The following is a 62,929-nucleotide window of genomic DNA, read 5'->3' as shown; positions in this document are numbered from 1 at the left end:
CTGTGTGTTGTGTGTGTGTGTGTGTGCGTGTGTGTGAGAACGTGTGCATGTGTATCTGTGTGTTTGTGTGTGTTTGTGTGTATGTGTGTTTGTGTGCATGTGTGCTGGCGTACATGTGTGTTTGACTGTGTGTGTGTGTGTGTGTGTGTGTTTGTGTGTGCATGTGTGCGGGTGTGCATGTTTGTGTGTCTGTGTGTGTCTGTGTTTCTGTTTGTATGTGTGTTTGTGTTTGTGTGTGTGTGTGTGTGTGTGTTTGTGTGTGTGTGCATGTGTGCGAGTGTGCATGTTTGTGTGTCTGTGTTTCTGTTTGTATGTGTGTGTGTGTGTGCATGTGTGCGAGTGTGCATGTTTGTGTGTCTGTGTTTCTGTTTGTATGTGTGTGTGTGTGTGCATGTGTGCGAGTGTGCATGTTTGTGTGTCTGTGTTTCTGTTTGTATGTGTGTTTGTGTGTGTGTGTGTGTGTGTGTGTGTGTGTGTGTGTGTGTGTGTTTAGTTTGTATATTCTCCCCTGTGTATTCTTTTGGGTACTCCAGTTTCCTTCTTCTATTCAGAGACATGTGTTATAGTCAGAGTGACAAATTGTCTGTAGTCTGTGTGTCCTGTGACGTGTTGGCATCCTGTCCAGGGTGTCCCCTGCCTTGTACCCCGAGTTCTCTGGGATAGTCTCCAGTCTCCCTGCAACCCTGTATAGGATAAGAGCTACAGAAAATAGACTCATGGATGTTTACAATAAAATTAGGCCATGTGCAGTGGCACAAAAAAGTATTTGGACACTTGTCTCAATTACACGTGTAAACATTTCTCTGCATTGGACAAAATGTGTCAAGCCATGCATTATTTATTAAAAAGAAGATAAAGTGGTTCAGAATTGAGTTTGCCATTTTTTGATTCGAAATTCCGTGCATAAAAATCAATCTATTATTTTCTTTACACATAACAGTCTAGTTTATCTTTGCTCTTTGATAAAATCGTGCTTCTGATATTCTATATTTAAATTTAAAGCTACTTGGTTTGATGTCGATTTCTAATGCAGTGAAAATACATAAATATGGCTCAAGTATCCAGATACTTTTTTTGTGGCCACTGTATATACAAGCAGTTGAATAGACCTGTTGACTTTTATTTATTCAGAAAATTAGATGCATATATTATTAGATTGCATATACTAATTCGATAAGAGTATGTAGGTTTTTAATTAAGTCGATTAAGAACAGATTTTCACGGCTTTAGTCTTAGTGGTCTAAATCGGACGGTAGATGATTAACCCTGATATGAATTTTCTACCTCTAAACCTGAGATTATTTGCAAAACACTGAGTTCTCATCATGTGATTGTTTCCATTTTTCTTTCCAATAACTTTAGCCTTTTGTATCGTAATGCTGAGATAAAGTCTCTTTACTACTTTCACCAACCTGCCTTAATGTAATTCATTGTTTTTATCTCAGAGCATTGATCAATACATATGTGAAATATTCTAAAGAGTGAAAGGTAAAGAATGTAATTCTGCTCTAATGTCCCAATAGCTGGATTTCTGAAGTTTACAGACATGCTTATTCTATTGTGTCTAAAGAAGTTGTTTGGTCTGTTTGTGAAAAATGATCTATACAACTCTTATATAAATTAAATTACATTACAAACACACATAGAATTACTAATCAAGGAAATTTACACAATGTATAGGATAATGTATGGTTCAGCTAAGCCTTTTTTTTAGCTAGCTTCATGTTTTAAATCTAGTAGTAATAGAGCTACTAGGGGTGCCAGAATTGTAGACTTTAAAATCCAATGAAAGGTTACATCATTTAGTCAGACTGTTTCCTTATTCAAGGCTTCACATCAGTATAAAATTAAAAAATAGTTCTTGGTGAATCAACAATTCTGACATTAATTTCTGACGTACTTTATTTATACCGAACTGCAGTCTATTTCTAAATATGTCAAGCACATATCATAACAACATAGATAGTTCTGCACTTTTATCGGTTACATTTCTATTTTTTTCTTTTTGTGTGTGTGTGTGTGATTGAACGTTGTACTTGATATTGTAAGATATTTTATATTTATATTTTTGATTTAATTTTAACCCTAAGTTGTCACTGTAAGAACCCTCCAGGAACAACGGAAGAAAATTCATTTAGGTTTTTCTCTATGTTTATTAATGAGCACTGTACTTGTCAAATTAATAAATAAAATAAATAAATAAATAAATAAGGCAAAGGTTTTTATTTTTGATGAATCCCCAAGGAAGGAAATCTTAGGGTATGATGTTGGGTGATCTAACTGGCCAAAGAAGAGTGCCTCTTTGGCCAATCCACCGATTTGGGAAATTATAAAAATCTGGAAAAAACTGGCATTAAAAGGTCAAATGTTTCTCTGTAAAATGTGACTCTTATTATTTCTCCATCTCCTGATTAGAGTTTTAGAGGAACAATTAATGATTAAATACTTTTCTTTTTCTATATTGTCATGTGCTGTCAAGTTTGTCTATAATACTACACACTTTGGCAGTTTTAGAGACATTTATTGCAATTTAAAAGTCATTATATACAAAACTAAAGGACGTTATATAGCAAAAGTGACATAGGATGAAAAAAAAAGCTAAAGGTTTTTTCACAAAAGCAACACGATTATCAGCTGTGGGTTCTGTCATGCATTCACATTCAGTAATTATTGTTCGGTCGCTGGCGTCTCAAACATTGAGCTGATTCACGAATTATTTCTGTATTTTAGTAATAGATGTTGGTAATGTTTATATGTGCTGTGCTGTTAAGGTTCGATTAAAACAGAAAAAAAGAAATCGCGCCCTTTTTTGCTGATGATATGACATTTTCAGTATTGGCTCTTATTAACAGGTTTCTTTGATCAACCCTGCGTGTTTAAAACGGCTGGTATTGTGGAATATGACAATAGATTAGAAATGTCTTCAGACACAATACACCTGTTTTCATACAATCAGCACTCAGTGTCATTAACTAGTGACACAGATTCTATGCTATGCTGAATAATTAGTGAAATACTAATGTGAGTGTGGGTGATTCCTACAATAATGAGTGCAGACAAAAGGCTACAAAGATTTTGCAGTGAAAAGGAAGTTCCTTGTCTGACGGCAACATGAAAGAAATCAGTGCGATAATCAGAACCGTTTGCAGTCGTATTCAAGTAAGTGCTAACTTCTTGTGAATTTATTGTGACAGATCCATTTTCTTGTTAAACATCAACACACCCAGTTTGTAAAGAAACCATCAAAACCACACAATACACATGCAGCTATTTCACGATCGCAGGCAGCAATAACACAAGCTTTACATAGCAAACATTGTCTTCCAAAAAAAAAACACAGGGAAAAAAAAAATCACACAACTACCCATGTTGAATGAACACTTATTAGATACAGCTCCAGAAGCACAATACTCAATACTGCATGTTACATACACAACCATTCAGAGTGCATGTCCGCTATGGTACACTTCTCATTAACACGATACTATAACTACTTTATAGAACAACGGAATGTATTGTTATGTACTGAAAGAACAAATCAACACCAAGAGCGAATAGTTACGTGTGGCACAACCTCATATCAGAACATGATATAATTAATGAGACTTGGACTTAAAATAAAATGGCATATTGCTTAAGATGTAATGTAACACTCCGCTTGTGGCCGATCCACAACTTCGAATAATAATAACGTACATTTTGGCACTGATTCGATAGAAGATTATCAATGAAGATGGATTCAGTTCTGTAAAGGCCACAGAGTCTACACTTAGTCTTCTAGTCTAGTCTTGTACAACACCACAAGAGTTTATAACGAATATCAGTACAAACTGTTGCCTTTTAAGACGTGTGAGCTGTGATTTGCATTCTAACTTATAAGTGTATGTGAAATGTGCTGAACCGAACTACATTCACAACACATCTACACTTTACTGAAGCTGACAACACCAGAAAACATTACACCGTCTTCTCTACTGTAACTTTACAGATATAATGAAATGGTGATTTTTCAAAATTTAAAATAAATGTAGAATTTATATTCGTGTTTCATTTCATGTTGAAACACATATCGGCTCTCTTTGCAGTTTCTTTTTGCAAACAAGGCATTACACTGATATAACGTGGAAAAAAGGCTAAGTGTTCTATAATACACAAAGGTGGAATGTTTTTATGGCTAGCAATACAAAAGCAAAAAAATGTTTTGCGATTCAATTTGGAAATATCAAAATCCGGCTACAATTCAATTAAAAACACAATTTTTCTAGATTTTTTCCAGAGGAAATATCTGAAAAGGTCAAAAGTCTAATTGAAGGCTAAGAAACAAAATCGAAATGTAATTTTTTTTTTTTTTTCAAGGCCTCTTGGTTTTTAACACAGACATACTTATGTACAATAAAAGTACTTCCCCAGAGTTACACAGCTTCATGCATTTGCAGTTGAATAACACTGGATTATCTTATCTATCGTTTCAATATTGTATTCTTACTTTTGTGCAAAAAGGCACTTTCATGATAAACGTTCTGAGCATCACTATTAAAGAATATCTTTCTCAGCATCCCCAATTGAGGAGCTCTGATATTGACATCAGCTGCAAAGCTTTTTCCACAGCTTTTGCAAGACAAGTTCGGCATTAACCAGCTTTACAAAGTCAAATATCTAAACACTTATCTTTGGAGTACCAAAAGTGCCATGTGATAGATTGATTTTGCTTTATATTTGGGAAAAATGATAAAGATAGCATTCTATTGTGATATTAAGTTCAAAAACCACCAACGGAAGCAGATATTTAATAGAATAATTCTACCAAAAAATGGTGTTACCAAAAATATGACCAAAATATTCACTTTGTATTTATGAAGCTGAATAAGACTACATATATACAATATAGTGATCTTACTGTTGAACCATTCATGGAAAAAAATAATCATGCAAACAACAAGAATAAGCCAAACAAGTTTCTACAAAATTCATGAGGTGCTTTGCTTGTTGTTTGCTGTAGTGACATTTTCAGTACTGACGGCTAGTTAGAAAATTACATTAAAAAAAAAAAAAAACGCATCTATACAATTTAAAGTATTTGAATGTATTGGTTTTAGTTGTATCAGGAATTATCAATAGTTTTGCTTTTGTTTCATCTAAAATAATAAGAGGTCAGAGTTTTTCACCAAAATCTTCTGTTAAAAAAATGGTCCCAAATTCAGTAACCATACTGTATACATTCACAGTTCTAAACTGATAGTCAAACTGCAGTTAAAAAAAGCTTTAACATGCTCTTTCACTACCTCATCGGACAACTATCCCAATGACGCACGTGAGTATGTCGTCTGTGTGCTTAAAAAACGTTACGCTGGAACGTTCCACACATCTATCAGCATCAATTAATAGAATAAATAGCATGAATCCTCTCAGCTATTCGTTATTTTCTTCTTTAAAAACATTATCCTTTTCTAAACATTTCATTACTGAAGTACAATATAATGATTATTCACCCTTATAGGGAGACCACGGCATGGTGTAGAGCAAGTCAAAGACCATATTCACCAGCACATTGAGAAAGAAGTTCAAGAACACGATGAACAATTTCTAAATAAAATACTTTTTGCAGATTATTAGCTCTTGTACCTCTATTTGTATTAAATCAAATAGATTCAGTGTTAACGTTTCAGTGTTGAAATATCCCTTTTCTTGAAAACTGATGTTATAAAGGTCTAATGATAGGCAGGTCCAAGTGTTTCCCTTTGTGCCATCCATGTTTTTTTTTTTTTTGCTTATGGATCATGGACAAAACCATTCCCATCTGTCTGAGGGAAGAGTTAACGTTTTCTTGATTATAAAAATTTGTGAGAGTTCAGGTGTATGGCAGGTCATATTTAGGATATTTAGCCTTTGTGTTGAGGATCATCACAATGAATAAGAGCAAAATATTTCATTTATTTGGCACGACGACGCCAAAGAGATTTTCCTGGCTCTAGAAATCCCATCATTTGTATAAAGGATGAGCCAAATTTAGTCTCCTTGACCGTGTGATTATTAAAGGTGTTGAAATAGTGTGTGTTCAGGAGCAGATTGCTCTGATGAATGGCCTCCAGCAGCAGTTTGCCCCACACAATGCAAGTCTCTGAGGTGAAACTGGACTAATTAGTGCTAAGTGTGAGGAGTTCAGTGTGTGTCTGTGGATGTAAGAGACTGCAGCTCATGTGGCTGGAGTCTCAGCCTGCAGGCTGGACATGCGGATCTGCGAGCTGCTTTTGCTGAGGATAGAGAGCTGCGTGCCTCCATTTACACCACTGCTCGCCAACGACGGGTGCCTGTGCTTCATGTCCACTGCAAAGTAACGGTTCACCGTCCAGCTTCTCCATTTCCTCTTCACCTCTGACTGCACCTTTAAGGAGAAATGTGGAAGACAGAAATAAGATGGTCGGGGTCTTGTGTAATGCCCGTAATCTTACCAGGAATGGAAGTGACATCCAGTAATGAAATCTCTCTATGCTCATTTGCATACAATTCATTACAAGCTAGCAAAAGTTAGCAGCTCTTTCAGATTATTCTCTCATGGTGTATATGAGGTTACTTCTGATTATTCTTCTCCGCTCTCTCTCCCTTCCTCACCAGTTCGCACTCCATCTCATTTTCCCAAGCCATGACCCCAAACTCATGCAAAAAGTACTTGGCTGGACATTAATAAACCTGCTGGGCTCTGGGAAAGTGCAGTAAGCTTCAAGAAAATGTTACCATGGAAACAGATCCCAGTGCTAACAATACTGCTAGCCACGGTTGTTTCTAATTCTGTCCAACACTGACTCAAAAAAGCAGTATAATTCCTCCTATAGTGCAGTAACTTTAGCATTCTTTCAATTAATAAGAACTATATATTTTATACTGGTTCTGAATGTTGTTTTTTTTTATAGCTGATGAGTGTGAACTCAGATGTTTGTAACCTACATTATTTTGCGTATGAGTATAATAATAAGGCAAGAAGTTCTTACACTCCATACACACATCATGGTTTGTTTTCATGTTATAGACATGTCATAGTTATACATTTCACATTCCTAATGTATACATAATGTATGTATATTACTGCAGCGTTTTAAATCAGAACTGAAATTGTTACACATATACTTACCTCGCCATTGAGGAAGCAGTAAAGGACAGCAACCACAAAGCCCTGACAAAAGACAAGATCGATTTCCTATAACAGCCTGAAGAGTTTTATTCCTTTTATACAACAGAAACTTCCAGGCAGATATAATTTTTTTTTTTATTATATATACATGTTAAACTTGTTTTTGTTATTGTCAGGAACATCTGGGACAATCCCCTGCCAGACCACCAGAGGGAGTGCTGGTTGGTGTTTTCCCTGTTTCAAGGTCATGTGTTTTCCCACCTGTGCCTTATTATCTATACCTGCCCTGTTTTATCAGTGGCATCTATTAGTAATTATCTTGGATTATTTTGTGTAACTCTTATGTTTTTGTTATGTTTCACATGAATAAAATGTATAGAGAATGTCCTGCATTTGGGTCTGATCTGTGAAGCTCCTCGGGAAGACATGACGCATGTTATCACTTTTTTGTTTTAGCAGCTATACTGTAGCTGTTCACTCACTATTCTCTTTTTTATTTCTCTCTCTCTACTTAAATAAGACTATTGACTTACTGACCCTTACAAAGAGCTGACATTGGAAACTCCTACAATAAACATAACTCCTTTACTATATCAACGATTGTATACTTTTGACTATAAAAACATGAGCACAAACAAGCGCATTAATGCAAATTTGCTGGATTAGATCTTTATTACTTCAGATCTATTCTATTATAGAAAACTAATCAATACTTCCTGATCAATCAGATTCAAGCATTCATAATTGCTGGTATAGTACAATATATTCAGCCATATATTATACAGTGGAGGGATTATAATACACAGCGTTTTTAGTACATAATAAATTATAAAACATCAAAAATAATAAAATTAACATACATAATTAACTACATAATTTTTAGTACATAATACAATTTAAAAGCCATCAGTTTTTGCAACTCCACACAAATATTGTGCTGAACAAGCTTCAACTTAAAGGCTTTACAAATACAGCAGGCACGTTAAGCAAATATTTTAGTGTATCTAAACAAATAAGGCACAAGATATTAGGTTCAGTACCTGGAAAGATCCGAGCCCCAGTTCAAACACGAGCCGTTCTCTCTTACTGACATCCTCGGGAGTGAAAGCAAACACAGTGTAGTGGATACCAAAGAGAGGGATGAGCAGGAGAGTGGAGCGAGCAAGGCGTCTGTCCGTTACACAATATTTCCATAATGTTAGTAATCTAATACACAGGCACTATGAAAGGCTCTCTGAATGAAAAGTGAAATAATATTGTAACACTTACAAGTAAATGCTGGATTCTTTGCCTCCTATATCAGGAGACTGCAACTTCTGGACAAGGATTATGATGATACCGATAAAGAGGACAAAGTTGATCTGAAATGTTAAAAAGGTAAAGTATGTGTTATTTGGGGTCATTTTTATTTATCATCATACAGTGTCACCCAAATGAGGATGAGGTTCCCTTCTGAGTCTGGTTCTCAAGGTTTCTTCCTCATATCGTCTCAGGGAGTTTTTCCTCACCACCGTAACCTCAGGCTTTTTTTTATTAGAGATAGATGTTAGAGATAAATAGTAATTTCAATTTTAAATTAATAATTTTACGTATATATACGTATATATATATAAGTAGAAGAAGAAGAAGAAGAAGAAGAAGAAGAAGAAGAAAAAGACATAAAATAATACATACATTTAAAGTTTAAAATTACTTTTAAATTATTAATTTAAAATTGAAATTACTATTTATCTCTAACATCTATCTCTATCACCCTAAGCCTGAGGTGACGGTGGTGAGGAAAAACTCACCATATATGTGTATATATATATATATATATACACATATATGTATATATATATATATATATATATATATATATATATATATATATTTTTTTTTTTTTTTTTTTTTTTCTTCTCTCTCTTCTGTTTCTATGTTCCTGTAAAGCTGCCCTGAGTCAATGTGAATGGTTAAAAGCACTATACAAATAAATTGAATCAAATTGAAATACCAAAAAAACATCCTGTGAAGCCAATATTTATAGCAAATCAATATATTTAATTCTAAAAGTACACATCAGTGATGTCATTTTGTAGGAATTGTAAGGAATTTCTGATAATGCCTCATAAAGCTCTAATAACGACTGCAAATTCCTTACTATCTTATAATCACGTTGTAATGTAAGTGTCATTTTTACTAAAAGATTTAAGGTAAAGGTTATTTAGTGTATGTTAAATTGTCTATAGTCTCACTATACTGAAACATCAACCCACCCTACTAGTGTACTGTACTACTGTAAGTAAACAAACACAATCACTCTATAAGCCATTTTATTTTAATCAGCTTTTAATAAAAAATCCAAAAAAAAATTCCCACAGAATAATTATCAACTTAGGAAGAATTATGACCACAGCAATGATGATTAATAAATATAGGCTTCAATACACTACATACCATAATAGAAGCAAGCACAGGTCCCTTTATCACCCACCAGATGGCAGCATTGTTATTTATGTCCCAACATCTAAAACATGAAATAATGGACACAGACCATTACTGATGAATATTTATCTTTGGTACAATCATTTTCTATAAAGTTTGATACAAATGATGTCACACATCTTACCCAATGTTATCAAAATGCACACGAAGCATTGCCCAGATTGTCACACACACCGTTGGGGTTCCTGGGTCAAAGATTTTACTGAATGAGTCACACATTTTTTATTATTTAATAAGCGTCATTTTGTTATGGTTGTTTAGGCTCACCCCAGCCGATGATGGTGTACCAATAGAAGTATCTCCTCTCAGGGAAGAAGGTCTCCACCAGCAGAGTAAAGAGGTACAGTCCCTCAATGAACAGCCAGAAGTAGTTTGATAAAACACAGTAGTGAAAAAACACCATTACTGCCTTACACTTCACCTGCAACAGAAAAAAATATATATATATATATATATATATGCAAATGCATGAAATGGATGACAAATATATATATATATATATATATATATATATATATATATATATATATATATATTTTTATTTTTTCTGACATATATATGTATATGTCATCCATTTCATGCATTTACATCCTCCTTGCTCTCAAATAATTAATAATTATAAAAAGTAATTTAATATTTATGTTAATTTATTATACTGACTGTATGCACAAATGAGGGGTAAATTTTGCAGCGACTACTAATGGAAGTGAAGACAGTAGATGGCACATGATCTATGGCACAGAGACTCATACTGCTTCTCCTTCATCTTTTATGCTATATATGCATATAAACACGGATGAATATTATATACAAAGACTAAATCTCATTGCGTTCATTCATGATTTATTTTTGTGGCACAGAAAACTGATTCGGAATGTAGGATGCACTATCCTTGATAAACATTATTGCCATGGCAACCAGGTGACTTGTGGTGATAACATGGCTGTATGTGTGGGGATGTGGTACTGTGGTGATTAAGGCTTTGGACTATACTGTAGCTTAGAAGGTTTTGAGCGCAAACCCCAGGTACACCAATCTGTCACTGCTGGGCCCCTGAGCAAGGCCCTTAACCCCCTCAATTTCTCAGTTGTATACAAAGAGATAAAAATGTAAGTTGCTCTGGATAAGAGCATCTACCAAATGCCATGACGATGAACATAGCTTTCCTCAATCGAACTGTCACTATTGCTTTCAGAATAGCGACCAAAGATTTACACCAAATCACAACTGATAGTCCTTTAAAATCTATTTATTATTTACAGTACAGTTACTTTGTTCTTGCACTAATGTTTACAGGGCTCTCAAGTGTCACGCTGCGAGCATCACTTGGAGCACAGAGTAAGTCATGATCTCCTGTTTTAATGTTACAACAAATTCAACTTGTTTGACTCAAACAATGACATGTTGAGTGCTGTTAGAGAATGTTTCCCAGATAACTAGCATGAGTGTCTGTAACTTAGCCAACAGTTTTACAGCCTGTTCACTGACAACACCTGCTCAGATCAAGTGAGTTCTCAAACTCGAGGGCCTGAGGTGGTGCCCAGGGGCCCCGGGTTTATGACATTTTATAAATGGATTTATCATAAATTCTGTGTAATTAAATCTCAGAAAAATAAGGCTACTAAACAACAGCACTCACTCACTCACTCACTCATTTTCCACCACTTATCCGAACTACCTCAGGTCACGGGGAGCCTGTGCAGATTATTCTACACAGATTACTCTACTGATTGGGATACACCCTGGACGGAGTGCCACCAACAGAACTACATTGTATAATTTAATATGTTTTGTTTAATTCAAATATTAAGTTTTGGAATGTTTTATGTCATAAATTTTCTTGGGGGGTTGGGGGGGGGGATCACTGGTCATCACTGTATACAAGGGTGATAAAAAAACGAATATTTTCGTTCTCACATGATGTCTGACATTATATGACTGGTTTTAGTGCTTCCACATTCTAATGCTGATGCCCAGAGGGTATTTTCGATGGTCGGTTTGAACAAAACCTCAACACAAAACAGCTTGTCTCTGGATGGGACATTGTCCTCAATCATGACCCTAAAAATGGTGTCACTCTTGCCTGTCTTCAAAACTTGAGAGCCCTGGTTGTATGTATAATTAATATAAATGCGAACAATACACTGTATGGATGTTTACTTGTTCAAACATGCATACTCTCTATCCGCTTTATCCTGGACAGATTTAAGATACAATGTTTGTATTAATCTTCTTTTTACATGAACTGGTTTATGAGCGGGGGGGCACGGTGACTTAGTGGTTAGCACGTTCGCCTCACACCTCCAGGTTTGGGGGTTCGATTCCCGCCTCCGCCTTGTGTGTGTGGAGTTTGCATGTTCTCCCCATGCCTCAGGGGTTTCCTCCGGGTACTCCGGTTTCCTCCCCCGGTCCAAAGACATGCATGGTAGATTGATTGGGATCTCTGGAAAATTGTCCGTAGTGTGTGATTGCGTGAGTGAATGAGAGTGTGTGTGTGCCCTGCGATGGGTTGGCACTCTGTCCAGGGTGTATCCTGCCTTGATGCCCGATGACGCCTGAGATAGGCACAGGCTCCCCGTGACCCGAGGTAGTTCGGATAAGCGGTAGAAAATGAATGAATGAATGAATGGTTTATGAGCAGCAACGACAAAGCTTTACCGATCTAATCCTGAAAGCATTGTCCATCATTGGCTTTTTATCAGGATCTCAGCACGTATTACATGTTTTATATGACACATTAAAGCGGCAGTGAATAAAAGTGCATGTGCGTGTATAACTCACAGTATGTGTAAAGCAATGACTGCTGTCCTCCTCAGCATACAGAACTCCATCTTTAATAAAAACTGAGATGGCTCTCAGGATAAAAGACACAAAGAGATTCATGTGGATGAAGTTCCTGGTGCAGTGGAGCTTCCTGTGGAGAAAATCACAAGTTAGTCATGTGTGGAGAATGTTCAACTAAATATAACCACCGCCTCCATTACAGATTCAGCGTAATATCTTTTGTAAATGACAATAAATTTTGAGCTGCTTCATCTGGAGCATTGTGCTGCTGCTGATTGTAAATAGTAGATACAGAAGCAGTAAAGGTTAGTATTAATAGAATAGTAGTTATAGTAACGGTAGTTGTATTACTATGAGTTAACACTACCAACAGTATCTTTTTCCTGTTGTATTAACAGGATGCTTTATTGATCTCTCACCTGAACCAGCAGAGGATCACCATAGCCGAGGTGAGAGACACCAGAGATGTGCTGTAGCCCACTGTGTACAGAGCTTTCACAGACACATAGTACTTGTCCTTAAAGGAAGACCATTTCAAATCAGGTTATAATGACAAGCTTAAATTCTGTGTATAAGTACAAAATTAGCACTTACAAATACCATATAAGTTAAGTGGGATATATTTATTTTAGAAGTTACGGGAAAGTGAATGGTTCGCATTTAAAGTTAGATATATTTGTAGAACTAAATGGTAAGTAGTTACATTCTTTTATAAGTTAAAAAAAAAGCAATCAAGGGTAGGTTTGAGGACATACTGATATAAAACATGATCTTTATTATTATTATTATTGTTATTGTTATTGTTATTGTTATTGTTATTATTAATATTATTGATGTTGTTATTATCATCATTATTGTTGTTGTTGCTGTTGCAGTTATTATTATTATTATTATTATTATTATTATTATTAATAAGAATAATAATAAGAATAATAAGAATAATAATAATATTATTATTATTATTATTATTATTATTATTATTATTATTATTAGAGTAGCATACATTATGATCAGAACTGCATTGTACTTTTTTCTTTCTATTCATGTTGCCCTTTAGGTATATCCACAGGAAGTGTTTAACCATCATGGCCTAATGACCATTTATTTAGCCTCCCATTAATCTAAGCACAAGCAATAAATAAGTTCCACACAGATATATTGCTGGTTATCGCTATCCTGCATAAATATATATGGTCCTTGTGTTTAAACAATTGTTTAAACTGTAATAAAGCATAACCTTCTCTTGTGCATTTTATAATGCTTACCATAGGGTTCGTTCTATTGTCATCAAATGGACACACATCGACGTAATGAGGGAACATCTCTGACCAGCCTTCCTCAGTACAGTTCCGGCTCACTTTTCCAAACTCTACAACACATAGTACAGTGAACTGTTACCTTTATCAAACAAATAATTGGTCATTGATTTCTGATTTCTGGGCTGTTTTAACATGCAGAGGTGAATAACAAATGTCACATACCTTCATATTCTTCATTCATGAACTCAAATAGTTCAGGGCAGGGCATCCACACCATATCACCTATTCTGGCCGGCTGCCAGCATGTCAGATTGTCCCACATCCAGCGACACACTGGAGGTAAAAGAAAAACATGTAAATATTAGATTAGATTAGATTAGATTAGATTAGATTAGATTAGATTAGATTAGATTAGATTCAACTTTATTGTCATTACACATGTACAAACAAGTACAAGGCAACGAAATGCAGTTTAGGTCTAACCAGAGTGCAATAGCAGCAAGTGCAGGATATACAGTGTTTACATGAGTTAAATAAATTAAATAAAATGGTAATAAAGGAGTAATTTACAGACTTGTATGTACTATGAACATAATATACAGATGGCTATTACTATAAACTGAAATATGTGCTGTAACAAAATATATGGCTATTACTATAAACAGTAATTTAAAGATGTGTTTGTACTATGAACATTATATACAGTACAGATGAATATATATGTACTATGAACATAATATACTGATGGCTATTACTATAAACTGAAATTTACAGAAGGATATGTGCTATAAACAAAATATATGGCTATTACAATAAAAAAAAATATGTATATACAATGGTAAGTTAGGCAATGGTGAGCAGCAATGCAAAAAAAGAGCAAGTGTGCAAATGAGGATATTTTTTGTGTAACAGTCCATTAGTGCAATAACGAATATAGACAGACAAATGGAAAATTATATATATAGTCATGTGGAAAAAATTATGACACAACATGAAATCCTGTGTTATTCTTTTAAATAGTTAAACATATGGGCATTTTATCTTTATATTAACAATATTGGAAGATTCAAGTAATATAACTAAACAAATAAAAGCAAAGAAAGGTCTTTTTAAATGATCTATAAAATGTATTTTTTAAAAAGAATCTTTTTTTTTTGTGAGGAAAAAGTAAGAACACCACGACATTTATTTGAACTTAAGACTGAAGTTTGCCAAAGAACACAGAGACAAATGCCAAGACATCTGGAATAATGTGCTTTAGACAGATGAGTCTAAAACTGAATTATCTGGACACAATAACAGAGGGCGTGTTTGACGTAAACCAAATGCAGCATTTCAGCAAAAGAACCTCATACCAAGTGTGAAACATAGAGGTGGAAGTGTTATGGTTTGGGGATGATTTGCTGCAGCAGGACCTGGTCGGCTCATCGTCATAGAGTCCACTATGAATTCTACATTGTATCAGAAGGTGCTTGAGGAACGTGTGAGACCATCTGTCAAAAAATTTAAGCTTAAGTGCAACTGGGCCTTGAAACATGACAAAAACATACCAGTAAATCCACCAAGAACTGTCTGAACAGTAAAAAATAAAGAATTCTGGAATAAAAAAAGACAAAGCCCAGATCTAAATTCTATAGAGATCTTGTGTGGTGATTTAAACAGACTGTTCATGCAGGAAACCCCTCAAACATCACACAGCTGAAAGAATTCTGCATTGAAGAGTTGGGAAACTTTCTTCCAGTCGATGTCAGAAACTAGTAATATTTGTATACACACACACACTACTGTATACACACACACACATAATAATTTAATATTTGTATACACATATTTGTATACACACACACTACTATTTTTAATAGTAATATTTTAATTTTTAAAAAATTACATTTATTTGTATACATACACACACTAATATGTGTGGTTCAGAATTGAGTTTGCCATTTTTTGATTCGAAATTCCGTGCATAAAAATCAATCTATTATTTTCTTTACACATAACAGTCTAGTTTATTTTCGCTCTTCAATAAAATTGTGCTTCTTATATTCTTTATTTAAATTTAAAGCTACTTGGTTTGATGTCGATTTCTAATGCAGTGATAAATACATAAATATGGCTCAAGTATCCAAATACTTTTTTGTGGCCACTATTACTTGTATTTGTATACACACACACACACTCTACTGAGCAATATCTACAAGTATTCAGACTTCGCACTGGTGGATCTTAACCAGGTTTTAAGAACTTCTTCAAAATGCCAAAAGAAGAAACGAGAGCGAGAGACAAAAAATAGAGAGTAGGCAATTTATTGAAAACTGCATTTAAACTCAAACAGGCTGGTCATCAGCTGATCAAAAATATTAGACCATAGATTTTAAAAGTTAAAATCTGTGCAAAAATACTGCTTTAATGTCATTGTCCTCCAGAGAGTCACACTGTCATGATCTCCTGATTACAAAAGCAAAAAGGCTTTCTGTTTTTGAACATGGCAGGATTGTTGAACTGTATATATTTGCAGACAAATGGAATAGTGTGACACTGAGCCAGAGAAGAGTTGATAGTCTAGATGTATGGCTTTAAATTATTTCTATAGGATAGAAATGTACCGTTGTATATAAATGTGCATTCCCATTCTCATAAGACAGCAAAGAATGATTAATTATTATATTAGAGGGTGTCTGGGTTTCAGTTATATTTAGTTAATTTGTTTTGTTCTGAATCTGCCAGTAAGCATTTTGCATTTAATACATATTAAATTGTCACATAATCTGACCAACGGATCCCAGCATGTCAGGTCGAGCAACATCCACTCTGCCACCATCACCCTTAACATAGGTGTATCACAGGGCTGTGTACTGAGCCCATTCCTCTATTCCATTTTCACTCACGACTGCAGGCCTGTGCATGGATCTAATTCCATAATCAAGTTTGCTGACGACACCACTGTATGCCCTCATCACCAACAATGATGAGACAGCCTACAGGGAAGAGGTACAGCATCTGGCCCCGTGGTGTGCCGACAACAACCTGCTCCTTAACACCAGCAAAACAAAGGAGCTCATCATGGACTTGAGAAGAGGCACGCATGCCCCCATCCACGTCAAAGAGCTGCCAGTTTAACATGTCTCCAGCTTCAAGTTCCTGGGAATCCACATAACAGAGGACCTGTCATAGACCACCAACACCTCCAGCCTGGTCAAGAAAGATCACCAGCACCTGTTCTTCCTGAGGACACTGAAAAAACACCACCTGTCTTCTTACTTCAACTTTTATCACTGTGTGATTAAGAGCATCCTGATCAACTGTATCACAGTCTGGTATGGGAACAGCACAGCCGCAGACCACAAGGCACTGCAACGGGTGGTGAAAACTGCCCAGCGCATCACTGGAACTCTACTTCCAGCCATTGAGGACGTCTAGAGGAAACGGTCTGCGTCCAGCTCGCAGCATTCTTAAAGACTCCTCCTACCCTTCCCATGGACTGTTTGTCCCCCTTCCCTCCAGTTGGCGCTTCAGGAGCCTCCGGAAAAAAAAAAAGTAGACTGAGGAACTATTACTGTAATCATAATTACTGTAATTATACAGTATATACTGTACATCGCAGCCTTGTATAATCCATTCATTCATTCATTTTCTACCGCTTTATCCGAACTATTCTCGGGTCACGGGGAGCCTGTGCCTATCTCAGGCGTCATCGGGCATCAAGGCAGGATACACCCTGGACGGAGTGTCAACCCATCGCAGGGCACACACACACACTCATTCACTCACAGACTGCGGACAATTTTCCAGAGATGCCAATCAACCTATCATGCATGTCTTTGGACCGGGGGAGGAAACCGGAGTACCCGGAGGAAACCCCCGAGGCACGGGGAGAACATGCAAACTCCACACACACAAGGCGGAGGCAGGAATCAAACCCCCAAACCTGGAGGTGTGAGGTAAACGTGCTAACCACTAAGCCACTGTGCCCCCCTTGTATAATCTATATAATCTAATTTAATAGAAAAAATATTTAGGTTATGTGACAATCAAAGCTTAATAAATGTCTTCAAACTATCAGTTACATTCTGGGACACATACTTCATCTGTCTCATCTCTCTATTAACCTGTTTTTACACCACAGAAGAAAAAGAGGAAAGCATAGAAGCGTAGATGGGTAAAAACATGTGTCAATTTCAATTCATGCCAACAAGTGAACATTTCTCCAGCGGGTGTCACAATGTGTTGATATCACAAGTCTTGCAATAAGGCTCTCAGTCAATAAGAGAGACACTCAATGAGACTACAAAAGAGTTTTCAACCATCCTGGACTCCATCGATCGCTTTTGAGATAAACAAATCTCAAAGTCATTCTTGTCATATTCTCACCATGTAACGACAATGTTGCTATACTAAAATCCACTGCAAAAGTATGTAGTGAAAGTACAGCAGGGGAAAAGACTGAAATTATTCAATGAATAATAATGTGGCAGTTCAGATATTCCAATGTCTTTTTTTTGTAAACTCATACTCTGCATGTTTTATTTTGCTTAATTCTACATTAGAAGTCCTTTCCTTTCCTTTCTTCTCCTTTCCTTTCCTTCAATTTCCTTTACTTTGATATCCTTTCCTGTCCTATCCTATCCTATTCTATCCTATCCTATCCTATCCTATCCTATCCTTTCCTTTCCTTTCTTTTACTTTCATATCCTATCCTATTCTATCCTGTTTAATCCTTTCCTTTCCCTTCCTTTCCTTACCTATCCTATCCTATCCTATCCTATCCTATTCTATCCTGTTTAATCCTTTCCTTTCCCTTCCTTTCCTTACCTATCCTATCCTATCCTATCCTATCCTATCCTATTCTATCCTGTTTAATCCTTTCCTTTCCTTTCCTTTCCTTTCCTTCCCTTTCCTTTCCTTTCCTTTCCTTTCCTTTCCCTTCCTTTCCTATCCTTCCCTTCCCTTACCTTCCCTTCCCTTCATCTTTATGAATCACCAGAGATGTAAGACTGCAACGACGCATTATTTATGCTTATTAATGATTTACTTCCCAAGGCTGTTTTTGTTAACAGATTTGTGTTAATGTCTGTTGTAAGAAAATAAACAATGACAGAGAAGATTTAACTGTTACCACAATGCAGTTTATTAACTTGTTTTATTTCTTCTGTGCCATGGCATTTTGCCAATTATTACTAAACATTTGTATTTATTTAATAATAGAAATGTCCCTAAAACATGTTGTTTCCTATTATCACATAACAGCTCTAAACTGCTGATCTTGACTTTCTTCTTTTCTCACTTTAAGTACAATAAATTCACTTTATGTTACTGAGAAACAGCAAAGTCGACCATACAGAAGAATTTCTTGTAGATTAAAACAGGAACTACTTTACATTTCTGACCGTTACTAAACAATGACACCGTCATTGAGTCTATTCCAAAAATATTAAATAAATATCTTCTTCATCATATATGTTAATGGATGAATAACAAGACTTAATTTATCTGATTGTTATTAAATCTGTTTATTATTCAATCAAGCAAAATGTCTTCCACACTATTCTATTCTGAAATAATAACATATCCAAACAGGACATTATTATAAGCCTGGGGGATGTATTCGTAATACTGTCAGGGCTACAGTTATGAAAAATGAATTAACCTTCTCACCAATCAGAATCAAGAATTCAACAATGCTGTGGAACAAATCTCAGCCCAAAACAGCAATATCGTCCAACTTTAATATGCCTTAAACAGCACTGATGAAGCATCACACACCAGGTAGTTTATATCCAATACAGTATTTTGATAAAGATATCATTTTTATACAAAGCCACATTCAGCAAATCTCCTTTTAGCTCCCATTTCAGGTCTTTAACTGATGTATATTTCTCCTCAAACACTTTCATGTACTGACAATCAACTAAGCATTAAATCCTGCTGTTTTTACGTTTGAGACAAGATTATGTTTACTCAATGCTTAAACTAATAAGGGCATTAATTTATGCCTGAATCTTCCATTTACATCTATCAAACTTTTAGCATAGGAAGCGTAACAGAGACAAAGTGACATGTCAATCAGGGGCTGTCATGTGTAATTTTCTGATTCTATATAAATTCAATATCTCATCTGCCTCTCAGTGTCTGTCAGTGACGCCATATTGTTGTCCACATTAGTTTCTGTTGTTGTCCACATGGCCAGTATTTATAAAAACAGGAATGTAGATATCAAGAACCCAAAGGAAAGTGGCATGTAACGCATCATGTTATCATATTATCATACACTGGAAACCATTATTAATTTATTCATTAATAAAACAGAGCAAAGAAAAAAAAATGTATGTGTATGATAGTTGAGCTCTTCAGAGATGTGTTGGGGGGCATTAAAGTGACATGTGCTTCCTGGAAGCCACAGGAACATTTAGTCAGTCCCAAATGGCATTAACTCTGATTTCGCAAATCCTGCCTTCTTTCTACAAAGCTGTGTTAATTACACAAGACACAAATGTGTGGCTAGCATCAAAGCGCAACTGTGCATCTTTGCATTGCAGACTCATAAAGCTCTGATAACTCCATTATCATGATCTGAGGTAAACACAAATGTGCAAATGCGCATTATATTGCTTTCTTAAGAAAACACTTACACAAGTAAACACAAATTTTAAACATTTTATTACAAGCAGGATTTCTAATTAACCAGAGGTTTATAGACATTTGCAATATTGACAGTACTTCACTGGTGTCAGAATGTATTCTGCAACTAGATTTGTAAAGTTCGTTGTGACAAACTTTGATGTTGGCTTTGACGAGGCAAGTATTCGCAAAGGCCGGTGCTTTTTGGAGGTGAGTGGACATAAGGGTCAGTGTTACTTTTGGAGGCAAGTGGACAGAAAGATAGGGTGCCAAAACATTTGGAGGCAAGTTTAGACGAGCATGTGACGTCATCCGAATACTCCTGAGGAAGTTCCCTTCATCGTGCTGAGTGTTTTGATATGTCACATGCCCATGTTGTGCAAAAATTTTTATTTTCACGTGACATCACGTGACGTCACGTGACGTCATCAGAATACCTGTGCGGAAGTTCCCCTCATTGTTCTGAGTGTTCTGATATGTCACATGTCCATGTTGTAAAAAGTTTTTGGATTTTGCATATTTTGGGGGCGGGGTTGAGGCACAACCGGAAGGCCAGTCGGTACACCAATTTAAACCTTTGTTCAGAGTATCACCCTAAAGGAGCTGGCCGAGTTTGGTGTAGATAGTTCAACCTCCAAAGTTTATAATGGGAGTCTATGGGAAAAAAGGCCATTTTGAGACCCGGTACCGGAAGTACCGGTACCCGTATCGCTTAGAAAAGTAATAGCAACAAACTTCAGACCAGGGTCTACAACATAGCCGAATTTGGTGCATGTGGCTCAAAAGCCCTAGGCCGCATTAAATTTTTATAAATTTTTGTCTAAGCTGAAATAGGAATGTATGTACACAGTATGTACACATTCTGTCCACTTTAATAGGAACAACTGTACTGCTCATTTTCCCAGTTTACCGATCAGCCAATCACATGGCAGCAATGTGATATATATAGAATCATGCAGAGCAAATTATTTGTTTTTTTCTATTTTTCAACTGTGCAGTTTGTGTGAGTCTATGACTATGATAGCCTCAGAGATTTGTTCTTGGCTGACAGGAGTTTAACCTGATGTGGTTTTCTGCTGACATGCTTTTCTACTGACCACAGTTGAAAAGAGTGATTATATGAGTTTCCTGGCAACTCAAACTATTTGAAACGGGCCAGTTTCCTCTGACGCCTCTCAATAACAAGGCATTTCCACTAGCCGAACTATCACTCAGTCAGTGATTTTTTGTTGTTGTTTGTTTTTTCACATTCGCTGTGAAATCTAGAGACTGCTGTGTGTGAAAATCCCAGGATATTAGCAGTTTCCGAAATACTCAAACCAGCCCATCTGGTACCAACAACCACGCCACAGTTAAGGAGCTCACACTTTATTTTAGTTCTGCTGTTTGGTGTGAAAATAAAATTTCTGTTTCTGTATCTGCAGGATTTTATGCATTGTGCTGATTGAATAAATGCATTAATGAGCAGGTTCCTGTTAAAGGGATGGTGTTAGATCAAGCGTTTAAAGCTTGGGTTGTTGTTTGGAAGATTTTAAGGTTCAAGGCCCATGAGCAAAAACACTCAACTCTCACTGCTCTAAGGGTACAGTATCATGTCTGACCACAATTTCCAAAGCTGGAAATAGCAAAAAAATGAGTTTCACTGTGCTTTAATGTTTATGTGACAAAAATTAAGGCAGATGAGTTTACATCTCTGTACAGTATTTCTCATTAGCCTAATTTTTTTTTTTTTTTTTGAAATCTCCTACCTCTGAGACTGGCTAGTCCAGTGGCATTCAAAATGAATTGGGATGAGATGAAAATGGCAAATGACCCAGTAAACATATCAATCTGGAATAACTGACCATTTCAAGGCTTTTTTTAATCCCTCTAATGGCTTCTTACTTGAACAGCGTTCTAATGCAAAACTGTGGTAAAAGGAAAATGTTTTGGTTTGATTTATGTGAAATAATGTGTTTAGTTTTAGCTAAAATTAAGTCTATAGTTCAGTACATTAATTCAGTACTAGTTTACTTTTAACAGAATGCCATAGTTACTAAATATCTAGTGTAATCGACTGACTCGGGTACACAGCTACAGAGTACTTGTGACTACATTCTTAGCAATGTGGGCTTTTAAATTCTACAAAATATCGGTTCAATCGTTAACAACAAACAACAACTGGTTTATAACATTGTGCAATTGCAATTACAACTGATTGTTGAGTGAGTCAGTACTTGTCTGGTGTGTTTATATAGAATGCTCTCAGCTTTACACAAATTCCCAGCAAGTGTTGGCTGGTCATTGTCTGGTTTATTGTAAAAGTGGAAGTAGGATACAGGCTGTTGAAATTTCAAAGTATTTACTGCTATAAACGCTAGTAAAACGATATACCGTATACATTATGTTTTTGTGTGTATCATAGACAAATAAGCACTCACAAGTTTTACTGTGTTTTACAAATTTTACTGTGAGAATTTGGAGAGAGAATTAAGCCTGAACCACACTGTACCATATATACAACTTTAACTACTAAAAGGTAATAGGTATCACATATAATGACGGATTTTGCCAATTTTCCTGAACCATCTTTCAGACATTAAACCACACATAGATTCTGTTTGACAAAAACAATTCACTGGTTCACTGAAGATAAAACTCTCAAAGAATTGGATCTTTCATTTCTTATTACTTTTTACATGAATCAGTCGTAACCATATGGGAATCATTTTGAAGCAGGACGTCATGACTGTACTGTGAGTATCACTGTGGTTTCGATTAGAATTTACACAACCATTTTGCAATCATCTTGAGTAGCAAATAGGCCTTAATTTTAGCAGGATTATTCTCTAATGACTCAGCTATTGCATGCTTCAGGGCTGTTCTAATTGCTTTTCCTATTTCCTTCCATCCTGTTCCTACTTAGTCATGAACGTAGCATAAAAATGAGATCTGAGTAATGTAGAGAGCAATCAGAGCAGCTTTTCCACAAACTTTATTTATATTATTTGGTCTAAATCTATAATCTTATTATAGTTGAGGCCAGAGGTTTACATGCACCTACTGTAGGCCAAACACATTCGGATTAAATTTTTCATGACAAATTCCAGGTTACCATGACTACCTGTTGTAGTACATACAATACTTTGACAGTATTTGGTGGCTTTGCCTTTTAATTGTTTAACTTGAATCAAAAGCTTTGGGTAGTCTACAACAAGCTACTTATAATACTTTGCTGGAGATTTTGCCCATTGTACATGACAGAATTGGCAATAACTGAGTCAGATCACAGGGCTGTCAAGTGTCACGCATTGAGAGTGACAGTCACACATTTCGGTCTTTTGTCACGCTCCCGCCACACATTGTATTTCTCACACAGAAAAACTTTTATAAATTGAAAGACTATTTCTCATATATTTAATAAGCCTCAGCGCCCAAAATGTATCTGTCCACACCGCTGTCTCTATGGAACCGGGCAGGAACCAAGCGCGTCTTCCCTGGAGTTCTTAGTCGAGCCTGACACTTATCAGCCAATCAAAAAAGAGGCTACACAATAGCCAAAGAGAAAATAGCACTATTGTATATGAGTTAATGCAACAACCAATGAAAAAAAAAAACATATTCATTAGAGAGGGTATTTTCGATGGTCGGTTTGAACAAAACCTCAACACGAAACAGCTTGTCTCTGGACGGGACATTGTCCTCAATCATGACCCTAAAAATGGCTGAGCTTGAGCCGAACTGTTTTAAATGGGAGCAACATTACAAATGATAAAGGAGTCCAAAAAGGCAACAAACACTTAGAATAAACAACACCAGTCGTAATCTCTCTCTCTCTCTCTCTCTCTCTCTCTCTCTCTCTCTCACACACACACACACACACACAATTTAATAAATGGAAATTAAACAAATAATTGGGGGTCACGCTTGCCTGTCTTCAAAACTTGAGAGCCCTGGATCAGTAGGCCCCCTTGAGCTCAGGCTACACGTTTTTTGTGAAATTCTGGTCAGGGTTTGTGGCTTTGTGCTGGCCAATTGAAAGCTTGAACTTCGTGGTCTTGAAAGCTGTTTTGTTACAGCTTTGGAGGTATGCTTAGGATCACTGTACCACTTGTAAATCTAGCTGCGACCGAGCTTTAACTCTTGAAGTGTTGCTTCAGTATTTCTAGTTCAGTATTTACTCTTTTCTAATTATGAGATTTATTTTAGGAAGTACAGCAGTCTCTTTTTCAGCAAAACACTCTCACAACATGATGCTGCCACCCCCATGCTTCACAGTTGGATGTTATTCAGATTAAAAGCCTCAAATTGTTTTGCCATACACTGAACACTGATCATTTAAACTGTCAAATTGTTCAAGTTTTCAAAAAGGCAGGTGATCACCTTCAAACTTCCACCTTCATGGTGATATGGGACTCTAACACTTCCAGTGCTTTCACCAGTTCTTGCTGCTGGTCTCAGTTGTATCTCTATAGGGTCTCATATACTGCAATTAAATCAATTGAAATGATTTGAATGAAAAATTTGCCTTAAGCCTCGCTCAATTATATATAGTGCTCAGATCTGCCAAAAGAATGAAACAGCTGCATTTCGTTCAAATATATTGCTTGGTGCGTGAGAAGTACAATAGATGTCGCTTAAACAACTAAATGAGTTTGAGATGTAGGAAAATGTAAACATCTGAGTTTTAGATGTAGGTAAATGTAAACATCTGAGTATAATACAAATATATACAGTGGTGTGAAAAAGTGTTGGCCCCTTCCTGATTTTTTAATGTTTTGCATGTTTGTCACACTTTAATGTTTCAGATCATCAAACAAATGTAAATTTTAGTCAAAGATAACACAAGTAGTTTTTAAATGAAGGTTTTTATTATTAAAGGAAAACAAAATCCAAACCCGGGGCACGGTGGCTTAGTGGTTAGCACGTTTGCCTCATACCTCCAGGGTCGGGGTTCGATTCCCGCCTCCACCTTGTGTGTGTGGAGTTTGCATGTTCTCCCCGTGCCTCAGGGGTTTCCTCCGGGTACTCCGGTTTCCTCCCCTGGTCCAAAGACATGCATGGTAGGTTGATTGGCATCTCTGGAAAAATTGTCCCTAGTGTGTGATTGCGTGAGTGAATGAGTGTGTGTGTGTGTGCCCTGCGATGGGTTGGCACTCCGTCCAGGGTGTATCCTGCCTTGATGCCCAATGACGCCTGAGATAGGCACAGGCTCCCCGTGAACCAAGGTAGTTCGGATAAGCGGTAGAAGATGAGTGAGTGAGTGAAAATCCAAACCCACATGACCCTGTGTGAAAAAGTGTTTGCCCCCCGTATTAAAACATAACTTAACTGTGGTTTATCACACCTGAGTTCAAGTTCTCTAGCCACACCCAGGAATGATTACTGCCACACCTGTTTACAATCAAGAAATCACTTAAATAAGACCTGACTGACAAAGTGAAGTAGACCCTCAAAACCTACACATCATGCCGAGAGCCAAAGAAATTCAGGAACAAATGAGAAAGAAAGTAATTGAGATCTATCAGTCTGGAAAAGGTTATAAAGCCAATTCTAAAGCTTTGGGACGCCAGTGAAGCACAGTGAGAGCCATTCTACACAAATGGCAAAAACATGGAACAGTGGTGAACCTTCCCAGGAGTGGTCGTCCAACCAAAATTACCCCAAGAGGGCAGAGATGACTAATCCAAGATGTCACAAAAGACCCCACAACAACATCCAAAGGACTGCAGGCCTCACTTGCCTCAGCCATCTGTTTGTGACCTCAAGCTGAAGTGAACTTGTGTTATGCAGCAGGACAATTATCCAAAACGCACCAGCAAGTCCACGTCTGAATGGCTGAAGAAAAACAAAATGAAGACTTTGGAGTGGCCTAGTGAAAGTCCTGACCTGAATCTTATTGAGATGCTGTGGCATGACCTTAAATGGGGTGGTTCATGCTCAAAAACCCTCCAATGTGGCTGAATTACAACAATTCTGCAAAGATGAATGGACCAAAATTCCTCCACAGCGCTGTAACAGACTCATTGCAAGTTATCACAAACACTTGACTGCAGTTCTTGCTGCCAAGGGTGGCTTAAGCAGTTGTTAGGTTTAGGGGCAAGCACTTTTTCACACAGGGACATGTAGGTTTCTCTTAATAATATAACCTTCATTTAAAAACTGTATGTTGTGTTTACTTGTGTTATTGTGACTAATATTTTAATTTGTTTGATGATCTTGTCGGAAACATTAAAGTGTGACAAACATGCAAAAAAATTAAAAATCAGGACAACCAGCACATTTTCACACCACTGTATACAGTATACCTATTTATTGTCAAACTTATTGAATCCAACAGAAAAATGTATGTTCTATGTGAGCGAGTGCTTAGCCAATATACACGTTCAGAAGTGTTTCATCAAAAATTTTAAATTGTATTTGTAGAAACTCAAATTCTGTTCAAATCTCACTTCACTGTAGATCACATCCATAAACAAAAGAGTTACTAGATAAATGTGAAAGTGGTGAATAACGTTTTTTAGCACCAATTACAAACTTGCCAGTTGCTGCAGCAGAAAAATGTCTGATTCATTATCAGAAGATTACATGTCTGGATACTGATAATAATGAACATGGACTTTCTTTTTGACTCTATTAATCTCAGAAATATCTCTATTGTGAGAAAGTGTAAGCAATAATAGAGATAGTACAATCTCTATTAATAGAATAATAGAAATGTGTAAATAATAATAGAGAATCATTAAAAAAAAAAACACCTGAGATATGAGAGAAAACTGTTAGCAGAGAAATGAGCGAAGCCTCAAATGAGGACTATAGAGAATTGCACTGCTATATGCATATTAATATTTTACAAGATTAAGATTTAGAATATCAAGCAATCAAACACATAATTATGTAAATGTCCTATAAATTAATCATTCCATTATACAGCTATGCTGTAGATATTTAAACTCAGCAACACACACTACTTACCATATTCAGGCTCACTGCCAGGGTCGTCCAAGGCCATCCTCTCCATACATTTTTCTTTTTCTAGCTGGATGACACAGTCTGGGTGCATGCATAAGAACTGCAAGATAAAAAAAAATGACAGATTTGGTACATTTATGAAATTTGCACTCATATGGAAACATACAGAACGATTACAATAAAGATGATGATGTTGGGAAAACTGCCATCACATTATAATGTTTGCTGCCTTTCTGTCCATTACAATTAAGACCAAAGTCCACTTAAAATCAGGCCAATGTCCAATATCATGAGCATCATGAGCAAAATGTTTATTCAGTAGTTTTCAATCAGTCCTGGCTTTATCCTTAACCTCATCGTGTTCATCTGTTCAGTTTTTCAGTTTGATTAGTTTGTCCATTTGTGCCTCCATGTCAATTTCTGAAGACTACCTGATATTGTGCATTTCCAAACTTTAGTTTCCAATGTTCATGGTTTCTGTTTGTTCTTCATGGTTTAATAATGAATGTTAGATTTGCCCATAAATCATTTCATACTTTTTTGTGCCATTCTTTCATGCAACACAAATAATTACAGTGATAATAATGATAGACCTGCTCGTATTGAAATGATAACCAAGCAAGTTGCAACCCCACCAATCATGTGTATGTTATATATTATTTCGCGTGTTATATTCCTCGCCAATTTCTAAATAGCATAATGGATATGTGCTACAGATTGGAATTGTGTAATCAAATCAAAGAAGAAAAACATTATATTACTTCATTTTCCTATTAGCCATTCCTGTTAGAACGAATGGTTTACCAACAGACATAACAATGTCTAAGCATCACTGTTTGTCATATAGACAGATAAATTAAACAGTGAAAAACAGCTAAATACAGTTGACATGTTGTCATGTTATTCATATTCTCATGCATACATACAGTGTGTTGTCTACCAATGTTTTAGTTTCTGCTTAGTGCATTTTTTGTTTGTTTTTTGGTAAGCACACAAGTGAAAGTTGTGACTTTCTGCTGGTCTCTATGTTTTTCAGACATGCACACAGACCTGTCTATCTCTGAGACATATCTAGAAATGCCTGCAATTACCTTGCAAGAAAGTGTGAGAAAGTGTAAGCCTGCAAAATACCAAAAGTATCATGAATCTTAATCTGTGTTATTAAAATGTTATATTCCTTTCTGGACCATTAATATTTGCACAAATAGCTTTTATAATTTCTAGTGCAAGCAATTTGAAGCAATGTTTAATAAGTTCAATTCAATTCAAGTTTATTTGTATATGACAATGGACATTGTCTCAAAGCAGCTTTACAGAACAGAAACATAGAACAGAAGATAAACATAAGGAGTAATATAAAGAATTAATATAATAAAAATTCAAAATATATATAGTTCACAGTGTGTATGTACGTATGTATGTATATGTATTTATGTACATGCACAGACAGACTATGTATGTCCACCAGTTATAATATTTTAACATTGTCATATTGAAACAAGTTTATGCTTGAATATGGACTGAATTACACCAAATATATTATGTTAACTACGTTTTTTGGTGTTTTTGGTTTTTCTTAATTTGGCTGCTATTAACTGGCTACAAACCAGATATAAGTGAGTCATTATTTACTGTATGGCTCTCTCACTTTAACAAACAATATAGTTACTGGTTCAATTTATTGTCACCCAGTGTGTGTACAATTGTGAGGCTGAGGCTGAAATAATACCAAGACAATGATAGTCATGCATACATTCATATAGATTTTCATATATAGCAAGCAGCACTCATGTAAGTGTGAATGTGTCTTCTCTCTGTCTCTCCATCTCTCTCTCTCTCTCTCTCTCTCTCTCTGTCTCTCTCTATCATTCTTTCATGCTTAATTAATTTAAACTAAATATTTATACAGAGTTACCAGTGTGTGTATGACAAGATCAGACCAGTGTCCATTCAGAACCAGGTCATTGTCTATTCAAAACCAGCTCAGTATCTATTCAAAACCAGATCAGTATCCACTCAGAACCAGACCAGTGTCCACTCAGAACCAGACCAGTGTCCACTCAGAACCAGACCAGTGTCCACTCAGAACCAGACCAGTGTCCACTCAGAACCAGACCAGTATCCATTTAAAAGCTTACTGATATCCATTTAAAACCAGACCAGTGTCCACTCAGAACCAGACCAGTGTCCACTCAGAACCAGATCAGTGTCCACTCAAAACCAGATCAGTGTCCACTCAAAACCAGACCAGTGTCCACTCAAAACCAGATCAATGTCCACTCAAAACCAGACCAGTGTCCACTCAAAACCAGACCAGTGTCCACTCAAAACCAGACCAGTGTCCACTCAAAACCAGACCAGTGTCCACTCAAAACCAGATCAATGTCCACTCAAAACCAGACCAGTGTCCACTCAAAACCATTTCAGTGTCCACTCAAATCCAGTGACCACCCACCCAAAACCAGACCAGCGTCCACTCAAAACCAAACCAATATCAATTTAAAACCAGACCAGTGTCCACTCAAAACCAGACCAGTGTCCACTCAAAAACAGACCAGTGTCCATGAACAAATAAGGTATCCACTCATAATCAGATCATTGTTTATGCCAATTCAGACCAATGTCCACTTGAACCCAGGATGCATAAAATACACAAAGTAAATGCAAATATAGGTAAAGAGCTGTAATGTTCAAAAGAGGTAAATGTTCAAATCAGACATCAGAAATGAGAAAATTGCTGTTGCATGGTCGATTGTTCCAGGCTGAGTATAAAATGTTATTAAAACTATTGAGCAGTTCTATAAACCTTGTAATCATGAAACGTCAGCATAATATGGGTTCAAATAAGCACTCTTTACACCAATGTTGAACAGAGAAGCATCTCAGTCTGCACAAAATGCCAAACCTTCATGCAAACAGGGTGCAACAAAGGAAGATTGATTATATTGATTTATTTAACCTTAGTAAAAAAGAACAATGTTAAGTCAACTGATCTCACAGTCAGTCCTTATTTGGGGCTATAAATCAAGTGATTTATCTTTCACATAAGGAACAATGAAGAGCTGTAACACCGCAGTGAATGTGACCTTAATTTAGGTGTTTAGATCTCAGTGGTGTCTATCTCTTCTATTTGTGCTAGATTTGGGTAATATAAACATACTGCTCTTTCTCTCTATCAATCATTCACCCACCATGAGTAATATGCTTATACTGGTCAGGGTTGCAGTAGATCAAGAGCCTCAGGATCTCAGAATCATGTCCTTGGTCAATGGAACAAATTTTTTTATTTGAGTTGAAATGTGCACTGTGGAGAAACTGAGCAGAAATATATGCAGCCATGTGCGAGAATGGTTTAACCTTGACTGCTTGGAGCACTCAGTCAAGCAGAACTGTGCTGGCTCCTGGTCAGTTTACATTTGGCCCATCACTTGCCAATACTCACTGGATGCCAGGACCTTGTTTGGTGCCAATCTGTGTGTGACGTAAATGTGCCCGTGGACATTTGTTTCTCGGGATAGGAGCAGAAGGAGAACGAATGGGTTTTCATGTAAACAGTGACAGAGCTATCCTCCTCGTGTTGAAGAGGATAGTGTGTACATGAGAGTCGAGATCATGCTGAACAAGGCATATGCTGCCAGAAGCAAAACATCTGAAGCGTGTGATCTAAAAAGCTGTAATTGGTGACATAAAATGCAGAATGTTTTGACAGCCTTGAGTATCGCACTATGTCTGTTCTAGGGCTATTTTCCCTGTATTCTCTGTATCACCTTTCTTTCCCTCTCTAGAGATGTTTAATCCCTCTTTGTTAATAGATTTGTAATCTGCAATAAAATTTTACAACACATGAGATCCAACATGACGGTCTTTTATATCATCAGCGTATACAATGGTGTTCTTTTTTGATTACATGTGTACAGGGCTTACCTCAGGAAGTAGAGTAAATGCCAAGAGCATGTAAATGCAGTTTTTCACAAGGGCAGCCATTTTATTCAAAAATGGTGTTGTGAAATCTTCTGCACTGGAGATCAGGGTAGTAAGGGTAGCAAAGAGATTCACGAATATTGCTGTTCTTTTAAATCATCTTGGAATCTGAAATGTAAATAAAATCAACAATGTGTTAATATTAATGCAGTTATTTAAAAAGGTGATCTTTCCATTGAAATGATTCAATGCAATTTTATTTATACTACTATGCACATAACATACAGTGCATTTCCATAGACAATTAAGACATTTAAGACATTTTGGACATACTAAGAGGCGATGCCAACTAGATGTGGTATTTAAGGACAACAAACTCCTCAACAATACAACATTTTTCGGAATGTATATTGAATTAGTGTGTATTTATAATCACACTCTCCAGTGTCACCCAAATGAGGATGAGGTTCCCTTTCGAGTCTGGTTCCTCTCAAGGTTTCTTCCTCTTCCGTCTAAAGGAGTTTTTCCTTGCCACCTCAGTCACCTCAGGCTTGTTCATTGGGGATAAATGCAAATACATTTAAATATAAGTCTAATATTAATCTTGATTTTTTTGTATTATATTAATCTTTATATTAAACTTTTTGTTTTATGTTTATGTTCTAAAAAGCTGCTTTTGCCATGTTACATGTATACAGTAAATATACCCAAAGCATCTCTGTGATAAATTACTGATATTGTGATCATTTTGATGAATTTATTTGTTGAATTAAGAGACATGACGTTCATCCTGTGTAATTATTAAAATCCAAAAACATAATGTAGCACAACTGTTAATGTTATGCATGTGGCATAATACATTTTTAAGCAACTACACTTTAAAGATATCTGACACCCCGTTTTACATGTACTTTAAAGCAATGTATTAATAATATTGTTATTGTAGCATTGTTCTTCGTATTTGCATGCTAATACATTCTTAGAGCGATTAAATCTTCACTTTCTTGTACATGCCTGGTGTTTATGAGGCAGTGGGCATACCAACTCAAATAATGTTATGAAATCATCAAGAAGCAAAAATGGCAGGTAGTGGTGGGAGTGAAGGAATGATCTCATAGCAGTCAAGCTAAACATTAAGCGCAAGGATATTCTGGTTTTTCTCTGGGAAAGTGCAGTGACCCAATTCCATATATAGAATACTATTATCACTACAGGTATTTCTTTGACTTTTTCACTTCATCCAGCCGTGACCAGGTTTAGCTTCAAAGGCCAGCTCGACGGACTTGCTTGGTAGTTCGTAGCTGTGCTGATACAACCCAGATTTCTGGATGGTGGTTGCTCACGGATAATTACCGATTCAATCTCATTGTGCACAGACACCAGTTTCATAGAAAGAGGATTTTGCATGTTGGATTCTTTGTAAGCAACAGTGTGGAAGTGGTGGATAGATTTTTAATGGAGAAGAACAGTGGAGAAGGGGTGATGAGCGATAGAACAGAGTGTAGGACAGAGGGTGAAACAGATGGACTTAGGGATGTAGGGAAGTAGAGGGGTGAGAGAGCTGCAGCAGCTGCATCATGGCTCTTGTGTAATTAGTGGGCGGAATGAAGCTGACTCACAAACTCCCCCAGCTATGCCACATTGTGTGTGTGTGTCTGTGTGTGTGTGTGTGTGTGTGTGTGTGTGTGTGTGTGCGCGTGTAAATGTAGATAAGCTTTTATCTGTCACGCTCACACTTATACATACACTAACATCCTACTTCAAACTTACATGGAAGACTAAATTCCTAGGAAAGCGAATAACCAGCATAAGGGATTACACAAAATGCGTACACTGTACTAGAGAATTTAAGAACATCGCTGTGTTATCCTTGTGTTATCCTTTTGTATTTCAACTTGTACAAAAAACTTATATGCTACACACAAGTTCTTTTTAGAATGAATGCAGTTAAATCAACATACAAGTAGGAACTCTAGTTGTCAGAGTGATGATTTCAGGGGACAACCCACAAATGAATGTCTGAGGAATTTACTAAAGCCAAACATTTGGATTTGTCATTTTACTTTGTCAAACCTCATTTGCATAACAGTGAGAAAATCTCATTTCAATTGTTGTCTAGCGGTCTGTCTCCGTGTCAGCTTGCCACCATCACCACAAAAATAAATAGGTGCCTGTCACTTTGCCACTTTGTTTGTCACTTGAAAGTGTGAAGAGAGCTTAGGATTATTAAAAAGGATAAATATCAACTATAATATTGATCCAAATACATAATGGTTCCTGTGAAATAGGAGTGTATGTGCCATTCGTTTTTCCATACAGCTCTGAACCCAAGTCAAACAGAGTGTACTTGTGTGAGCCAAGCGTTCAGTCACTGAGTCAACATGCCTCATTAAACTCTCTCTCCAGTCCATAAAAATCCACAAGAAAGCTGATAAATGTTCAGCATATTAACAAAAGCAATGGCAGATTTTTCTTTCTCTCAACATAATGCATTGTGCTGTTTTATTATTACTTTATTATGATAGCTTTAATCTAAGCTCAAAGGGGAAAAAATGTGTATACCATTTTACAGTCACTGATTACACCGAAACTCATTTTAACACATAGTAAATCAGACTCAAGTGAATTGTTCACTGAACTACAAGGATTTTGTCCAACAAACAATCACCCCCAAGTAAACAAGACTAAATGAAGCAGCCAATCTTAACCCTCTGGAGAGTGGTGGTATAGTCCAAATGACTTTGCAGAGGCAATGAGGCATAAGCATCCAACCTGCCAAGACATCTCTTTGTTGACTGGCCAGTATGAGCTGTAAAATTCTCCCCACCAGGCAGATACAGAACGAGAAGGAATTATAGGAAGGAAGGAAGGGAGGAAGGAAGGAAGGAAGGAAGTTAGGAAGGAAGGGAGGAAGGAAGGAAGGAAGGAAGGAAGGAAGGAAGGAAGGAAGGAAGGGAGGAAGGAAGGAAGGAAGGAAGTTAGGAAGGAAGGAAGGAAGGAAGGAAGGAAGGAAGGAAGGAAGGAAGGAAGCGAGGAAGGAAGCAAGGAAAAAAGGAAGGAAGGAAGGAAGGAAGGAAGGAAGGAAGGAAGGAAGGAAAAAGCAAAGGAAGGATAAAGGGGATTAACAAGCAAGCAGAAGCAAGGAAGGAAGGGAGGAATGGAAAGGAGATTGAAGGAAGGAATCATTAAAGGGGAAAATAGAAAAATGTAATGAAGGAAGTCTGACATAAAAATATCTAGGTATTGAAAGAGAAAAAATAAGATGAATAAGGAGTTAAAAAACAGAAACAAGAAAAAAGGAAGAAAATAAAGAGTGAAGCAGACGAGTGACAAATGAAAAATACGCTAATAATTCAATTAAATTTTTTGTATAGCGCTTTTAACAATGGACATTGTCTCAAAGCAGCTTTACATAAGTATAGAAACAAAGAATAGAATTTTTAAAGTTTAAAATTAAGTTACTATATATCTCCAAAATGTATCCCTGTGCCAGAGAAACATAAATATATAGACAGCAAGAAATAGTGGTAGGAAAAAGGCATGTAGGGAAAAAATGGAAAGATAATAGCATCCATTCCATGCAGAGAGTGGAGAGATTGAAAAAATAGGGCTGAAATAGAATGTGTATCCATTTTCATGCTTGGGGAAGGCACAAATCTGTCACAAGAGATGAAATAAGAGGAATTCTTGTCCATGTTTCTTCATATTTCTTGAAAACCTCATTAGCGTATGTTAATACCAGACTTGGCTGGCCAATCTGTGAAGTCCCCATGGCTATATTTAGCCTACTGACTGTTGTTTAGAGAAGAGAGGGATTACCATTAGTATACTGAGTAATAATCTCGTTTAAGAGAGTAGAAGAGAAAAAATACAGAATCTTACTATTATAGTCAAAATGGCATCACAGCTTTTAGATATATTCTATTTAGATATATTTAAAAATCTCTCTCTCTCTCTCTCTCTAGTGCATTTCATAGAGAAATACTAAGGGGCCGTTCAATTCAGGCACCTCATGCCACCCAAGTGAGCAAAATGGATTGTGGTTACTAAAACAGGCCACTGTGTTGCATTGTGGGTAACTAACATAAACACAAATCATTTTCCCAGGCAGGCAACAATGGAAAACTTTCACATTACCCCAAAGCAATACTAACAAAAACTGGTAAAAACACAAACCCAAACAATTGTCCTTGTATCTGTTTACACATTCAGTATGACAAAAGAAAGCCATGTGGTCAACACCAAGTAAACTGTCCTTAGCTGTGGTGAAGCTTCATGACCAGATGAGACAGATCACCTCATATTATCTATTAAAAGAGGAGTGTGGTTTTTTCTTTTTTTGTTTTTTTTAAGTTTTTAAGTTTTTTAAGTAAAAAAAAAAAAGCAGTAACATATTGACATTTTGAGTCTAGCAGCCTTAAAAGCCCATGAGATTGTTTACAACTTAAGGGTTAGTTTAACTGAGAGAAATGAGTAAAAATCACTATAATTTCTGTTCAAAAAAAACCAAACCTGACATTGTTTTGACAGTTTTGAGAAGACACATGTGGCAACCTGGGAAAAATTTCACTTGTTGAATTTATCTACTATATTACATTAACAGCATTTGGCAGACATTTTCATCAAGAGCAATTTACATTGCATTTTAATTTACATAACTGAGTCGATGAGGGCTAGTTGGTGAACCTGGGATTCAAACTCACAACCTTCCAAGAAATATTCCAACAATTTAACCACTAAGTTACTACATCGCCAATTTTTATATCGATGTGAAACATACAGCCGATCCTGAGTCTTCTCTTATCAGTCTTTTTGTCATCACCTCCGAAGATCCCTATGAAAACTGGGAACCGATTTACTCAGTAGGTTTTGTTACGTGTGCTATATGTAATAATTTATTAGAATATTCTTACTGTCTATTAAAGAGCTAATATACAAACATTGTTTTAATAGCTATTGATCATCTTTAGCAGTTGACAGAAAATATGTGCACATTTTATTTGCCTACACTATAACCCTTTATTGTAAATTTACAGTTCATTTCTAACAGTATTTTAGTTAATTTCTATAAAACGTTTACATGCTTGGTTACATGTTTTACAGAATGGCTGTAACTATACAACAGTTGCCTTTTTTCCTCCTGCTTCGTCCATAATACAGTTTTTTGCCCTCATTTCTAGTTCTGGAAGTTTCTAGGTGCAGCAAATACGCTTGAAATTCTCACCCAACGTGTCGTGTTTAACGTCTACCCTTCAATGTTTAATGTAATGATCTGAACAGACATTCGTGCCAAATTTGATTTGTCAGTGGGACCTGAATGATCAAAACACAGAAATAGTTATTTGTGTTAATAAGATACGTAGCGGTGTGTGAACTTAGTTGACCCTAACACTAGTCTTAGTTTTAGCATTTGTGAGCTTCGGCTCACATTCTAAGCGTTTTTTCGCCTGTGAGAAATAATTTTTGTCTGAACAATCTAAGGTTTGTATCTGTGACAAACGTTTGGTTTAGTCCTGAGAAAACAGTTCAGTCTGTTCTAAACTGTTCATCCAGTGACTTTGTTTTAAAAATGTACATTTATACAATATAGATTTTATAATATATATGTACATTTTATAATATAAAATATATTATTTGAAAAACCTTTTATTTATTACACTATCTGTTCAAATTAGGAAGAATGTTATGTTTGCTGCATTGTTCACTTGTAATTGTACTTTAAAGGTATTTAATCTTTTAAACGATTACAGCTGACATTGACAGTGAGCGTGTAGTCTTTGTTTTTTCTTTTTAAATTAACTCAAGACTATTTTTTTGTCCTTGTCTTTAATATAATAAGAAAAAAGAAGTATGATTTTTAATTATTTAATGACAATACTTCAATCTATAAGTATCTTAAAAGCATTAACTACAGTTTAATAATAGGACACTGTATTTGATAATAACAGCACGAGTGTACAACAGACAGTAAGTAGCTGGCAATTCAGCTGCCAATATTTTACTGTAAATTTAGAGCAATACATTTTACAGTTACTGTTTCATTTCTTCACTTTAAGCATGACACACAACGAAACCTTTGATAGATACAAATTACTTAGAGAAATAAATACTCAAGCTAAATTGCTTGCACTTCCTTGATTCCTTTCCTCACATCCAAGCTTCTTCCTCAGGAGAAACAAGGAAAGGAAACAAGGGCAGTAGAAATAATTAATTTTTTGATAAATAAGACAGTTTTACTCACCAAGAGTCTCTTTAAAGTAACATGAATTATTGATCACCTGTTGCCCAGATCTATTACCCTATCACCGTTCAGCAAGCATAATGGATCTACACATACACAATGTCGTGTGATTACATGCTGAATGAACATCAATTTAAACGGTTTTAAATAATTCCACTCTAAAACACTGACTACACGAGACCTGACTTCTCAGGGAAACTCATTCATTCAACTCCTATTCAAGGTTTCTTTTTTCCCCATTGTTCCCCATTTCTAAGAGCAAAAAAAAAAGACTTAACCATGATGAATAAATCCCATCAGGGTCACCTGGCCTTGTCTGGATTCACATTTCTTTGCTGTCATATGAATTGTGATGTACTGAAGAGTTATACATACAGTGCATTTATACATTATGTGTGTGTGTATATGTATGTATGCATGTGTTTATATAGCTAAACCCCACCAAGGCCACCTGCTAATATAGATACATGACTGAGATGATGAATGTTACCATCATCTGCAAAGTACCAGTTGCAGACTGTTGTACTATTTAATTGGCTGATTTTAGTAGGGATCTGTAGGACTAGACAAAATTTGTTCAATCAACCATTGAACAAGCATTTGTTCAATGTTCGATCTACCATTTATCTTGGAGCTGTGATGCTTTTGTGAAACCATCAATAGAAATTGTCACTGCTACATTCATTCATTTAAGCAGTAAACTAACAACATCTGGGACTGATGCAGGTCATTTCTAGAAATGAATGTTTAAAATGAATGTGTATAGCATTTGTAGGTTTCAATGATCTTGCTTTTCTATAGCTGTCCTATGCATTTTAGCTACTGTGATGTTCTGGATCTTAAGGGGAACCTATAGGAGGAATGTTCCTGGTTGCTTGTACCTCAAAAGGCTAGTCTCTGGGTGTGGTGATGTGGTGAAAGTTGTCAGGTCTGTATCTTTGTGATGCCTGGCTCATGAATACAGCATGGTGTTCTGATGCCTCACTTTTCTCATCTACATTCATTCAGTATTAGGTAAACAAAAAAAAATCTATGAGCTGAAAAATAACCAATGTTAAAATTTATGAAATGCCCGAAATGTAATAAAGCTACGTGCAATTAAACGTTTCCATTAGATGTGGTGATGTAAGAGGTTTAGTGAACTGGGACTAGATATTAAATGATAAAAATGCACCCTTAATGCACCTCAATCTAGTTACATACCAAACACACTGTTTCTACACATTGCCTGTGTTCATGCTTATTTCTACTCTATGATGAGCTGCTGGACCATTCTATAAAATAACTGCATTACTCTTCAGATCTGCAATAACCGCTGACTCCATACAAATCCTTCACATTCTCAGAGATCTTACCATCGCAATGCACAGAGAGATGAGGCTTTTGAATATTAGGCTGGTAGATCACTTCAGTCTCTTTCTTTGGTGGTATCTTTTTGAGATGCGTAGAACACATCGACGATAGAAGGCGATGCAAATATAAATGAAACAATCCTGTGCCTGGAAACTTGGTGATGATGAGCAGTGCAGGGATTGCAGCGTCTTGAGATGTGCTGTAGAAATGCTCCAGAAACCCCGCATACACAGCACTGAGAGAGGAGCGAAAAACACTGAGAGAAACGGCGATGTGACTGTAATAGTGAATAAGTGTGTGCGTGTGTGTGCGTGTGTGTGTGTGCTTGCTTTGCGCTTCTGCGCGCAGACTGGCAATGCAGCCGCCGCTATGTGCCTGGAATTCTGATCATCTCTCTCTCTCTCTCTCTCTCTCTCTCTCTCTCTCTCTCTCACACACACACACACACACACACACACACACACACACACACACACACACACACACACACACACACACACACACACACACACACACAGAGCATAGCGTTTCAAGAACAGTGTCCTCAGTGTTTAATCATCTTAAATTTCTTTTAGCATGCAAATGATTCACTTAAAAAACTAAGTTTTTTTTACTGGTAAGGACAAGAATTGTAAGGCTTTGAATCATTGCTGGTGTTTCCTTGCTTGCTTGGGGTTTTTTAATCTGTTTTGTCCAAGCAAAACTATGGCATCAGCATCTTTACATCATTAAGTGTTTCAATGCTTTCCATCTCTCATTCAGATCACCTCAGTATGTGTCTCTCTGTCTCTCTCTGACCTTTTTCTCATTCTCCATCATTCTCTGAATGTCCCTCTCCTACTTTAAGCTAATCACTTTGGTTCCCATAACTGATTTAGTCTGCTCTCTCTTTCATTTCCCTTCACTCTTTTGTCCACTTGTCTCATTGACTATGTCCAGCTCTGCTTCTTTATCCTTCTCCCTTTCTCTCTGTCTCCCACTTTCTATTGTCTTCTTGTTTTTTCTTCTTGGCTCTCTATATCTCCCACATTCTGTTTCTAATGCTCTCAGTCACTTTTCCTCTTTTGCCTTGATCTGTCAATAAAATTCTATTCTGTTTATTTATTTCATAGTTTTAGCTTTATATATATATATATATATATATATGTATATATATATATATATACACACACATACGTATATGTATGTATGTATATATGTATATATACGTGTATATATACATACATACATATACGTATGTATATATATATATGGTCAAATATTGCCATATAAAATATAATATTACCATAACAACATGAAATCTGTCAGGACAGCAACATAAAAAAAAGAAAAAGAAAAAAAAAAAGAATATGCAGGCTAAATATATTTAAGAGGATTAAAATGGTCAGTTAAAAACTACAACCTTCACAGTCACCATCTCTCAACCTAGTTGCACACGTTTGGGAGAAATTTGAGTGACAGCATTTTTAGACAGCATTCGCCAACAAATCACAAACTCAGGGAAGATCGTTAATTAAGACATTGTTCATCTCTCCCAAAGACTTGCCTGTTTTAATTGCTCATGCTGACCCAGCACTTTATCAAAATCCTTTTTTCCTTTAATTTAACATTTATCTGTAATTATGATGGTATTTTATAAGCCCTTTTTATTCAGTCAGTTCTTGGTTAAATGTTAGTAGACATTGCAACATGAAGTGGACAACACCACTTTGTATTATTCGTAAAGATGGGCATTAAGGCGTTTAATTGTTCGGCTCATTATTCATAGTAGTGTGCTGAGGAGAGGCAGAACTGTGGACAGCAGCCAGACAACAGGTGATGAAACTGTGCATCATTATTTGAACTCACAGACCCATAAATACTGTTACACTATAGACCACACATAGCAACAATTCATCCGCATTTCATACAGTGTCTTCATCTGTGTTTCTCGCAATCTGTCTGTCTGTCTGTCTGTCTCTCTCTCTCTCGCTCTCTATCTCTCTCTCTCTCTCTCTCTCTCTCTCTCTGTCTTTCACATCTCTTTCTCTCACTAATTATGCATTCCTAGCATTCCTTTGAACTAAAAATACACAAGCTGCATCCCAAAAGATGTACTACACTCTATGCACTATGTCCTTTACCATCTAGTGTATGAATGTTAGAAGGGTATTGTCATCTCAGATGGAACACTAACAGGTTATTACTAAACAGAAGGAATAATCCTTTCCCAGCTGATGGCAAATGACATCAAATACATGTAATGAAACACAGTTAGCTTTAACAGGATATGGTGAATTTTTACAATGTTGAAAAATAAATCACACAATGTGATCTACAAACAAATTACGTTCATCAGAGATGTCTTGTCCACCAGAGTACAACCGGACATCAGGACCTAGTAGCCCCGAATTCCTTTCGCTGCATAATTTTAAGCTGTGAACGTTGAAGATTGGGTCTTCATTGTGAAGTAAATGATGAAAGTGCAGAGATAAAAGATTGTGCTATTTCTTTTAGAAGTGGCTTAGGCTTAGAGACTTAGACTTAAGTTTGCATTTTTACTTCTGCTGTTGGGAAGAATGACTGCAGCTTGAGTATCATCTTAATGTAGCCCAAGTTTATGTCTTAAGCTTTGGTTGCTGTCTTTCAATGTGTTTCATATCAAAAACAACCCAGGAGGAAGATTGGCGATTCTAAATTGCAATGATCTGGCATTCAGTCCAGGGTGCATTCCACCTCGCAGTGTGTTCCTAGGATAGGCTTCCTAACCAGGTTAAAGTGATTCCTAAAAAAACAAACAAATTATTTTATTTTATTATAAATCAGTGATTTATATCATGTCCCCTTGTATATAACTACGGTTTTCTAAAACTATTGTCAGTTAGGTAACATTTAAATTGGACATAATTACCATTGATTCATTTGAATCCTTTTTCTGTGATTTGTGGTGGTTACTACAGATCTTATAGTAAGATGTCAATGATAACATGTAAAACATATGCAAGAAACATATCTGTAAATATCTGAACACAGAAACAGAGATAACCAGTAACCTCATTTTTCCCTCCTGATATAACATGCTATACTTTAAGTTCTTGTTGTAACGAAATACTCAGCACAGCGCTGGGATTCACTGAGAAGTGATTAAAAGCATCATTTTTGATGATGCAGTGAGTATCGGGGCAGATTTTGCCTTTAATGCGGATATGTACAAGCTTAGTTTGGGTGCAAGCTACAACAATGCAATAAAGATATTAAAGCAATGTAATTAATGTTGCAGGTGTTTATTTATATTTATATTATTTATATTTCAATTGGCCGTAACCAAATCAGAATTAAAAATTCCTTTCCAAATATCTCAGAATAATTTCTCAGATCATTCAGCCTATTTTCTCTGGACAAAGATGAAGACAAAGAGAGGCAGTAATCACTCACTCCTCAATAACAGTCAAGTGCAGGATCTTTTTAAAGTATTGTTGCTGTTTTATGAGCCCGGTAACAACAACACTAAATCTGAAATTGATATTTTTCTGTTTGTTCTCTAAGGGGATATGAGAATCCATCTGTCTCTTTTTATGATCCTAAACTGTGTCTCTTATTCTTTTTTACTCCTACTCAGTAGCTGCTGATGAGTCAGTCTCCTGCAGTGGCAGTCTGTAAGACAGAAAGGAAGTCATGCTATATTCAGTCTACCATACCATGAAGTACACCACTCCTCCATTCTACATTTCTACTGCTGTCTCTATCTCTTAACCGCCTGAACACCTTCTGCTTATTTTCTTTTCTTTTCTTTTTTTTCTTTGGCTTCATGAGGTTACTCGTTCAGCTCCAAATGTCAACAAAACTAACAAACCAAATTGGTTCTTACACACCAACAATCCAATACACTATAGAACTCTCATTCTGCTACTTCTAGTTTAGGTTTCTTGTTTAAATTAATAAGGTTGAGTTGTTTATTGGGGTTTATTTGGACCATGCACTATTTAAAAATGTATAAAATAAAATAAAATAAAATAAATACTAATTTTTACATTCAATAAATGTACAAAAAAAAGTAGAGTTCTAGATTTAAAGGAAATAAAAAATATATATTTTATTTGGCATAAAATAAAGACTTTTATAAAACAGTGATAAAGCTACATTATATAATCTGGTATACAATAAATAATTGAATTGATTATTAATGATGTTTGCAATAACAATTATTTCACCCCAAGCAGTGTAGCCTGTCAGTTTTGGTTACTAAGCAATGATAATGGTGTTCCATGAACAAATCAAAGACAAAGCGAGGCAGCAAACACTCACTCCTCAATAACAGTCAAGTGCAGATCTTTTTTAGGTTTTATGAGCCCGAGAAACAACAACCCTATATCTGAAATTGATATTTTTCAGTTTGTTCTCCATAGGGATATGAGAATCTATCGGTATCTTTTTTATCTTTACAATATTAAATTATGTAAATATTATGTAAATATTATATTTACAAAAAATAACTGAGTTTATTATTAATGACGTTTGCAAAAACAATTATTTCACCCCATGCAGTGTAGCCTGTTAGTAGGTTTTGTTTGCTAAGCAATGATAATAATAGTGTTCCATGGACAAAACAATGGTTTACGTATGATGGTTTCATTGTGTAAACCTGCTGCTTTAATATAGCATTCAGTGTTTGATGAGTTCATAAGTAAATTTTAGAACAAATCAGATTTAAAACCAAAACCTGTTTCATAATGTCTGTGATTCCAAAATCTACATCTGACTTTCCTGCATTTAACTTTCAAGCTACCTCATAAACGTATAAAAGAATTCTTTCTCTAGAGTTCCTCAAGAATTGACTGAAAAGTTCATGGTTCTTTATTTCTTTAGTTCTAAAATGTAAGCCCTCTCTGTGAAGGAAGCACTCTGTTGTGGAATTCTTTGTAAATGAGTCTCCCAGGTTTGGTTTTATTGGTTTTAAAACCATTGTTTTCAGACACCTGAATAACTCTTAAATGGTTTTGTGCCTCATGCAGGTCTATGGGAGATTCATGCTGTTTGAGATGATCTACAATACTTCACTGTCACCTGATACTCAACATGTGAGATGATGTTTAACTCTCTATCAACTTGTAAATGTAGTAAAAATGTATCTATAAAGTTTATATGAACTGAACATGAAATTTGTAACATGGATTGAAACCCATGAAATCAAACTGGATAATACAAATAAACTGAAAAATAAAGCATAGTCTAAATAATAGTCTAAATATTCTGTATCGTTTATCTACTAAACATAAACAACCAGAAATTGTTGACATATTGTATAAAACGATAAAAATGTATATTGATAATAATATACAAATGTTCTGTTTGTAGAGTTTTCACTTGAGACTAGTGACCTGTTACATTATTTGTTAAATTTCACATTGAAATAATAATTTGCTTTTTAATCTGTAAACTATTCAAACATCCAAGTTTTTCCTTTCTTTATTCGATACTGTAGTACCGGCTGTCCAGAAAGCTGTCACCTTTATTCCTGTTCATCTTTATCATAAAACTGACTGCATCCACAATAACAACCCGTATTCCTGAGTCTTTCCTCAAGATAAATCTGTTTATCTCACCTCTACAAGGCTATAACATGAGGTACCATGACACAACAGGATTATACATTATCCTCTCATATCCTCAGAGTGTGTCCCACTACAAATTAGAGCAACATACTGTATTTTCATGCCTCCCTCTCTTCACCTCCACAGAGTCTCATCCTATTCTCACCTCTTCGGCAGACAGCTTGCACTCATATTTTCTCCTGTTCGTATCCCTGTATTCAGTCATTTGCATTTTATTTTGGGGATTTCCAATTTTCTCACCATGTTTCCCACCTTCTATGACTCTCCCTTTATCTTTCCTTCACTCTGATCCAGGCTCTGATGTAAAAATACTGTCTAAAATGCAGCTCTGGCATGTCACCATCATTAATTGATGCCTCAGTGAAATAAGGAAAGGATACAGTGCGGGTGCTGCATATGGTTGCCATAGTAACAGGTCTATTAAGAGGAAGGAAGTAGCAGTGAGGGGGCAATAAGTATACCAGTGTGGATAGTGAAGATGGGGCTTCTCGTGTGTGGTGAGCGAGTGGAGATAATTGGGGTGAAGGATAGGACATATTTTAATGGCATAAGTTTGCCTTTAAGCCATTAAAAAACAAACCAGTAAAAGACAAAGCTCAACCTGTCGTGGTCACTATGTTAATTCTTAAATTCTGTTTAGGTTATTTTAAACTTTTGGGATTTTACATATTTTTTAATATTATTGTCCTTGGTTGGTTGAAAATCTGTATAGGTAAGATACCATACCTTAAATACGTTCACTGAAACCCCATTAGGCATTAATGTTTATATAGCAGTGTAATGGATTTTGGCTGGAATATCAGCAAGACATCAGTTAAAATTGGTGGCACATTTATCCAAGTCATGTAGTATATTCACTTCAGTGTATCAAACCCATATTACCAGACTGAATAGTATGTGAAATTAGTGTCAAACAAACAGACACATGCTATTTAGTGTGTGGTTACCATGAGCCAATCGACCAAAACGTTTTTTTGTAATGTTCATTTCATCAATGCACCAATAATAGTATACTGAACAATCACAGCCGAATGTCCAGTCATCGCCAAGGACCAGTCAGATTGCACTGGCCAATCACAGCTGTGAGCTAATCACTGCAACAGGCCAATCAGTGCCATGGACCAATGATTGTCATCTGAGCAATTAGTGCAGAAGTCCAAATTATGGGATAAAATGCATTTATTTATAATTACGTAAGAAATTCATATATAAACTAATAATTAATAAGCAAATTAATGTATACAACAATAAAAACTTCATAAATCCAAAAAGTCAGGATTTATGATGATAGAATAAGTGTCTGTAAAAGATGATTTAGACATATTGAGAAAACTGAGAAACACTGCAGTAACCAACAGAATTTCAGGAAAGTCTCCATTTATTAACAATAATATTAGTTATATTGTATAAATAAGGGGGCACGGTGGCTTAGTGGTTAGCACGTTTGCCTCACACCTCCAGGGTCGGGGTTCGATTCCCGCCTCCACCTTGTGTGTGTGGAGTTTGCATGTTCTCCCCGTGCCTCGGGGGTTTCCTCCGGGTACTCTGGTTTCCTCCCCGGTCCAAAGACATGCATGGTAGGTTGATTGGCATCTCTGGAAAATTGTCCGTAGTGTGTGAGTGCGTGAGTGAATGAGAGTGTGTGTGTGTGTGCCCTGCGATGGGTTGGCACTCCGTCCAGGGTGTATCCTGCCTTGATACCCAATGACGCCTGAGATAGGCACAGGCTCCCCGTGACCCGAGGTAGTTCGGATAAGCGGTAGAAGATGACTGAATGGATGAATGATATTGTATAAATATATGTCTTACATATGAATAATACAATATTATGAAACATTTGGAATCCACTTTTCAACCAAATGTGATTCGTTGTGTAGAGAGTTAAATATGGCTGCTGAACGTCTGCCTGAAACATAAAGGATACAAGCAAATTTATTGTACATGATGCTGGTAGATATTAAATGTTTTAAAAAAAAATAAATGAAAGTATTTCAGCTAAATGGCCATTTTACATTTTAGGAATCATTATTTATTTATTTATTTATTTATTTATTTTTATGCAATTCAGAAAATTGAAAAAAAAAGTGTACGAAAAGTGTAAAAAAAATATATATTGCAGCCAAATGTTATTTGTTTTTTAGTTAGCCCTGAACATTTGGCGCTTCTCGTTAACTATACAGACTATAATGCTTTTCATGTGTGATGCCGTACAAAAAAGTGTGCGAAAATGGGCTGCTGACTGTGGTTCACTCAGATCATGTTTTCTGGCTCTTCAACGGCCTTTGAGTTCTGATCAGTGCCTTTCAGTGGCCTTCTGTGTTTTGAAGTCTACTCACAAACCAAATGGATTTGGAATCAACTTGTCATTTCTGTTACCAGGGTCACCAGAGAAAAAGAATGAGAAAGAGAGGGGGGACGCTCAAAGGACTCCACATCTTTTTTCTTTCGTTTCTTTTCCTACTCAAGTATCTGAATCACAAACTTAAAACATTGTAACATAAACAGCAATGTCTTGTAAATTGACTTATTAGGTATGAAAATATCTACAGTTTGTCTTTCCAGAGTCTTCCGCCCCCTGAATTTATTACACGTATTAGCAATACTAACTTGACCCAATTATTTTTGGCAAAAGTTTCTACGCACATCCATTATATAGGCACATGAATAACTGTAGTTAATATACAGAGCAAAAACGGTCAATGACACACGATGCATTCAATGAGTGTCAGTCCTTAATCCTTTTATTCCACTGAGCTCAAAGCCTCATTGAACTGATATATGTTTATGTGGACAGCTACTGCTTAAGGTAAAAAATGCAAATGTAACTTGCTTCATTGCTCGCTCAAACGATTACTGTTGCCATGGAAACTGAGCATGCCTTTGAGTTAGGCGGTGGAGGAAAGAAAAAACACAACGCGGTGCAGGAGACCTTGTACAACAAAAAGAGATTTATATGTTGGTTTCAGTACTTTTCAAGCAGAGAGGAACAAAGAAACAGAAAAAAACAAACAAACGTGTCTGTCAAAAAGTGGAGGGTTTTTTTTTATTACTATTCAGAGGGCTCTTGAGAAAGATCTCTGCAATAGTCTAGTACTGACCTAGAGCCATAAGATAGACAGAGAAAGACAAAAGCATCTTCAATAATAGGCTCCTGTCTCTAATTTCAAAATAATGTTTTAATATTTACAATAATATTAACTAGTTATATTATAGCATGTATAAATATCCATATAAACTCACTGTATTAGTGTTTTGGGTAATGTGTCAATGTAAAATATTATAATGTGGACATTTTTTCAGAAGTGGAACGTCTAATAATCATATTCTGTATTAGAGGCTTCATGTTAATAGAGCGAAAGAATGAAATAATTTGCTTTACCATTCTTAACCATTTATCCAGGATGAATTTTTTTTTAATCCCATTTTATACAACTGATCAATTAAGGGTTAAGGGCCTTGCTCAGGGACCCAATAGTGGCAGCTTGGTGAACCTGGGATTCAAACTTACAACCTTTTGATTGGTAATCCAATGCCACTAAGCTACCGCATCCCAAGCTGCATATACATTTACTACATTTACATAAATCACTACGCATATACTGTATATATCATAGAGATTTCTGAGCATTTTGGAGTGTCTATGGGGCTAAAAACATTTTATTATCACAGCTTGGGGGCAATTTCTTCAGAAAAACATAATTTTTTTGTTAAAATCCAAAAATAATAAGAAAGAATTATTGCTGTGGAAAGAAACTCTCAGTTTGTGTCTTCACCACAGGAAGCAGCCCAAAATGGTGTAATCCATCTGTGTGAAAAGGTTTCGTCAATCTGAGTGCTGAAGATAGCAACTCTCTATTTTATATTGCTTTGTGTTCTCTCCTGAACAAAGGTTTTCTCTCTAAGGTTCTTGAGCTGTTCAACTCAATGATCTCCACATGAAGTCTTCCTCTCGCTCGCTCGCTCTCTCTCTCGCCACTCTATTCTTCTCAGTAAGGACTCAGAGCAGCACTATCACCATAGTGACCAAGCCACCATCATGGCAGGGTTTATCAAAGGCTGACAAACTGCATTGGCATGTGAATTCATGTGTAAAAAAACATGTTGTAATAGTTTGTAATGTATTTAGTGAAAGGAAATTGATGCCACTACTGTATAAGAGACTGAACAACAACTAAGATTAGAATGAAAAGAAAGTGTAAGAGACTAAAATGTAACAGTTACTTGGACATGGCAATGACATGACATGGCTTTCACACAGTTCTGGCCTCAATCCTACTGAAGACCTTTAAGATGAACTGGAACACCAACCGCACCCCAGAACTGCTCTTGTGGATAAATGAGAACAAATATCCCCAGAACCTACTTACAAAGCGTCCGGTTTATCAGTTACATCATTTGCATTTTTCTGCATGTTGTGCAGACTATAAACCTGTATATGATAGGACCATAACTGAATAATCTGTTAATTATCTCCTCAGGAACTGCCTGATTCATCCTGATGCTCTGCACTTGTGACTCACCTTCGGCTATGTTGAACGGTCCCACATGGTTACCCTAAAGGTTTGTACTTCCCAAAAACATTTTATGTCCATGACTCACCCCAGCTTTAATGAATAAACATACTGGGACACAGCTTACTGCCACTCTAATTAGAAAAACTCTCATATGCTTATCATAGGACTTGTATTCATATCAATGCATGTTCATGTGTACTTAAGTGAAAGTCCATCAATGTATAAATGTCAAAGAATTCATAAAGAGCTTGCAAATGTGATCCTTACAAGTGTGACAAGCACTTGATAGACAGTCTTATACAAAGCCGACTGCTGCAGAACTGGGGTTCCTGCAACTTACTAGAAGCGAATGAAGAATAGTTGGAGGAGGTGCACAAAAAAAAATAAAATAGAAGATGGATTTCCATCTGCTAATTGGGTTAAGGATAGATGCTGTATGTAAACTTCACTCCCCCGGTTCCCCAGTGCCCACATGATGAACTGTCAGAAACAGGATGTGATTATTTCCACAGTCTGACACAGTGACATCCTGACAACCAGAGTGTTGAGCTGTATGCAGAATAACAATGATATGTTGACCTTGGATTCATTTCAATATTAGTTGTATTGCTTCATTGAATATTAAACAGCTTAACAAATCAGCCATTACATGCCTTAAGTATTCTAAAAACCTTCCATTGACAACATTTCATTTTATACTGTACAAATACTGCTGGAAATCTTAGCAATGCAAAATGTTATATAAATGTTGTGGTACTAGAAACATTTGGTCCATTGAACAGAGACAGTTTTTTACAGAAAATGGAAATGTTTTTTTTGCTCAAACACCATAGTCTATTTCCAATTTAATGTGCCCACTGATCCAAGTTCTTGGCAGGAAGATGAATCCTACTTGATGTTGTAAGGAACTATTATCCTGTCCTTGTTGAGTTATTGCTTACTGTTGCATTCGGTCTGCCATGTTGAGTTTTGTTTTTGACCATGTTTTCAAGTATTTATGTTTTGTTTAGTTAAACCAAGCAAGGTTTATCCTGTGAATGAGTCTGATTTAGTGCAATTCCAGAACCATAACAGGTGTTCTGCTGTTATTAGCCCATCTGCCTCAAGATTTGACTTGCTATATATTTTAAGATGATTTTCTACGATGAGTTGTTACAAGAGAGTTACTGTATCTTTCCTGTCTTGAACAAGTTTCCCCTGACTTCTCACCTTAACAAAGCATTTCCACCTACAGAACTCAACTCAATCATTTTTCTGTCTAAACTCTAAATTCTCTCTAAATTGGAAAACGAACAGTTTCTGAAATGCTAAATACAACTGGCTCCAATGTCTCTGAGATCACTTTTAATACTTGGATTTTTTATGTGAACATTAACTGAAGCTCTTGACTTGATCTTCATCTACGTGAATTAGCCCCACACTGCTGCCACACGATTGGTTGATTGGCATATTTATATTGCCAGTGAGAGTATTTGCAAATGTAATGTCAGTGGCACATGAATGTCAATTCAATCATGGAATCACCCGCAGAAATCAGTCTAAGGTTTTATATCTGCTGGTTCAAGACAGGTTTAGTCTCATAATTGCATATTGCTGTGGGTCTGGTCATATTGATTTTTTAAGTTTTAGTTCATCAACTTGATAGAGAATATGGCACTTTTTAATTGTTTATAGTGTGTTTCAGGGTGAAGGACATGTAGGACCAACTCTATGTGAATATCTGTTGTTTGAAGCAAATGAGCTTCTACATAATTAAGACAGAAAATAGTTTAAGATTTCAACAGCAGATAGGCTAGAAATATCATCACTTTACTGTTATGTACCCGATGTTTATCTGTCATTCATAATAAGTTAAACATAGATTTTTAATAGCTGCCAAAAGCATGTAACACATGTGCTTGGGTGAAGGGTTCAGAACTGTGGTTGTATTCCGTGCTGGGAATAAAAAAGAAAAAAAAAATGAAATTCCCAGTGGCATCAGACCAAACTGAATCGAGTCATTTGCTAAAGAAAGCTGTCCTCCCCAAGACAACATCTCATAATAAAGGCTGTTCATAGAACTGAGGCATATTTATTACTGCATGAACATTGGGGTAATGAGAGAAATCAAAAATACCACACAAATGCCAGAATTGAGAGGAAAAATTATGTAAAAGAAATGTGATAGAGTAATAATATCAAGCACACAAGGAATTGAAAGATGGAACAGAGAAAGGGACAACCTACTGATAACTAATGTAGCATAACAAATGTAGGATGATTTAAAAAGATAGATGTTTTTCTTAGGGTACTCCGGTTTCCTCCCCCAGTCCAAAGACATGCATGGTAGGTGATTGGCATCTCTGGAAAATTGTCCCTAGTGTGTGATTGCGTGAGTGAATGAGTGTGTGTGTGTGTGTGTGTGCCCTGCGATGGGTTGGCACTCCGTTCAGGGTGTATCCTGCCTTGATGCCCGATGACGCCTGAGATAGGCACAGGCTCCCCGTGACCCGAGGTAGTTCGGATAAGCGGTAGAAGATGAATGAATGAATGAAGATGTTTTTCTTTAAAAGACTCTGGACATCATCCTCCTGTAAACACAGGTTAACAGGTTAATATCCCCTCTGTGGTTTCTCCAATTTTTTGTTTCAGAGTTCATGAATGTAATGGACAAGTAGATTAAAGGTTAAAGGGTAAAGGAAAAGGGTTAGGTTTTATAAGGAGCATCCGTCTTGCAAAATAGAATAAACTAATCGAATAAAATTAAACTCTGTTTCTCTTCTTCAGCTCTTTTATCTGTGCTCTCTGTGTTTTGTGATTGTCATCGTCAAAGAGCTGTTGACATTTCTGTCGGTGGTCTTAATTCAGATGATACTGTTGCTGACCTTTCGTAGGCGTCAGACTCCATCTTTATGCAGTGGAAACATGAGGAGTAGCAGTTAAGTCAATATTTTACTGGGCATGAACTTAAAAACTCGGAGCCATTGTTTTCACCTGTTCCTTGACTTTATATCTGTCCTATAGGAACCTGTTTTGACCGGTTCATTGCTTACAGTGTACTTTATATTACTTTATATTAATAGTCTTGTGTTTGTGTTAATGGTCTATTGTCTGTGTTTACAGTTTGCTATTTTTTGATGTACTATGGAAAAGACATAATTATTGCAACTGTAGCACATAGTGTCTAAACCATCAAGACAATATAACACATTCATACTTAATGCCTCTGTTATACATAATAATCATAAAATCCACTTAACCATTTGAGAAATCTGACATAATCAAGTGCTGCAGTGCTAAAATCACACTGTGAGCTGTTTGGCAGCACAATGCTTATGATAAATGGCTGATAAAGACTGTGATTTCTGCATGGATACGTACTGGAGCTCTGATTGTGTTTCTCTAGTGTGTGCTGTGCCTAGATGTTGAGTAGAGGACAGGTTATAACATGCAAAAGCACTTGTGTTTAAAATGTAATAAATTGTTATCCTCTGTTTCACGTTGTTTTTGTAATTGTAGAAATTATTTTTGAAGCCCCTCAAAGATCCCAGTTATACTGAAATGCAAAAATGTCAATCTCCTAAATCAGATGTTTTGCTTGTAATTATTTTAGTGTGATGATTATATTTTATGCAGCTTTTGAGACACATTCTGTAAGAAATCTGTCATAAATCCCCCCTCAGAGATGTGTGCAGTGGTGTGCATTATTGAGTGCTTATTATTCATTCTCCATGTGCTTTTATTTTGGTTTTGGTTTGGTCCTGTCTCTGTCGCTTCCTGTCAATGGTCTGTTACCCATTGTGTTCACCTGTTTACTGTAGGCCTTTATTAGTGTCTGAAAACCTTTTATATATAAATTGTTTTCTTGCAAAATCTTGTGCATTCCTGTCGGTTTTTTAACAACCTTTTTGTTACGTGTTGCTTGGACTTTTAAGTATAGGTTATCCCAGCTGCTTACTTTTTTTTTACATGGACTATGTTGATGATTGTTAGCCCTTAATTAAAAATACACTGAATTTACACACTTACTGTATGTCCTGTCTCTCACTACCACACATTACACATGCATGTGCACATACACACTCTCTCATACATTCATTCAGATTATGCCACTAGCACTAAAACACTAGCTCTTTAAATTTAAATTGCGGGAGTTGTTCTGTGAGGCTCCTGGGGTTAAATCCCTGGTCTCATTGTCACTACAGTGTACACCTTTGCTTCATGTGCTACCCAAAGGCTGTGTAAATTATAATATCTAGAAATACTAATCAAGTGAACCCTTATGCAGTCTGAGGGCAAAATGGTATAGGCATCTGTACAGATAACTGTTTATGATCATAATCAGCAGTGAATCTCTCCAGTTTGATGGTTGCTATTGTTGTAGAATATTATTAATACTTCTGCTATTTGAATCTGACAGTATGTAATACATGTACAGTATTTTGTGGGGCAGTGTTGGCTTAAGCAGTTAAGGCTCTGGGTTGTTGATTGCCATTCAAGCCCCAGCAAAACCAAGCTGCCACTGTTGGGCCCTTGATCAAGGCTTTTAACCCACTTTCTGCTCCATGTGTGATGTATCATGGTTGACACTGTGTCCTGAACCCAACCTCAAGTTGGGATATGCGAAGAAACTGTGCTGTAATGTTTATGTGACAAAAAATAAAGGCTTCTTCTTCAGTAGCACCAACAAGGATCTAATCAATCAGATCTAATCTGTACTTTTTCAGAAACAATCCAAAGGTCCACAAAAACACACACAACTAAACTAGACTTAACAGGAATCAATACAAATCAATGTAAACGATCGATGTTTAAAACACAAGCAAACAGTGCAAAGTGATAAGCAGCCAATAGTGATAAGGATCAAAAACAGCAAGACAGTATGTTAAATTAAAGGACGACTGAACAGTAAGCAAAGCAAAAGGAAGCACTTGAGGACTAAAATTGTAATGGCTGACCAAAGAATATAAAAAGAATATATAGCAAATCACTGACTCCTACCAGCTATTACATTATGAACTAATCTAAGGTAAGGCAGGTAAGGTGCAGCAATATGAAATTACTTCATGTGACAAATGTGAAGAATCATAAACTAGTCTTCAATAACCATCAGTAGAATTCCACTACAACATCTTTATTAACAGTCATTTTCTGTATGATAATTACACACCTTTAACAATTAGTAATAATTAGAATAATAGTTATTTTAATAATAGTTATTATTATTATTATTATTATTATTATTATTATTATTATTATTATTATTATTATTATTATCCATCCATCCATCCATCTTCTACCGCTTATCCGGGGCCGGGTCGCGGGGGCAGCAGTCTAAGCAGGGACACCCAGACTTCCCTCTCCCCAGACACTTCCTCCAGCTCCTCCGGGGGAATACCGAGGCGTTCCCAGGCCAGCCGAGAGACATAGTGCCTCCAGCGTGTCCTAGGTCTTCCCCGGGGCCTCCTCCCGGTAGAGCCAGATTCCGTGTCCGGGGATTGGGTCGCTGAGGCTCCCGCCTTCGACTGCCACCCAATCCACAATGCACCAGCCCCTTACGGTTTCTCCTGCAGGTGGTGGGCCCACAGGAGATTATTATTATTATTATTATTATTATTATTATTATTCATTCATCTTCTACCGCTTATCCGAACTACCTCGGGCATCATCCTATCCTATCAGGCGTCATCGGGCATCAAGGCAGGATACACCCTGGACGGAGTGCCAGCCCATCGCAGGGCACACACACACTCTCATTCACTCACACAATCACACACTACGGACAATTTTCCAGAGATGCCAATCAACCTACCATGCATGTCTTTGGACCGGGGGAGGAAACCGGAGTACCCGGAGGAAACCCCCGAGGCACGGGGAGAACATGCAAACTCCACACACACAAGGTGGAGGCGGGAATCGAACCCCCAACCCTGGAGGTGTGAGGCAAACGTGCTAACCACTAAGCCCACTAACCCCATTATTATTATTATTATTATTATTATTATTATTATTATTATTATTATTATTATTATTATTATTATTAAAATTATATTACAGTGCCTTACCTTAGTTAGATAAGTTAGTAATGTAAGAGTTGGTAACTATTAATTATTACTATTGTGTGTGTATGTGTGTGTTTGTGTGTGTTGTTTCTAATCTTGTTTTTAAATACTTATTATTATTTGAATAAATTGTGTAAATAAGAAGTGGGTTTGAAAGAGATTTGATAAAAGAATGAAACATTTCACAGCCACATTTAAAGGATTTGTGGTGCTTTACATTGATCTTTTGTATTATTCATTTTCATTATTGAAGTTGATTATCGAAGTTTTAAATAACAGCTCCTCTAAAGCAATCTAAGATTTATGAGCATGATTTCCTGTTCAGCTGGTTTGAAAAAAATAATATGTTGAACCAGTGAACCTTTCTATTCCAATTATTTTACTAGCTCCTGACTGCTTGCAGCTGCTCACCTTATTATTCCAGTAATAAAGTCATCGTTAGGAATAACGTCATTCATGCTTTCAGTGGCTCACAAAATATCTCCACTGGGTTTTCTGTCTGACTCACAATAACCCGAACGATAGTCGGATACATGGGAACTGCAGATTTTTAGCAGGCATTTGGGCATAAAACGTCAGTCACGTACGTGTTTTAATGTAAGTGGCTGTGAATTGTGGCTTACTATAAAATCAGCATGTGATCGGAGAGAGCACAAGAGCGTCAGCTAGACACAGCATGTGTAATTACCCAGAGCTTGTCTGTGATGTGATGCTTGTAGGGCTTCAGTATCTCTTTATTTCTGTACTACTACATCCAAAGTGTATATTTATGGCACGTCATGCTCAGATGAACTCCTCAATATAATTATTATCATCTGTTTCCTTTTTTTTTTCATGATCTGCCAGTATCAGCTTAATTCAGAGTCATTATCTGTTCTGGATTTGCATTTAAACCTAAAGTGGGTAAAGTCTAAACCAGAAAGCTCTAAGGGAAAAACACCCAGAGGTAGAAACTGCCAGGTTATCGACTTCAGCTACAGCACTCCAGTTCATCATTGGTCTCAACTAGAGACTATACATTTTTATTTTTGTTTACAATCCTGCATTAATTTCTAATGAATTTTGGGGTTTCTATAAACGTGTAGCTTAATTAAAAAACATTTAATCATGACTAGTTGGTAATTAAAGTCATTAAAATCATCGATCATTAATGATCATTAATGATCGATGATTAATGATCGATGATTAATCATCGATCATTAATCAATGATCGATCATTAATGATCGATCATTAATGATCGATCATTAATTAATGATCGATCATTAATGATCGATTATTGATTAATGATCGATGATTAATGATCATTAATGATCGATCATTAATCAATAATCGATCATTGATTAATGATCGATGATTAATGATCATTAATCATCGATCATTAATCAATAATCGATCATTAATTATGAAAGTTTAGGATTAATATGCACAGAAGTCATGTTACAGCAGAATCAGAAAAACAACTGTCAAAAGGAGCTGACAATTCAGAGATGTGATGTGGAAGAAGACCAGTATCAACAGTGTCGGGTGGACAAGAAATAAATTGTCCCTGATAATGTTGCTTTACTACTAGAGCGTAAAAGCTAGTTTAAGCAATTATTTCCTATTCCAAGGATATTCCTCAAGTAACCCCATGAAATCACCTAAAACTCCCACAATATTTGCTTTAACAGAAATATAAATGAATTATATTAATTATAACCATATAATTGAAATCGCATATAATCATTATCCTAATTCTGTGTCACCGCATTTGGAAAGCTTGTGTGTGGCTAGGTAATAAGTAACGATAAGGAAGGTAAAAGAGAAGCCATCAGTCACCTGAAAAGAGTTGCAGGACAAACTGAAAGCAGGAGGTACAACAGTTACACAGAGAACAATAAACTGTAATGTTAAAAAAGAAGCACAGAGATTTACATTCACAGCATTTAGCAGATGCCCTTATCCAGAGCAACTTACATTATACCACTTTTTATGTACAACTGAGTAATTGAGGGTTATGGTCCTAGCTCAATGGCACAGCAGTTGCAGCCTGGTGGAAGTGAGAATCAAACTCACAACCTTCTGATTGATAATCCAACACCTTAACCACTAGGCTACGAAAACCCCAGAGGTGCAAGTCTTAAATCATTTAGACAAATTAGAACACTAGGGAACAATATTTTTGATGAGACAAAACAAAACGCAAACAAATAAGACAGCTAGAACTCTTTGGCAGGAATTCAGCTTGTCATGTTTGTAGAAAGAAGGGTTGTACGTATTTTCCCAAGAAGAGAGCTGCATACCTACAGTGAATTACAAAGATATGAACATGATGATATAGGGCTGCTTCACTGTACACAGTAGTGGGGAGTACCAGGGCCTATTAGAGGAGGATTTAATCTCATCAGCAAAGAAACTAAATCTGGTGATAGATCTGCTCTAGATAAGTGAATCTGGGGAAGTTCAGCAAAACAGGTACCCTAAATCAACAGGAAAAAACAACTCAATAAGGATGCACATAGCCATCTCCTGACTTGAGTCACATAAGAAAAAATTATTTTGAAATCGCTGGTATGTCCGTGGACTCTCGTAGCTTTGATTAATTTAAAACAGTAGGCCTGAAATTAAATCATAATGCAGCCAAATAAAAAAAAATATATATTATTATTGTATGCATCATAATGCTGTAACTACCAACAACAATAACAACAATTAAATAAGAGTAATAATATAGTGGGGGTGCACGGTGACTTAGTGGTTAGCACGTTTGCTTCACACCCCCAGGGTTGAGGGTTCGATTCCCGCCTCCGCCTTGTGTGTGTGGAGTTTGCATTTTCTCCCCGTGCCTCGGGGGTTTCCTCCGGGTACTCCGGTTTCCTCCCGGAAAGCCAAAGACATGCATGGTAGGATGATTGGCATCTCTGGAAAACTGTCCGTAGTGTGTGGTTGTGTGAGTGAATGAGAGTGTGTGTGCCCTGCGATGGGTTGGCACTCCGTCCAGGGTGTATCCTGCCATGATGCCCAATGACACCTGAGATAGGCACAGGCACAGGTAGAAAATGAATGAATGAATGAATGAATGAATGATTAATAATATAGTTCATCTGTGATGTTCTTGTGTTTAAGCCCATACAATCTTTCTGGTATATATGCCTCTAGAATGAAAATGCATTTTCATTCTAAATTCTAAAAAAGAGCATGCTCAATGCCAACAATCCCAGAACAAAATTAAAGTGAATAACAAATCTGTCAAATGTGAAGGTGAATAAATCTGTGTTACTCCTGGTGAAGAATGTGTTACTAGGCACTAGTGTTCTGAGACTTGTTAAATACCTGGTGTTGCAGAAAGAATGTGGTAGCTTCTAAATATCTATTCTTTTTTTTAAAGAGCCAGAGGTTTAGCATAATTCAGTTTGAACGTTACCGCTGTCCCTTTTTTTTCAATTGTTTATCAAAATAATAGCACCAGTACCAGTACTAGACCTGATCCTGCAAGTTACAGATAAGATTGTGATATAAGAAGCAAAAGTGTAAAAGAGAGACTGAATATCAGAGACAGAGAGAGCAGATATCCCAGGAGGCCTTTCAGGAGGCTGACACGGATGTTGAAATTCAGAGCACACCAAGGCAGTCCATAGTGCGAGGAGCACAGCTGAAAACAGGAGAAAAGAGAATAGAGACTTGGAAAGAGAAAATACAATGCTGAGAGGAAGCATACATTGACAAGATGCCAGACAAACCCACACAGATGCACACACACATACACACAGATGCGTAATTAGGGTTCTGTCACATCACGAGCTGGGCTGCTTGTGCCTGGTAATTCACTTTGTCCTGTTTTAACCTCTGTAGAGTTGGAGGCTGTCTAATAGATGCATGGCTTCAGTGCAGGTCTTATTCATCTCTGCAGATTAGCACTGAAAGCTACCCATCGCTCTTCCGTGCTCCCTCTCCCACGCCCTCTTTCTATCATCACGTGCTGTGCAATTCAACTGATTTTTCTTTCTTTTGTTTTCCTAACAGCTAAGTAGACTTTAAGCATGTTGCAAATCGATAACATGCTGCAATAGATCTCTGCTGTAGATTCCTTTATAATCTGTAAGAAAGGTCTAGAGACAGTCTTCTTCTATATGCATTCAGAATTGTTCTTAATCTTTGTATAATATTAAACTTTTTGTGCTATATTTCGTATGTTCTATAAAGCTGCTATGGGACGATGTTCATTGTTAAAAGCGCTGTACAAATAAAACTGATTTCAATTGAATTGAACCTTTTAACCAGTGATTTTGAAAGTTGTCGCTTTTAAAATTGGGGTCAGACATTTTTTACATTTTATCCGCCTCGCATTTATGCAACTGACATTAATATAATCCCCTCTGGGGAAAATATATAGAGCTCTGTCACCCCATAGGACCTATAATTGGTAGAAAAACATTCTGTAGACTGCAACCAATGAGGACGAGCTGCCATCACTCATGTTACCTGGCAGTGCAGAAATGTCCCTTCATTAGTATTGATGCCTTCTGTACATGTCAGGATCAGTTTTTATTAACAAAATAGAAGGATTGTATTTGTTTAAATTTTGACTTTCAATTGCATTAGCTGTAGCTAGCCAGGCAAAATCATTAACATTGGATTTTACTGTAAGTTCAATTGTCCCGGCTGTCCACAGATTCTTTAGCAAGGCAGAAGGAAAGTCTAAACACCCCTAAACTATCAGGATAAAAGTTCAGCACACTTTGTAGGAATAAGGTCTAAGCCAGACCTGCTCATGCAAACAGATAAAGCCTGTTCAGTGTCTAAAGCACTCTATTTTGTTGACAGTAGGGCAGGAGATTGGTGAATTTTTCCATTTAAGGTTGTCTTTTGACTGATAACAGGCTTACAAAACTGCTATTATCATCACTAAGGCAATTTTACGTTAGTTTAAAATATAACTAGATGAATACAGGATAGTAAATAAATGAAGCAATACTACATCTAACGTATGGTGATGCTTCTTGTGTCAGCAGTGATCCCTGATATATCATTTGTTTTTATGGGCAATTGTTATTCAATTACAAGCAGATAGAATAAAATTTCAAACAAGCTTAAGCCATTAAACAGCAAGACACCAGCTAGGAAATTTGGCTGTGGGGACTCAAAAACACACATTACTTTATAAACAGCATGACAGAAAAATCCCTGATACAGATATTGTTATTAATTTATAATGCATGTGCAGCAAGTATTTGGTTTATGTTTATCTCGGTGGAACTGCATATACATGGGTCACAATTAATTAATCACTACTAATTAAGTCTGATGTCAAAAGATAAGATTGGATTGACAGTACAGTATAAGAGTGATGGATTAAGATTGGACTGGTAATCTATTTGTTTAGTCCACAAATTTATTAATAGCCTTTCCAAGACATGGACAGTGCTTTAGAGATTCAAAGGCATAGAGAATTAAGGGAAAACCGGATGTTTTGATGCTGTTACTCTCATCTCCTGCACAATTACTCAGGTTTGTTGTCACTGGACTGGCAGTATGCTTAATGTCACAGAGTGCCCTCATACCTGTGCTGCCTTCTGGCTCTCCTTTTTAGTTACGCTGTAATAGTCTGCAATCTGATCACAGTCTAGCCCTTTTTAAACCATCGGAGGATAAAATGGTACCTAATAATCTTTTCTCTTTCTGTCAAGCTGTATGCGCACACCTGCTGCTTGATGTGTTGCCAGATCCTTACACATTTTTACTGCTGTGCCTCCTCTCGATCTCCAGATCTGCCTGGTTCGTCCCGATGCTCTAATTCTGCTTGGAATGTCTGGGCATGTGAGTTGTTGTAGATGAACCTACAAGGATATGCTTAAGGGGTCTCAGCAGGTGGTAACACACACACACCAGAATTGGTTAAAAAATCCCACTGCATTTCTGAATTTTGAATGTCACGTTTCTTTATTGCACGATCAATTCAGCAGCGTGAATAATTTGAGCCCAATCTAAACAGTGGCATGGTGGCATTTACCAGGAAATTATGCTTGTGTCTAGACAAAAATAGAACCCTAAACTGTTTCATAATGGATTAACGTATTGAAAATTGTGTTTTTTGTCTTCTTTTGTTTTTGTTTAAACTGTTTTTGTCTTTTACAATTTGTCCTAACTATAAGAAAACATTCAATCAGCTATATATAGCTTTATGCAGCACTAGATGCTTGATGAAGGGATTCACAGAGGCTTTTATATATATTTATATATATATATATATATATATATATATATGTATATATATGTGTGTATATATATATATATAGGAATTATGGGTAGAAAGACTAAAAAAAGGGAACCACAATATTCTAGTACACTATCCTGGTTTTGATTGGTATATGTAGTGAAGTCGGTTTGAGCAGCCTGTCATACAATAGAGGCTTCCTACATGAAAGCCATATGCACAGTCTTGGAGCATGGTGCAGCTCTTACTGCAGGAAACACTAGGCATGCTGGGAGCATTATGAGGGCCCAGAGCCTTGCTCTTACTTTTTGCCTTTAGCTCTTATTTTCTTTTTTCACTTCCTCATTCATCTAACATAAGTATTACTATGGCAACCACAGCCAAGGCCATTAGTCCATGCTCTCATCTATCTCAAGTGAGTCAACCGCAGAGGCATGCAATATCCAGGATATCTGAGGAAAATAATAACATCATTAAAATGGAGTAACACATACAGGCTTTCATATAAAACATATTCTCTTAGAGGTTGGAGAGGCTCCCATGATCCCTGAGACCCTCATGTCACAGATAAAATGAAGACAGAAAGCTCTCTGGTAAATACATAAGCCAAGGCACTCGATGGAGCACAGAGCTGGCACAGACAACCTGAAAGCAGGAGAAGCATCAGGACAGATCCAACAGGAAATGAGAACCCTGAGATGTCAACCAAGCCTTTTATAATGGGGTTTATTATCTTCACTTGTGACTGTGACTTTCTTCTGAGCTGATAAGGGATTCTGAGGAAAGCCATGTCCACTGAAATTCAAATTCCACTTCTGATTATTGCTCTTGGATTTATAAGGTTTAGCACACTTATTATTATTCTTATTATTATTATTATTATTATTATTATTATTATTATTATTATTATTATTATTATTAAATAATACTTAATAATAACACTACTACTACTACTATTACTATTGCTGCTAATAATAATAATAATAATAATAATAATAACAAAAAACAACAACAACAACAACAATAATAATAATAATAATGGAAAGAAGAAAAGAAAAAGAACAAGAAAAATACTTTATTCTTGCCAGTTTGACATCATAGTGAAATTCTATTCTTTGCATATCCCATCTTGTTAGGAAGTTGGGGTCAGAACACAGGGTCAGCTATAATACAGCACCTTTGGAGAAATGAGGGTTAAGGGCCTTGCTCAAGGGACCAGTAGTGGCAGCTTGACAGTGCTGGGGCTTGAACCTTGAACTTCCCATCAACAACATATGTATAACATAATATTTATATTAATAATGCCTAAACAATTGTTTGTACTTTTTATGGTTTTCCAAAAATGATTTAAAAAATGGCATTTATTATGAAATGACACTTTTCAAAACCTAAAATGGAGTCTCCTTGAAAATACCTTGTGTTTTGTCTTATATAACATGTAACTTTTTTTTTTTAGATCAAAATGAAAGAATTCTGCTCTAGAAACCAGACACATTGTTTTATTAACATGGACAGTGTTGCTGGGGTGGAATTACATAACAGTTACTTTACATGTTCTAAGCGAGAAGCTGTCTAGGGTTACTGCATGTGAGTGAGTGAGTGTATAGTAATTTATTCTCACCATACTGCTGTAACAATACGGCATACGGCATTGTGTGCTGAAAAGCACTTGCAGAGAAAAAAAATGAACATTTCTAAAATGTCATACCATCAAGGTGTCAAAAAAACATTTTCCTTGCTTTGAAGCAAAAGAGTACAAAGTGAAAGGCTATGTACTGTTTTTCTATCCAACATTGTCACTGTGCCAACTGCTTGCCCTTTGACCTGGCTCTCCAAGGTGCCCCTGTGAATT

General features: G+C 36.4%; 1 protein-coding gene across 1 annotated transcript; it reads right to left on the bottom strand.

Annotated features, from left to right (window-relative positions):
- Positions 1 to 2,469: 2,469 nt before the first annotated feature.
- adcyap1r1b (adenylate cyclase activating polypeptide 1b (pituitary) receptor type I) lies at positions 2,470 to 39,090 on the bottom strand. The gene is made up of 14 exons (XM_060867564.1): positions 38,740 to 39,090; positions 31,147 to 31,311; positions 27,226 to 27,322; positions 13,876 to 13,986; positions 13,660 to 13,763; positions 12,814 to 12,911; positions 12,392 to 12,524; positions 9,878 to 10,031; positions 9,735 to 9,795; positions 9,563 to 9,632; positions 8,396 to 8,487; positions 8,167 to 8,296; positions 7,127 to 7,168; positions 2,470 to 6,382 (listed from the first exon to the last, which is right to left on the bottom strand). The coding sequence occupies exons 2-14, from the start codon at positions 31,204 to 31,206 to the stop codon at positions 6,194 to 6,196; spliced, it is 1,341 nt and encodes a 446-aa protein (XP_060723547.1). The 5' UTR covers positions 31,207 to 31,311; positions 38,740 to 39,090; the 3' UTR covers positions 2,470 to 6,193.
- Positions 39,091 to 62,929: the final 23,839 nt, after the last annotated feature.

The sequence above is a fragment of the Tachysurus vachellii genome, chromosome 4 (assembly GCF_030014155.1).
Source record: "Tachysurus vachellii isolate PV-2020 chromosome 4, HZAU_Pvac_v1, whole genome shotgun sequence".
NCBI classification, from domain to species: Eukaryota; Metazoa; Chordata; class Actinopteri; order Siluriformes; family Bagridae; genus Tachysurus; species Tachysurus vachellii.
Note: the sequence above shows the minus strand (reverse complement) of the source record. Positions and strands in the feature narration are given on the sequence as shown.

Excerpts from the sequence above, each read along its gene's own strand:
- adcyap1r1b (XM_060867564.1), bottom strand. The coding sequence starts at position 31,206 with ATGGCTGCCCTTGTGAAAAACTGCATTTACATGCTCTTGGCATTTACT. Across the intron at positions 27,323-31,146 it reads CATTTACTCTACTTCCTGAG|TTCTTATGCATGCACCCAGA; the intron begins GTAAGCCCTGTA and ends TTTATCTTGCAG. Across the intron at positions 8,488-9,562 it reads CTGTGCTTGCTTCTATTATG|ATCAACTTTGTCCTCTTTAT; the intron begins GTATGTAGTGTA and ends TTAACATTTCAG.